A 72,089-nucleotide genomic window follows, 5' to 3' on the forward strand; every position below is an offset into this window, starting at 1 on the left:
TTCCATAATATTTTCAAGATCAAGAATCATATATATCTCAAGAATCCTATACACGCTTCTCAATATCAAAGTTAGATGCATTTACCTTGTGCCATAAGAAATCGATGAACTGATTTGTTGGAGGTGTCCCTTGCTCCAAACCACCTTCCAATGCTCCAACGTTTATCAAAACCCAATCATGTGAATCGATGATCCATGTGCTATGTTTTTTAAACTCATTTTTTATTCCCTTTCTATGTTGTTTCGATCTTTAGGGATTTAGTGATTGATGGTATCATGTCAATACAAAACCCTTTGGTACTTTTCAAATCATCGAAATTGATTAACCATTATGGAAATGCCGTTCTACTTAAATAGATGCGTAGAGGGCCTAGAGTTCCTTTTTTTTGTAGGATTCTTATCCATCAAGGTTTCCTTGTAAGAGTTCAAGTGGTGTTTATATTTTTCCAATTCATATTGGGATATTCTTTATTATTGACGTTTCTTTAATTAATAAAATCCTTGTGCAAGTCAAATACCCAAACACATGTAGGTTATTGGGCCACACATAAATAATTCTTATAGTAGAATCATGTATCTTCCCACAAGACTTGGAGAATTCTTCTTGGTGTAGTAATAAACATAGTCTTATGCTTATTGGGTTAATAGTAGACTAGTTCTTCCTCATAAAAGTTGATGTCAATAAAGGTATCCTCGTTTACTTGTTGATGTGGCAGTACCTACAATGTAAAGCCAACTTTGTCCCAACTATTAAAGTTGAAACCTTTGTCAAACTTTCTTTGGTGAATTGGAAATGTAATTTTGGGTTTTAGGGGAGTTTGTACCTTTTATATGTGGGTGCCGACATTGCTAGCTTGGAATCAATTTTTCTCTCAAGCTTGGTTTAACTGATATATTTTAATTGCACATGTACAATTGATTTACATTTTCTGGGGAATTCATACCTTTTGGAAGTGTGGTTGAAAGAAGAACAAGTTCTTACAATTAAGGGTGTCCATTGATCCCGTGGCTTGTAAACCTGGCTCCACGGGTCCAAAAAGATGGATTAAGGCCTTGATCTTGAACCTGTGAAGGTAGGCCAAGTTAAAAAAAAAAAAAAAAAAAATAGCCCCTTAAGTTCGTGCTCGAGCTAAGGCTTAAAATGCCCAACCCTATTTGATTTGGCCTATTAGTATATTTTCGATGTATATATTATGTGTAGATAAATGTACTGTTTTATAACAAAAGATAACTAGAACATATTATAAATAATAATTTTACATTCATCTCTAACTATTTTTCAATGAGGATAGATATTTGACTCCTATTTTGATGAAAAATAATATCAAACATCAAATCATCAGTGTTTTAAAAACTGGATTGGACTATTCTGTCGACAGATTGAGTTGGACCAGACTAGGTAACTTTTATGGGGCAAATCGACCAAATGTTTTAATTATGGCGCCCTCGAAAACTAACACAAATCCCAATGCCAAATTTTGAGGTACTAGGTGGCACCTCAAAATTTTGACATAGTTTCTGTAGACACCCCAATTTGAACGGGCCCATACTCGAATGATGGCGACTCCAAACCATCGTAGATGTGGCGTCGTAATGACGAAATCCCGTGTCTACAGTTTCGTTTGTTTATGTTCGCTTTCCAAGGCACTTGAAAACCTGATAAACCAATATACAATAAATCCTATATATATAAATACCAAAAAAATGCAAGCAACGAAATATCGTAAATTTTGAACAACGTAGAGTTCGATCAGGGTTATGTAAGGAGTGAAATATATAAGATTACAAAAATATATCCTCACTTTAACATGAAATTAACACTCGACCCCAAAATTTATGTACATCTCCTAGACGAAATTGACAACGCTAATAGGTGTAGTCTCAATATTCACCAGGCAATGGACACTGGTCATCGATATGACTACTAGATAATCCTTGCTTGTTGGCTCTACAACTGCGGGCCTTGAAATTAGAAGATATGGAAGGAAATGGTAAGTAATAATGGTTACCCAATAAGTCCACAAATAATTTCTATTAATAATATTTCCTAAACATGAACGAGTAAGCATATTGAAATATTTCAATCCATGCAAAATTTTATAAATTAAACTATAATTAACTAGTACATATAGTCAGGGATGAGCAACTAAACATGTTAAAGATTTACAAAACAGAAATTATCAGTACTCACTATACATTTTCATTTTTATACAAATCTAATTGACAACATTGAAACAGTAACCATCATTTTCAGTTTTATAATTCAAAATATGGCAACAGATACATAATACATAATGGTGGAGTAGTAGAATTAAAGGGTTGGAATTCACGATTGGATCGCTCCCAATCGGGACATGATGTTACAATGCGTTGTTAGGTTTTAGTTCTTGATTTTGTAACCAGTCGATGCAACGTAACACACTTGGTTGACCATTTATCTGGCTCAGGCTGACTGTTTGACGTGACCACTCTTTTCGATGTGTCAGGACGTTTGACTACTGTAGATTGTTAATGATCACTAACTAATCATCTTTATTTATGCCTATCAGGTGTGTATGTGATTCCCAAAATATACAACCATATTCGTGTACAACCATCTTTACATTACAAGTTCATGGGTAAAGATAAAAAGGAATTAATCTAGATTCCAGTTGTAATTCCACCCTTATACGCGATCCATATCATGTATGAGCTTGGTTGTCCTTACCGTACATTCCAAAATAACACATCACTTTGGATGATATGACGTACTATCCCTTCAGGCATTCACAAGCTCTTTAACAGTTCACAAAATATATATAATATGATATACATATATATATATATCATATTTCTTTGAAAACAAAAGAGAAATTAACATTACAAGATTGAGAATGGATATCCAATTCCTACCATGTAATAGTGGCCCTTCGGTCTAAAGTCAATAATAGTGTGAAAACCTAAACTAGTGCCTTACATTAACAAAAATTAAATAAACATGTAATCCTGAATATCCGTTCATCAACCTATACACAATACAACCATGTAAAATGCAGACATCATCCCTCGGGTGTGATTATAACATTTTACTGTTTCATCCTATTTTCTCATTTTTGGTATTTTCATTTTTCATCTTTTTGAACACAACATTCATTCATCAAATTTTCAATTTCATTTTGATTATTCAATCGACAAATTATCGAAGTTTACTCAAAATAGGGTCCCGACGATGCACGAAACCAAACTGTCAAAATTGGAAAAGATGTGAAAATTTGGCTAAGTGTCAGAAACGCGATTTTTCAAATTTCTTTAAATTGAAAACTAGTTTTTTAGAATTGAACGCCTTGAATATAAGATTCAATATCATATAATTTTTATAACTCAATTTCAAGTAATGCAAAAGATATTTGATTTTGAAAATCTAACGAAAACGTCAAAATTTACGTTTTGTTCTTGAAACCAAAAATTGGATTTTAATCATTTGAGATTTGAATCTTGAAATCATTCCCATTGTTCTGAAAATGGGGGGGGGGGGTAAAACCTTACTTTTATTAAAGAACTTAAAGTAAATAGAAAGTAAAAATTGAATATGACATTTACTTAAATGAAAATAAAAGTTGAAGAGGACATTTATTAAATATTTTTAATAAAATAAAATATACAAGTGATGGGGGGAATAAAACAAATTTATTGTTAAACCAATTTTTGGGTTTGTCCTCCGTTCTTCGAATTCATCGTCCCATGCATGAATTTATTGTTAAAATTCAATAAAAACACATCAAATATGTAATCCTAACATAAATTTAAAAATAAGTAAAGAATTTTTACGATTTATAAACATAACACATATTTGATAAAAGTCCTAAATGCATGTTTTCGCAATCTACGATTACCAATAGGAATTGAGAGTGCCCTACCAAAGATCATGGTTGTCGGAGGTGATGAGTCAGCATGGGAATCAAAGGTTGAAAGCACGATACTCGAAGTTGGACTAACTTGGGTGCGAAACGAACAGTAGTTGGCAAAGATTTTGGTAACGATGTTATTCCTCCTTTTACGATGAAGAATGATCATTCCTTAAACTCGATGAAACTTCGAGTGGGTGGTATCAAAACCTACTTGTTATTTTTTATGAAAAATAAAGAGAAAGAAAATCAAATGAAGATCAAAGGTGGAGGAGTTGTAGAATTTGTCGATGCTAACGACTTTTTCTTCTTTGTCGATGATCAATTCGAACTCGATCGCAATAGATCTTGATAAGAAGGGGTTGAACCCCTTGGGTTGAGAATGGGATGGTTCTTTGTGAGTTGAAGAGAAGAGAATGAAATAAAAGAAATAGTTTGTTCTTTTATAAAAAGTTAGAGGGGTATTTTTGGTATTTTCTTATTTGTTTCGATTGTTGATGATATTTTGATTTCCTAGACTTGAAATTTGACGAATGAATACTTTATTTTTAATAATTTCTCGTCGCAAACCTAACGGTGTTGCCAGATTTTACTTATTCTCGTTCTAAAAAAAATTCATCATTTTAAGTCCCATTTAACATGAAATTTAAGAATTTTATAACTTTTAGTCTGAACTAAAATTCAAGCGTGCTTACAAGCTAAAGTAAGTTTTTTGACCATTTTGAATCTAATGGCGAAGTTAAATTTCATTAAAAATAAACAAAATAAAATTTGAGTGTTTTACCATAAGTCTTTTTTTTAGAATTTTCTCAAAATTTCATTATTAGATTTTCTCGAAATATGAATTAAAAACTCGGGGTATTACATTAAGTGTTTTCGTATTTCTTCTCAACATATTAATTTAGAAGATCACTTTACTTACTAACTTAGTAAGATTTCAAATCTTACCAATGGCAATCCAATACCATACATGCACAATTTCATATTCAAAAATAAAAAATAAAATAAAACCTATTTTGACATCTAATGTGTTGAAAATAGAGGGCTACCAAACTCCCAAAAATATTTAAAATTCAACAATCAAAATTCATTTGTTCTTTGATTTTTTTTTAGAGGTTCTTAAAATTTTGTCCCCTATATTCATGTGGCATTAGATCATGTTTTTAAATACCACAATATGAGTTAGTCAAGCTAATTTGACTCATTTATTTATTTTAACTAAATATTTCATTTGTAAACAAAGCACTCCATCACAACCAACCCCAATAAATGGATGTCTCTCACATAGGAAGAGTTGGAGAAATTAATTGAAAACCCAATAAAAAAAAAAACACAATGAATACTCTTCCATTTACGAGGTGTTAATGTGATTAATTTGATTACAAATTTCTTAATTCCATTAAAAATAAAGATCGAAATGGAAAAAATTGTTCAAATTGACGTAATTAAGTTGCTTTGATCGACTTTATTCATCTATTTTCTTTGTTTCTCATATTTTTATATAAAATCTTGTTTTTAGTTTACGTTTTAATAATCTTATGAATGGTATGAAAAATTATCTACCTTAATTTTTAAAGAAATTTTATTTTAAACTCATTTAGCAAACATTGGACAACAAATTGTGAAACAATAAATTCAATTCAGCAATAACAACAACAACCTTCTCTTAACTTTCAGTAACGACAACTTTACACACAACGTTTCCAAACAAACTGTAGAGGTGATTTTTGTGATCTACGCTGAAACTCTGTTTTAATTTCATTAGAAGTAACTTAGGCATAGAAGGTTTTGTGGAACAGGGAGCAGGGACGATTTCAAGGAGTTGCAGGTCATCCGATTAAGGAAATGATGATCTTGAGGAAATCACTAAAATCACCTCCACACAAACCATCAGACGTATCAAACAAGGTTAGATGAGAGTATCGTTAGTCCAAGGTATAACCTATCTCTTTAGGGTTGAGTTAGGAATCAACCAAGATCGACTTGAATTGCCATTGACAGACCTACTTGTGACACCCAAAGATCAAAGGATCCGATTATTAGAGTTCCACTCTTGACATAGGAGATTACCTTAGTTGGACACACCCGGCGGTTACATAAATCTATTATACCTCCATCATGAATCATAGGGCTATCAATGGATATTAATCAGATTCAATTCGGGAATATCTATATCTGAGATTTTTTTTTTCGATGTTCAATAGTATCCGATTCAAATCTAACATATATTATATCTAATAAATTTGAATCCAATATTACTGGAGTAGATATCTCAATCCGAATGCATATCCAATAAGGATTCAAATATAAATTTTTATCCAAATTCAAATTCGACAGCCAAATTTTTTGAATAATATTTAATCATTCAAATAAACTTTTGAATTGGATTCGGATGATCCACCATCCATTCACTGAATTAATGAGTTTTATTACCTTACATGAGCTAGTATAAGAGACAATGTTGTGATCATTACTCCACTGATCTGATAAGATATCCTTAATTAACCTGGGATAAAATTTTCCACCTGTCGACCATTTGACTTTTATGAAAAGAGAAACATTTTCCTTACTAACATAGTAAGATTTTAAGTCTTACTAAAGGTCGGTTTGCTCAAATGGATAATCACATCAGCAATCCAACACCACAGCCCTTTAAGGTTCTTCGAAAAAACTCGAATAAAAAAATTCACTTGATCCAAGGTTTTAAAAATGGACGGTTATCAAACTTCCACATAACTCCCAAACCTCAAATTGACATCCAACTGTGAAAACTAACTTATTTTGGAATTTATTTTTTTCAAAGTTCATATAATTTTTTCCTCTATAACCCTGGAGCACTGAATCCTATTTTAAGATGCCACGAGGTGAGCCCAAGGACCCTTAGTGACGGAGAAATCCGTACTAATTTAGTAAGACTAGTCACTCTTTTGAAAATCAAGGCGATCTTCACATCTATGTTCGAGCAAATAATGAGCGAACTGGTTGGACGGTTCAATCTTCCTCAGTAGGCGAAGATGTATTGGATCTATCTTTCACAAAGGAAATAGAGAGAATCCAACCGCCCATATTAGGGCAGTTTCTTTAAAACTAATCTGTACCATTAGCTTCGTTTTCAAGAGGCTATAAAATGAAAGGGCGCTCAAGGTTGATGAACTCTATTAGGGTTACTGATTCAAGGTGTGAAGAATTCTTGATAGAGAAGATGGTTGGTAATGAAGGAAGTATGTTCATGTATGAGTTTTTTTTTGTTCTAGATGATGGTTTTCCCTTTCAGTTCGGGATGGGTGGTTTGGGAAAAAATCTAATAAGGGCGGAGTAGGCAAAACCACCCCAAAAAATATGTAAGTTATTATTCTCGACACTGAAAATATCTGTTTTTATTTTTAATTTTTTATATTTAAACATTTTTTGAAACACCTGAATTTTATTAATAATTGTTAATTTCTTTGTCTCTTCATTTTGATCAGAACTTTTTAATTTGATTTTTTAGTGTTACAATTATTATTTTTTTTCTCCGTACTAGTTTATCATGTCTATACTCTCATGAATAGATAAAAATGAAAATGTGAGTAAATATTGAAGTTATATATATTTAAATAAATAAATAAAAATTAAGTTTTATGGATTGTGGATTCCTGCACTTACATCCTGAAAAGTAGTTGCTAATCCCAAATTTCACTTTATATGTTCTGTCACATCTCATTAAAGGTTTAAGAAATTACACAATGTTCTGATTTATGAGGAAGAAAGTAGAAGTAAGTAAAATTTTTATTTGATAATTGTACAATCCACATTTTAACCTTCAAAACTATTTCTCAAGGTATTCGTTTGGCTTTTGAGGATAATGAAATTGGGTAAATTAATTTATTCTTCCATCGAAACGTTCACTATTTATCGCAAATGCCCAACCAAAGACTATTGAACTAATTTGGCCATAATTTTGTGGTGGAGCTAACATCTAAATCAATTCTCACTATTGTTTGATGTAGTTCACCAATTGTTGTCTAATCATAACTACAAGTTTAAAGTGGAGTTAATATAATGCACCTATCCCATGTGATAGGGTGAGTTAGTTTTCTCACTCCTTTGTACATTTTGTTAAATCTTCTAGCATATATATGGGTTGGGTTTGGTTGACACTCTCTTAAACATTGGTCCACACAAATCAAATGAATCGTCAGATGGTTTAAGATCGACGGCACATATCTATTTTTTTTATCGCAATAAAACACAAGCACCTTACTCACTTAAAACTTGTTTTATTAAAAGAGAAATTTACCAAAATGGTAGAGTTTTCAAACTTATTTACCCAAACGGTAAATTGTAGCAAATATTTCTGAAAACGGTAATTTATTGTTTTTCGAAAATATTTTTTTTACCAAAACGGTAAAATAGTAAATTTGATTTTTTTAATAACCGAAAATACCCTTTTTTATTTCACTTATGCATTTACCATTCTAATCTTAACAATACATTAAAATCCATCCAATCCTTTGAGTTCTTTTAATCTTTTAACAAAAACCTATTCTTCATCTTCTCCATCTCCCCAAATCTGAGAACACGTCTTCATCTCCTTTCTTACTTGAATGGATCTTCAGGTACATCAAAGTTGAACGGTGGCAACGACTTAAATCAATCGACATAATTTTCTCTCTTTGTTGATTCACTATCTTGCTCTATTTACTCTCTAAATTGATCTCTTCTCTTAGGTTTTCTTTTTTACATATTTGAAGCTACATTTGTTTGGCTAATAGTTTAAGTTTCATATTTTTGTTTTAGGGTTATTTTATATATATATATATATACAAGGCCAAATTTTTGGCAAAACATTTTTAAAAACATGAGTTAGAGGTTTTGGAATGGGCTGATTTTTGGTGAGGATGATCTCTACGGTGAGGAGATCATCATCACCAAAAATCAGCCCATTCCAAAACTTCTAACCCCATCAAAAACAGTTTACAAAAAATGGACGGTCCATGATTTTTCAGCTTGTAAACATGGGTTAGAAGTTTTGGAATGGGCTGATTTTTGGTGAGGATGATCTCCTCACCGTCGAGATCATCCTCACCAAAAATCAGCCCATTCCAAAACCTCTAACTCATGTTTTGAAAAATGTTTTGCCAAAAAGTTTGCCATTCAACGCTACCCATATATATATATAGTAAGGTACAATGTGATCGATTAATAGTTTAACAAAATTCCATTTTGTTTTAGGGTTAATTTTGTTTGTTTTTATACATTTAAGTTATTTTTATTGATTAATAGCACAATTAAATTCTTTCTTTTGTTTTAAGTTTTTTATATATATTTTAACCTACATTTTTACTTGTTGATGGCTTAACTAAATTTATTTATATTGTTTTAGGATTTTTTTTATACATATTTTAACTAAGAAAATCACGGGATTCTCATCTCTTATCCTTTATTTTACCAATTTTAATCAAAATAATTAATTTAGTTAGTTCGAGAAAGTTTCCTAAATAAATCTTAATATCTTTATTGTTTGAATTTCGAAGAAATAACATTTGAGGTGGAGGAAAAAATTGTTCTCGTATTTTATGATTAACCTTTTACTTGGACAATTTTAGAAATTTTTTTATGAATTTTATGTCTATGATAAAAAAAAACGTCGATCCAAACATGAAGCTATCACATTAGGTTTTGGGTCTAATCATATCCATCGACATTCCTAGAAACATATAGGTAGCATCCAATATATACTTTTATTTTATTGATTCATAATTACAATAATCAACTTTTGTCATAAAAGATTTTTTTTTTTGTACATTTGATCTTTTGAACATTTGAATATAATGAAAAAAACTCAATATCAAAAGGTTTCTTCTAACATGAGATCAAAATATATTTTATACAATGTCAGAAGAATTTTTTTGACATTCAATTCATACAAAAAATTTATTTTATCAAAAAAATTTCAATGTACACTTTCATCTTATGAACCCATTATTATAATAATCAACATTTGTCAAGAATGATTCATTTGTACATTTGATCCTATGGATACTTGAATACAATGAAAAAACTCAATGTTAAAAGACTCGTAACAATGTATAAATTATATTATGATATTATGTCAGAAGGATCCTTCTGACATTGTATGTAATATATTCTGATATAATGTCAAAATGATTCTTCTGACACTATATTCAAAATATTGTATTTAAATGTCTATAGGACGAAATATACAAAGAGATTCATTTTGAGAAATGTTGATTTTTTTATTGTAGTAGAAGTGTTCATATAAATCTTTTTTATTATATTAGAATGTATTTTATACAATGTCAAAAGAATTTTTCTGACATTATATCAGAATGTATTTTATACATTGTCAAAATGTTCCTTTTGACATTAGATCATAATGTATTTTCTATAATGTCAAATTGATCCTTCTGACATTAGATTAGATTTTACAAATTTGAATCAAATTTTAGCCTTATTATTAATTTCATTTTGCAATATTAATTAGTGTATATGTATGTGAATTAGGTTGAGATAAGAGATTTAGCATTTGACCTATTGAAGGAATCAATTTCCATAAGGTCCAACTAAGAATCATAGGCATTGCTAATGCAGCAAAAGGAAGTATACAAAATACTTTATCCCCAGCAAAGGTCTCCATCCCCACAGATAAATGATGACAAAGCGCTAATTGCAATGAGATAAAGAGACAGAAAATGAAATGGGCCGATTGAATCGAGTAAGAAAAGTCGAAGGAGTTAATTTTATGAATTGTTTTGGTTAATTTATTTTTTTATATTCAATGTTAGAATGAATGATTCTTTTAACATTGTATAAAATACAATCTGATCTCATGTCAGAAGGATGCTTCTAGGGACGTAGAATTTATTAATTGTATTTCAAAGGTATCCTTTATTACAAGTGTTAATCATTTTATTGTAATAAGGTGTATATGTGAATCCTTTTGATATAATTTCTTTTTTGTATGAATTCGATGTTAAAAGGAATCTTCTAACATTATATAAAATACATTCTAATCTAATGACAGAAAGATCCTTCTGACATTAAATATTTTTATTGTATTCAAGTCTCTATAGGACCAAATGCACATAAGAATCCTTTGCTATAAGTAATTTTTTTTATGAGTTCAACGCCAATCTAAAAAGCTTCAACTGGACCAAATAGATTGTACTGAACATAAAAATAAATTAAGATTTTCAATTCTGATATATATACATTGGTACAAATATAATTGATTTGTTATTTTATTATTTCTATCAATATATTTAATATTTGTACATATGTTGAAAAATGTAAGGTGGTGTTTGATTGCGCTTCTAAACGCAAATTTTTCACTGTTTGCGTAAAAAAAAGCATTTTTCAAAATTTTGTGTGTTTGATAACGCTTCTAAAATTTGCATTTCGAAATTTTAAATGCAAATTTGAAATAAAAACCGATGTTTTGAGAAGCGCATAACAGTAACTTCGCACAACCGCGTTTTAAAATGCCTGAGTGAAATGACGAAATTATCCTTCGTTATATGTCATATTTCCACGCACAGTCCGCGATAAAAAACCCTCCACTACCTTCATCCTTATCACTCTCTCACTCATTCTCATCGATTTCAACATCATCAGTGACCCACTTCAATGACGACCATCATTCCGATCGAAACCCATCGACGACGACGATGTTCTAATCGTTAAATCAAAACCCATTGACGACGACTGTAAACAACAAGCTTTCGAAACCCATCGACGCCATTTCTCATTGAACCTAACTTCGATCAAGACAGCTACGTCGATCAACGCCATTGACGACCTCGTTTACTATCGACGCCATTGACGACAACGATTCGAAGTCCGATCGAATGCAATCTCTCCGTTTGCCCTTTTTTGAATTAATGCCTTTCGATTCCTTCCCACAAGCGCTTGTAACACGATCTGTGAGCTCTCTCTCTCTCATCGATTTCAATTATCGTGACTAATTTTTGACGAAATTGCATATTGAATGTTGGATTAACAAAATAAATTTTTCTGTTAGGGTTATTTCTAATTTCTCTTTGATTTTTTAGGAATATTTTTGTCTCTTTTATATTCAATAAGTAGATTTATTTTTTGTGGTAAATTTTGAAGGAGTTTCAAGCATTCTTGTTTTGTAATTTTAGAGAGTTAGACATTTTCTTATTTTAGTTTCTCGATTTATACTCTGTTGTTGTAGGGTTTTTGTTTCTGATTAAAGAACGCATGAATTTTTTATTTTATTTTTATCTTCAATGATTTTATCATGATTTATATATAATTATTCAAAATAGTGAATTTTCATTATTTTTATTTTTATTTTTATTTTTATGATGAGCAACAAATTCTCCTTGATTGCTCTACTCAACTTATTTATATTTAAGAAGCTAGGAACACTTTTTATGATTATTTTTTTTCCCTTTTTAATTTCATTTATATATTTTTTTTTGTTCTTAATGGTTTTGATTTCTTTTATTAATATGGGGATTGTATAATTGCATTTGAAAATAATTTTCAAACAAATAATTTTTGAAGAAAATGGTCCTAATAAAATGGCTTTCTAGACAGAATGATTCCTGGTGTTCAGTAGCATCTAAGAAAATAGTTGATTTTTAGTTAAAGGGTTGATGGTAATTATGGGGCATAAAAATAAGATTTTTCAATCCCGACGAGAAAATCATTTTTCACTGTGTTGAGTTAAATGTCTTGAATTAGCATTGTTCGTCAAATAGGTGAATCATGGGCAAATGGAATTTAGACATGATTTTGCTAGTTTACATAATTCATATATAAAAGTAAAATTGACTTTTATCCCTATTTTAAAATTGCATCTTTAAAAATTGACTTTCATTCTTGCTTGTATATATATGGTTTAGAAGCATGTTTATGCCCGACAAGGATAAACCTTGCTTCTTTTGAATTTAATAAGTTTAGACTATTGGACTAGTTCTTGAAGGAAAAAACTTTGAAGCGGGTAACCCATTTCAAAATTTTAAAGAAACCTTTCTCCATTAGATTACACGTGGCATTTCTAAGGAAATGTTTCAAAATTTTGTGGAAATGTAGGGGCATGAAATAAATTCAAAAAGCCACGTGTCTTGTAATGAATGAGGGTTCATTCAAAATTTGAAGCTGGTTGCCCGCTTCAAAGTCGGACTCGTTCTTGAAGTTGCTTGTGTATAGGTATGAACCACACTGAAGAAGGAATACTTGTATCACAAAGTTTGCATGTTATAAAACTCCATTTGGACCTACTTATTGTCCCATCACAACAATTTTTAGTCTTATATGTTCTTTCAATGGAGTTGTTTTGTTTTAATAATTTATAAATTTATCAAAAAAAAATTACACAGTTCAATCACACACACAACAATTACTGTACACTGTGCAAAATTGCGTAAAAGTCAAAATATATATATCTTTTTCTTTAACTTACACGCACACACACACAACAATTACTGTACTTTGTATAGTCAAAGATTGAGAACACAGGGCTCCCTCACCGTGAGGCTGAGAATTGTGCGTTCTTCCGGCTATCTATATAATAGTTTGTCATTGCCTTCTGATTTCTCTCTTTGATTATACACTGTGCATCAAATAGTTTATATGATGAATTGAAATAGAATATGACATGTTTCGTTCTATTGGCGCCTCTTGTTATTACCATTGGTAGATGGAAGATAACAATTCAAAGAATGCAAAAGCAGATTGGACACCCAAACAACATGAAGTTTGGGTCGAGATTTACTATGAATTAGTTAAGAAGGGGAGGAGACTGCATAAAGTGCTTAACAAGACCGGTTATGATTTCTTGATCAAGGAGTTTAATAAAAGAACTAATATTTATTACGATAGAGGGCAAATGAAGAACAAGTGTGATAGACAAAAAGGCATTTGGGGACGTTGGAATAAGATTTGTACGAATACTGGTGTCTCTTATGATGTTGATAACGACATATTAGATGCAAGTGATGAGTGGTGGGATGGGTGGTTAAAGATATATTTTTTATTAATTTGTTCTTTTATTTATTTTAAGATTTTTGTCTCTTTATGTAAAATAGGGTTTTTTATTTTTTATATCATCATCCAAAAGATGCAATATTTCGAAAGCAACCTCTGTAGTTTGCGAAACAATTGGATTTCATCTTTAGAGGCATATATGCCACTGGTAGCCGGATGTGGTTACCTGCATCTGGTACAATGCCATCTGCATCAGCACCTCAGGATGAGTATCTTGATGTGGATGATCTAAATGATGTCATGTCGACCCAACATCCAGAGTCTTAAACACCTCTAAACTTTACTCTTGATGATATTGATGAGTTTGAGGATGATGCTACCCCTACTGTATCCCCACCCACAGACCTCGTTCGACGCAGAAGTAGAGATACTCTACCACCTCAAAGTCGTAGGCAGAAGATTACTACTGCTATGCGAATTGGCCAATCATTAGAGAAGCTCGCAGATGTAGTTCACAGTCAAACATCTACTTATAATCATTCTACTCATGTTAAGAAAGGCGGTATTCAAGAGTTGATCGAGCTCTTAGGCCAGCTACCAAATGTACTTACCAACAGTGCACTTTATCATTATGCGTTGAAGATATTTATGAAGAACAAACAATTCAGAGGTTTTTTATGCATTACGATCAGCAGAGGTTCGTCTTGAGTGGTTGGAGGGCGAGATGTCTGATTTTATAGCTGGAAAAGATTTTTAGACATGTTTTATATTTTATTACAATATTTATGTGGGTTTTATGATGCACCTATAGAGTGCAATATACATTGGTTATTTTTTACTGTTGGATGGATATTGTGCAATGTATATTATATTTTTTGTTAGATAGATATTTTATTTGATGTTGAATGGATATTGTGATTAATATTTTCTATTAGTTGGATATTTTATTTGTTGTTATATAGATATATACCACTAATATGGATTATAAACATGTCATATAGATTCAGATGTTGATACCACGAATACTATCGATTCAATTGATACGACTGATACTATCGATTCAAATGATGATTCCACCAATATTGTCGACTCAAGTGTTTTAAGTATGGTCACTACAGGAGACTTCCTAGGTTCCTTATTTTATTGCGAGAATTTTTTATATAAGGAGCCACATAATAATAGTCAGTTAAAGGGGATTGATTTTGTGCGGGAAACACTGGATGATAATCATGCGACGTGTCATTCATTATTTAGAATAGAATGACACATTTATGAATTTGTGTAGTATTTTGGAAGTTCGAGGTCTACAGAAGATAGAACGCTACATTACTATTCAAGAACAAATAGCGATGTTCTTATTGATAATAAGACATAATCAATGACAAAGATTATTTGCAAATAGTTTTAATTACTCAGTTCAATCGGTTAGTAAGTATTTCAACATAGTTCTTTCTGCTATGATGAACTTGTCAATGTCCTTAATTGTACCTCCTGACCTCAATGAAGTCTCTTCGCACATCTGTAACAATCATCGTTCTTTGTCATATTTTAAGGTAATATATATATATATATATATATATATATATATATATATATATATTTGAAAAATATTTGTTTCATTAATGTTTATATATTAATATACCTTAAAAATATGTAGGATTGTATTGGAGCGATAGACGGGACGCATGTTAGTACATTTGTACCAATAGTGGAGCAAATGTAATATCGAGGGCATAAGGGACACACAAAATATAATGGCAACATGTTCGATTGATATGTTGTTCACTCATATGGTGGGTGGTTGGGAAGGGTCGGTTAATGATTCACGTGTTTTCTTTGAGACATTGAATACTCCTAGTTTAAATTTTTCATATCCTCCATCATGTTTGTATTTAAAAGTTTTTCAATTATATATGTTTATATTTAATCTTAGAAATTAATATATATTTTTTATAATAGGTAAATACTATTTGGTAAACGCTGGGTACCCACTCATGAATGATTATCTCACATCTTATCGAGGTGTTCGATACCATCTACAAGACTATAGAAGATCACGGGCAAATGGTCGAATTATTCAATCATTTACATTCTTCACTTCGGAACGTGGTCGAACGAACCTTTGGGGTTTTGAAAGCAAAATGGTCAATCTTGAAGTTGATGCATTCATATAATTTGGACAAACAACGAAACATTGTTGTTGCCTGCATGACATTGCACAATTTTATTAGAAAACATAGATCGTCGATGAAGAATTTGTTTGATTCAAGGAAGAATGATCAACATTAGTAGAAGAAGAGGGCATCACTAATCAAGAGTATCCAGTTCCCCCATTAGTAGGTCGCCAGAGTCAACAAACAATGAAAATACATAAGGATTCAATAGCTGATGCCATTTTTACTGGTAATCTACATTTTCATATTCTGTTTTTTTAATTTGTATTGTAATTATAAATACTGTTAAACGATGTTGAAATAAAGATTATATTGTTTTTAAATATATTTCGAAGATTCTATGTTTATTTATTTATTGTCTTTGTGTATGATGAATAGCATTGATGGCAAACTATACGTATCCACCATATTGTTCATGTGGTCGAGTGATGATATTAGTCACAGTTAAAACAAAAGAAAATTATGGGAGGATATTTTATAGGTGTCCATCTTGGCAGGTAATATGGTATTGATGTTAATGTTGGATGCGTATTTATATTTGGTGACATTGATATTAATTTATGTGTTATTTTACTTTATAGAGACATACTGGGTCTTTTCTGTGGGTAAATGAAGTTGACATTATCAATGATAATGTTCTTCAAGATAAAGTAGCGGAGTCAAATAAGAAGAATGAAAAATATCTTTGATATGCATTTGTTGGATGTATATTTTTCATATTTTTTTTTATTTCAATTTTACTTATTATATTAATTATGATTATTATGTTTAAATGATGTTAGAATGTAAATTAGATGTTATGTGGATGTGTTATGTATATACGATGTATTGTGGATATGTTATGTAAAATGTGAATTTTGGATTGCATACTATACAGGTAATTTGTTTATTAGAAAAATTTCATGTCCATTTTTAAAAGGAGATGTTGCCAAAAATTTTATAGAATTTTATTATATTTATATATATTTAGTGTTTATATATTTATAAGGGTATTTTAGTAATTTTTAATGCATTCTACGTACATTATGTTGGATTGCGTATTATGCATGTATTTTGTTTATTAGGAAAATTTCACATGTCTATTTTTAAGAGGAGATATTGACGAAATTGCTATAGAATTATAAATTTTTCTATATTTTTTTTAGAATTATAAATATTTTAAAATTAAAACATTATTTTTTTAATTTTTTATATAATTTTATTATATTTATATATATTTACTGTAATTATATATTTATGGGGGTATTATGATAATTTTTAATGCATTCTAGGTGCACTAGCAACCTTAAGGGTATTCTGGTCATTTTACCCTAAATACAGTAATTACCAGATTCTGGTCAACCGCATAACACTTTTACAAAGTTTTATCAAACAAGCTTTTCAATGTGTCAGATTCTGACAGTAGATTCAAGAAGCTGAATCAATCAGTACCTAAGCTTTTTAATACTTATAGGTGTTGTGCATTATGATGACTAGGCGATCATGAATAACCTTCAAACAAGATTTGAAGGTGAATCAATCTGATTGTTTAATATTCATGATCTTGTTTTAAAGTATTTAAAAAATGTAAAATTTGCTTATGTACTCCTTATGATATGGAAAGTGATAACAAAAATCCAAAACACTCCTTATACACGATAACCTGGGAGTATCTTAAAGGAGGTCACGACATTGCGAAAGAAAATTATACAAATAGTACGAACACCTGTTGTGGAACGTACATAACCTATGAGAGGTGAGTTATATTTTTCGTGATTCAGACTTTAAATAATTAATCTTTAAAGTTGTGTATACATTTATAATCATGATATATATATACAAATTATTGACAATAGTTTTACAATAAGGGAAACGTACTCGAATCTTGAATAATGTGTCCTCCTGAACTTGTGGTGCAACGCTGGGCGAATTGAAAAAAATTCGACACAACGACAGTAGGCAAATAATTGAGTTGTCACACTACGTCACAAGCAATAAAAAATGGCTAAATATGACGGAAAAAACAATGGACAAAAGTCGTTTATATACGACGGTCCTTATCAATTGTTTAGCCCTTAATGACGTTTATAATAATCTATTATAAACAACTAATTTAATCTCTCATTAAATAAGAGAGCCACTATATTGCTACACGATCTTTTACTAATGCTACGTTGACTCCTATGTAAGAATTGCACATAGTGGTGTGGTGTTAGTAAAAATTTGGTCGTAGTAACAATTTAATACTTAAGACAATTCATATGTTCTTCTCTAAAAAATCCTAGAATTTTAAATCACAAATCCAATTTACTCTTTCATGATTCTAGGGTTTGGGATTTTTGATCTCCTTTGACAATTTCCTCTTTTGCGATTTAGAGTTTCAGACTTACGATCTTTTCTCTCACCAATTCTAAGTTTTTTCTCACACAAATTTAGAATTAGGGTATGTTTGATTGCATGGAAAGTCACTTTCCATGGAATTTGAAATCTATGGAAAATTAGTTGTGGAAAATAGGTAGGGTTGGAAAATCAAATTCCATTGTTTGATTTCACTTGGATAAAATCATGGAAAAATATGAGAAACAAAAAGAAAAGGAGAAGGAAGAAAAAGATAAGAGGAGGGGGAGAGGAAGAAGAAGATGACGAGGAAGAGGGAGGGGGGAGGATGTGGCGACGGCGGCGACGAAGGTGGCGGCGACGACAGCGACGGTGGCGGTGGAGGCGGAGGAAGATGGGGGGAGAACGTGGTGGTGGTGGTGGCGGAGGAGGTGAGGGATGGAGAAGAAGTAGAAGAAGAAAAAGAAGAAGAGAGAGAGAGAGAAGGTGGTCGGAGACGGAGCCGATGGCGATGGCGATGGTGACGACGGCGATGACGACGACAACGAGGTTAGTGGTGGTGGTGGTAGTAGGGAAGAATTGAGGATGGAAAATATGGGTGGATTTCATTTTCCCACCCATATGGGTGGGAAAGTGAAATCCATGATTTAGTGGACTTTTTGAATGGGGTGGAAAATGAATTTCCATTTCCATGTGCAATCAAACACTTGAAAAATGTCATTTTCCATGGAAATTGATTTTCCACCCTATTTTCCATGTGCAATCAAACATACCCTTAGGGTTTCGAATTCCAAGAGTCTTTAGCAAGTTTTCGTTTTCATTCAAAGGGGTTACAAAACCAGGTAAGGTTTGATCGGCACTATCTTCTCTAGCACAAACTTTCCAGTTAGTTATCTCTCTCTTTTTAGGTTGTATTGTTAACCTTAGGGTAAAGCTTATATTCCCATCTTCCTAACCCTGGAAGAGGAAAAGATGATGGAGTTGGTTGGGATTCATTGTAGATCTGAGTATGGGAAGGTTGCTAGAGACTACAAGTTGAAGATCTGTATGGGAAGGTTGGGGTTTTAACTCGAGACGGACAACATGGATGCATCTCTCTTTTTAAAACCAGAAAATGAAATTATTTCTAAGGTTTTTTCTTTTTTTCTTCTCTTTATAAATCCATTCAATTAATCGTGGAAGTACTAAAATTGTTTCTTATAAAAGTTTTTTTTAATCACTCAAACAACTACGAAACCTTTGTGAACTTCAGATCTATCTCTCTTTCTTGGTGAAAAGTCAGGGGTCGGGGCTTGAGGTTTTTATTTTTATTTTTTTTTATATAAATCTATTCATTTATACTTTAAAGGTGCTTCAATACATACTTCTCTTGTTTTTATGTGATTTTTGTCCTCTTTTAGGGTGTTGGGGGAGGGGGGTAGAAAACCTACGAAGTGTACAGTTTTAAAAATCAATTAGAATTTATTTCTAATTAGAGTTATTTCTATATCAACTTGAATACCGTAGTATGTGGTAGATTAGTGAGTTATTTCAATTACTTCTTTTAAGTACACAATTTTTGTGTTTCTACATAGATTTAAGCTTGTTCACAAGTCTATGTCTGGGAAGTGATTCATTTATGATAGTTTTACATGGTTGTATGAGCCTACACAAGTTTATTTTGATTATACATTAAGAGTTTGTGATGGTGTGTGTGAATTTTGTGGTCTACTTATTGATGCGTTTGTGAAACTTGATATTTTTTTAATTTTGACACTTTAATATTATGTTACTAACTCATTAGATGTAGTTTGTTGTAAGTTATTTTTCTTACTGCTTCTATTGCAAATTTGCTTATTAATTTAGAGACAAATATCATTTGGTCAAGGAAATAAATATTAGTGGAGGGTTTCAGAATTGTTAAATGAAAATTAGTTTTCGAGACAAATATTAATTATCTTGCGTTGTTAATGGGTTGAGTTTTGGATCGGTCTGATGTCATGATATATTATAATTTGAAAGCTTGTCAAACACTAAATGTCTTTTGTTTTAGCAGGGTGGGTACAAAAATTCAGGATTTTGATATTTCAAAAAACACAACAAACACGTCGTTATTGAATATTTCTTCGAAGCCCATACCCCCAAGACGTGGATGACTGCGCCAAGGCTTTTTATTAAATACTTAGTAGGAATCAATTCATTTTTTGATTTCGTAAAGGCTAATACACCTAAATTAGGGGATGATGATTTGTATTGTTTCCCTTATGTGAAGTGTCGTAATCTGGTCAGGAGGGGGGGAAGAAAACGATAAGAGATATTCGCACTTATTTAATATGTAATGGTATCGATACGTCTTACATTACATGGATCCATCATAGAGAAACTCATCCTAAAAGTTGTGTAAATATTGGAGACGATACACATGCTAGTAATCATATTGAAGATGGAGTCCTGAAAATGGTTGATATGATAAATGATGCATTTGGACATGTTTGTGACAAGGATGATGCTCAAGTTTATATGAGATTTAGTACATCTACATATATGGATGAAACTAATGATATAGATAATGTTCAAGTTGAGCATGATTCTTCAGAGAATATTCAGTATGAGAAGTTGATGGAAGATGCGATATAACTTTTATATCCATCGTGTTGAATTGATCATACAAAATAATTGGTGACAGTTGAATTATTGAGCATGACGGCTAGACATCAATGATTTAATAGGAGTTTCACAAAATTGTTGCAACTAATTAAAAGAATTCTATTAAAAGATTGTATTCATTTGTTCAATATTTTTTATCAAGTTTTTGTTAATTCTTTTCATTTTTCATAGGTAAGCTTATCCAAGTTTAGTTCAATCTAAATAGGCAACTCATCGGCCCTAACTCATTTCAATTATGCATTACCACCTGACGGGTAGCAAATATACACGTGATACCTATATATGATAGGTGGACTAATGTGCCTACTAAGCTTAAGGAGCAAATTTGGGAATCTATCAGTGTGAGTGCATGGGCATTAAATGATTTATTGATGTAAATTGTAACTATGACTTGTTACAAATATAACACATCTTGTTTAATTTTATTTGCAGAGCACCTATGAAATTCGAAAGTGGCATATGGATTGGGTAATCAAAAAAGCAAACTTGTGTTGGAAAGAATGGAAAAGTAATTTCTGTCGGAACGTATATGATAATTATCTAACGGATGCAGAAAGGAAAAAACATGTACCCCATTATGTGAGAAAAGAAGATTGAGAGATGTTTGTCGACATCAACTTGACACTTGAGAGCCAAGCTCTGAGGGTGACTGGGAAGTGTGTTACACAAGGGAATAAAAACACTGATACCTCTGGTAGAAATGGACAAGTTTGGGTTGCCGATGAATTGGTAAGTTCAATATCATGTTAGGAATCAAATATGTATACCTTGTCCATTTATGTATTTAGTTGTTTCATTTACAGAGTAAAGAAGATCCTCATAAGAAGATTACTAGGACAGACATATATTGCCAGCCATGCCAAGAACCAACAGATGGTGAGAACAATTTTATTTATTTATTCTTGTCATTGAAAATGATGGATTTTTAGTGATTTAGTGTGAGGGTTTTAGTAAAAAAAATAAAGGGTAATTAGACACCAATGAATCATCCCCTGATATCACACTCACAAACCTTGCCAACTTGGGAAATAGGCAATTTCATGCTTCTGGTGCCTTGTCATACGCTATCTTTAAATGAATAAATTTATTTGTTGATGGAGTGTTATCACTTTATAAGAAGGGTAAAGTTGTAGAAGAAAGATGGTGTTCTGTTAGAAATTTACTGTTTTGGTAGTTTTTTTTTAGTTATTGAAACAATGAATTTACTGTTTTGTTAAAATATTTTCAAAACTGTGCATCAGGTAATTGAAGAGTCTCAGAGAAGGAAAATAAATGAAGAAAAATCCCAAAGTACTGCATACCACAGTTGGTTATACCATTATAATCCTTCTCTATATGGCAAAATACTGACCAGCCCAACTTATTTATTGCAATTAGTAGGTCCAGTGGTTCTCCTTCATGCTGCTGCATTTTCTCATATTGTTTGTTATGTTACAGAATCTTCATGTGGTCTTCTTCTTTAGTTGTTTACAGGTTTATTATCATGTGATTTGACTTTTTGTACTCATTCCTAGTTTCTACTTCAATATAATGATTCATGATAGTTTGATCATGGTAGACTCTTAAAATGTTATAGGTGTGAGAATTGTGGTTAGTTTATATTAAGTAGGGGTATTTCAGAATTGTGATTTTAATAACTTATGAGCATCATATAGCATATATATAACTAGTTGAAGTAATCTATGTATCAAAAAATAGACAGGGAACATTATTGACAACTACTATGCATTATCTCTCCCCTCTTAGTTGTCTTTGTTCTTCTCTCTATCTTCTATTGTCCTGTTCTTTATTTGATGTTTATGCTATGAAACCTTAGTTTCTTGGGATAAGGCTGCTAAATCCTTGAGATAGGGAGTTACTTTTTGAGACAAGGCTCTGATGACTATGATGATACTGTAATACCTATTTAGGTTTTTTTTTTTTTTAATTTTCTTATATTTGATAAATTGTGACCAACCCTTCTTTTCCTTGTTTGAATAGGGAGTGTTGTATTGGTAAAAAGACTTAACACTGAAAAATCAGTAGAAATTTGCAATTTTTAAAAGCATATGCTAGATTTGTAGTGTCTCATATGTTGATCTGTGTCCTTTTTATTATTAAACCCTGAGCCAACTTATGGGCTTATTACTCGATCAAGAGAAGGAAAACAGAATCGGGAGTTTCTTTTTGAATAATGCTGACCTCAATTGATCTCATTTCGTACAAGTCTAATTGGTTTGGAAGAGTTTCTATCTGATCAAAGATGAGTACAAATTGATTTTGCGGAATTTCGGGCTTACAAGGCACTTACTGACGGTAGCCTTGGCCGTTACAGCATTGCTTGGAGTTCTAACTGCAATCTTTATATTCCAGTCGGCCTCTAAGGATTGATCACTTACAAGCTTTGTGAAATAATGTCTGTGTTCAAATTATTTTCTGTTTAGAGATGAAAACAACTCATGAGAATGTATTTGGTTGAGACTTTCAATTATATAGACGCAGGAAGGCATTCGGTTTTTATGAAGAGATGTCCATCGACATTTTTTTTTTTTAAACTAGTGACACATGATTGAGGTCTTGTGGTTTTACTACTTAAATCCCCTTATGTTTGATTCTAAGTGGCATTCTTAATTTACTTATGTAACAATTGAAGAAAGCAAGACTTGAACCCTACATTTAATTCATAAAGATGTTTGGTTTTCAGTTTCTACAACAGTTGATGATCGATTCAGCCACTTTTGGACTTTTTTCATTTTGTGTGTTCATGCACTTTCCTTCTGTTTACTTTTAACGACTCCAATGTCCACTTCCATACAAAACCTGCTTTCTTCTTCTCCAAAAATCTTTTCTACTTCACCTCTCTTTCATGGATCTTTGAAGAAGAGACCCTTGAATTCATTTGAACTAACAACCAATCCGACAATGATTAAAGAACCACTAAGACGATGAAATTCTCTGACAAACATGGGTTATCAGAATTCAGAAATCTTCAAGACCTCTCTTCTACTCAAAAGAAGAAGATCAAGTAGTACTAAATATCTTCCATACATTTTGCAATTTTATTTATTTTTCTCAAGACCAGTAATTCCACCACTATGGACCACTACTACATGGTTGATCAAACAATCCACTTGATTCAAAACTGCACCAATTCTTAGATGAAGTTAAAACTCCATCTACAGGTTCAACCATGTTCATTAATTCAGATTCATCCTCATGTCTGAAATACTCACTGTTTGAACTTGAAATCACTCTAAGGTTTGATCCATCTGATAACAAGTTTGGTTTCCGATGAAATTTGTCCATGTCATCTCCGTTCTCTGAATCACCCTTGTCAGTGCTGTTCTCTCTAGGATTTCCTATCTGATCATTTAGCTTCTTTAACTGTCAAAAACCACATAAAACAAATACAGTTTGGGTTTGTTAAACTGAAAAAAAGATTAGATTTTAATTTTAAGCGCTGAAACTTATAAGCTACCTGTATTACTAAGGATTGCTTTTCTTCTAGCTCAATAGAACTTATTATACTTATTTTTGTTCATATCTCTGATGGGTATTTCTTGTTCTCTTTAAGATTCTGTTTGGTACTCACTAGATTAGGTCTTTGTGTTTTTTGTTGATTTTGTTTGAATAGAACATGCCTTTTTACTACTTCAGTTACTTTCTACTCTGATTTGATTATTGGATTCTTGTTATTTTATTTTGAGATATTAGTTTTTGATTTCAACAATACACCAGCTTTATGTATTAATTTTTTATTTTTGCTTTAATTTCTTAGACCTATGATTTTTGAAGAGACAGATTGTTAAAGTTGTTAGTACTTGAATCTATATTTATGTTGTATTCTTCAAACTAGGTTTTAATATGGGAATGAATTCATTGGTATTTCTCAAATTCTCTTGAAGCAATTACTTTTGTTGGACAATGTTATATTTCTTAATTATTATTTATTTTGCAGGAAGCCACCAGTAGAATAATTGTAATGACCCTTCTAGTAAACATAATGACCATAACCCTGTGGCTGTGGTATGTGTACTATTTGATCTGGATATTTTGTAATTATGATATGATGCCTTGAGTAGATATAGATATTAGTAAGTATGATATAATTTCGTTTGCAGGAATTGATATTATACATTTTTTGTACAGGTTTGTAGTCTTGATAGTTGGGGTCATGTTTGAGGAATGAGTTTAGGTGTTTTCAAGACTATCGTGCATGCTTCAATTCCTTACAAGCAAGCCTTAGCGTATGATACGACAATCCTTCATAATAGAGTGGACAAGTTGGTGGAAGAGGTGGGAAAGGTGAATGAGACTTTACAACAATCTAATTTTTCTACTAAGACACCAATGCAGTCTTCCACCAATCTCGGCAATTCTTCATAGGTTCTAGCATTTTAACATTGGATCATAAATCTTTGTGTTTTGACATAAATACTATAGTTTTTAAATGAAAATTAGACAATAGAAAATGACTTCTTCAAAATCTACTATTGCTAGGCTAGAATTTGTTAATGGGGAACTACAAATTGACTTGACTAAGATTCTCTGACATCCTACAAAATGATTTTAAGCAATCTTATTTCAGACTTCATTACCACATATGTAGGTGATCTTTAAATTCTACAAAATCATTATCCGCACAATCATATTGTGGTTGAAACCAAACCAATTGTCTAGCAAAAGTTGCACAATTCATATAGAATAGCTTTTGGCTTGACCCTGGCCTCCTAGTTACAGTGTGGACAAATCATGTCTAAAGTTGATACATAGCAATACCAATTAGCCAGTGATTTGCCTTCATTATTTGAGCTGGTTTAGTAGTCATCTTTTCTTGCTAAGGTGGGACAACTCTTTTAGATGTAAGTTAAAACTATCTAAAGGTGTAAATTATACCCCTGAAGGATTTTCCCTTCAAGTTGCCCAACTTACTGCATTATAAGAATCATTTTCAAGGAATTTAGGACCACAAGAAGTTTAAGCTAAAAAGTTCAAGTTACATGTTGTTCGTATAGGAATTGCAAGGCCAACCTTAACCATACTAAAGTCAACCCAGATATTGGTTCTTCGCCGGTGGGCCACCTCAGCCAGCTGTGCTTTATTAAAAAAAAAAATTTCTTAAGAACACTGTATACAAGGAAACACTTGGCTTTCCTAGAACAGGAACATTAGATTGGCAGTATGATACAGACCAATGAGGATTTCTTATTTATCCTGGCTACGTCATACCTAAAAAACTTCATTTTGGAAAGTAGCTTTTTTTATTTTTTACTTTTATAAATTATTTATGTGTTGTGAGTGTGCATGTCCGGATGGCTTATATGTGAAATTGTTGTGGGATTTGTAAGTGAAACCCTTTCCTTATTAACATATTAAGATCTTAACCTCATCGAGGCTCGTTTTGCTAAAATGGATTACCACATCAGAAATCCAACCCGACAACCCTCTATGTTTTATGAATATTTTGTTTTCAAAATCCTTATCAAAGTGGAAGTTCAGGCTGATCTATAGTGATCATGTTTCACTTTATATGTATATATCATGCCCCTGTTCGATTTGGCTTGTTAGTATATTTTAGATGTATATATCATGTGTAGATAAATGTACTATTTTATAACAAAAGATGACTAAATCATATTATAAATAATAACTTTACATTCATCTCTAACTATTTTTCAATGAGGATAGATGTTTGACTCTTATTTTGATGAAAAATAATATCAAACGGATCAAATCATCAATGTTTTAAAAACTGGATTGGACTGATAGGTCGGATGGATTGGGTTGGACCAAACTAGGTAACTTCTATGGGGTGAGTTGACCGAAAAAAAACCCAATTGGCCTGTTAGGTTTTAGTGGTTCAACCAGTGACCCCAATCTTAAAATCTTGTAATCTACATCAGGTGGCATTGGTTTATGCTTTCGAATTTGAAGTTACCTAATTTTGAGAAGAAACTAAAATTACTTAAGCTTTCACACCTAAATTAGTTTGGATTGACTTGTCCTTGGGCTTGATTGAGAGAGAAAGGAAGCCTGATTGAAATTCCTTCAAGTATATAAGGATGTCTTTGCCTGGTCCTATGAGGATATTCCAAGATGTGGACAGAGATTTGTTTCGCGTCTGATCGGTTTGACCACTGGTCAAATCACTTTGGACTAATTTTTTTTCTTTTAATAGTAATTTAAAATCCTGAGCCTAGTCTGAAAATTTTGAAACTGACTCATGGTCTGTTTGTTTTTGTGGGGGAAATTCTTGAGCACGGACACGTGGCTCAAATAAGGGCCAGAACTAATGATTTTAAGGTCGGACGAACCGCGACTTCTGCTCGGTTTATTAACCTCGACGGATGCACGGATTCGAAGCTCGGAACTAAGCCATCAGCCGATGAAGGGGTCCGGGCTACTGCAGTATAGGTCGGTAGGACAGATCTGACAGATGTGCCAACTATAGGCAGTCAGTCCTGACAACCCACGTCATGTCAGATCAACTCTGATTTTCTCAGAAGTGATAGGGCAGTTGCAACAACTCCTGCAGCTGACATGTCAGGGAGTGAGCTAACTACCCTAGGACACCTCAGAGGGTGGCACAGAAAACGATCAAGTTTAACGCTTATATAAGGAAGAAAACTACGAGTAAAAGAGGTTCGAATTCTTCTTCTCTGAAAGAACTACACTGATCGATTTGTCTAACTTGATCGTCGGAGTGGGCTGATTTGCAGGTCCGTCCGAACTGAGAGAGAAGGAAAGTGTAGAGCAATTTCGTGCCTCTACAGTTTTCATCATGGAACGACGCCAATCATGCTGATTGTGGTTGTGTTCAGCTTGTTTGGTGCATTCCACTTGATGCTCGGTTAGTTAATTGGTAAAATAGGGTTGCGCGCGTTGTTAATGTGTACCCTTAGGAACGTGTTAAAGTACAATAAAACACTTTTTGAAAATTGAATTTTATATTGAAAATGCCCTTAACAATATTACTTTTTACTGAATTATCCTAAGATTCTAATTTCCAAAGTGTATTAATTGCACATGTTTACAAAAGGACTGCCTACGTTGGACACTGGGTCCAACACAGAGTTGACTTGACAATGCACAAATAATCATAGATTTATTTTCTCAAAATACAAGTTAAAAAATCAACTATTCTCTATGCACTGCCCGATCAACTTAGTTTTGGAACAGTGCATCGCAGGCAGTAAACCATTTTTCCTACAAAATCCTTATCTTAAAACCAAGATTTTACAAGTGTTTCCGTGTTTCTTCTCAACATTAATTTAGAAAACCACTTACTAATTTAGTAAGATTGCAAATCTTACTAATGGTAATCCAATACCAAACATGCAAAATTTCATATTCAAAAATAAAAAAAATAAATTAAAATCTATTTTGACATACAACATGTTGAAAATGGAGGACTACCAAAACTCCCAAAAAAATTTAAAATTCAATGATCAAAATTCATTTGCTCTTTGATTTTTTATAGAAGTCCTTAAAATTTTGTCTTTTATATCCATGTGGCATTAGATCATGTTTTTAGGTATCACAATGTGAGTTAGTCAAGCTAATTTGATTAATTTCTTTATCTTAACTAAATATTTCATTTGTAAACAAAGCACTCCATCACAACCAACCTCAATAAATCCTAACAGATGGTTCTCACGCAGGGAGAGTTGGTGAAATAATTTGAAAACCCAATAAAAAATAAGAACAATGGATACTCTTCCATCTACGAGGTGTTAATGTGATTAATTTGATTACAATTTTCTTAATTCCATTAAAAAGAAATATTGAAATGGAAAAAATGATTCAAACTGACATAATTAAGTTGTTTCAATCGACTTTATTCATTTATTTTCTTTGTTTCTCATATTTTTATACTAAATCTTGTTTTTAGTTTACTTTTTAATAATCTCATGAATGGTATGAAAAATTATCTACCATAATTTTTAAAGAAATTTTATTTTTAAATTCATTCAGCAAACATTGGACAACAAATTGCCAAACAATAAATTCAATTCAGCGACAACAACAACCTTCTCTTAACTTTCAACAATGACAACTTTACGCACGTTGTTTCCAAACAAATTGTAGAGGTGATTTTTGTGATCTACACTTAAATTTTGTTGCAATTTCATTAAAACTAACTTTAGCATCGGAAGCTCTGTAGAACAGGAAGCAGAGATGATCTCAAGGAGTTGCAGGTCATCCAATTAAGGAAAGGAAGATCTTGAGGAAATCACAAAAATCACCTCCACACAAACCATCAGACGTATGAAGTTAGGTTAGATGAGAGTATCATTAGTCCAAGGTATAACCTATCTCTTTAGGGTTGAATTAGGAATCAACCAAGATAACTTGAATTGCGATTGACAGACCTACTTGTGACACCCACATATCAAAGGATCCTATTATTAAGGGTTCCACTCTTGACATAGGAGATTACCTTACTTGGACACAGCCACCGGTTACATGAATCTATCATACCACCATCATGAATCATAGGGCTATCAATGTATATTTATCAGATTCAATGCATGAATATCTATATCTAGGATTTTTTTCCCCGATATTCGATTTCTAATTAATTTCGATAGTATCTGATTTAGATCTGACATATGTTATATCTAATAAATTTGAGGATATCTCAATCCAAATACATATCCAATAAGGATTCGAATATAAGTTTTTATCCAAATTCAAATTCGGCAGCCAAAATTTTTGAATAATATTTAATCATTCAAATATACTTTCGAATTGGATTCCGATATTCCACCATCCATTCACAGAAATAATGAGTTGTATTGCCTTACATGAGCTAGTACTAGGATCATTGTATAAGAGATAATGGTGCAATCGTCACTCCACTAATCTGAAGATATCCTTAGTAACCTGGGATAAAATTTTCCACGTGTTGACCATTTGACCTTTTTTTTTTTGCAAAGAGAAACATTTTCCTTATTAACGTAGTAAGATTTTAAGTCTTACTAAAGATCATTTTTACTCAAATGGATAACCACATCTGCTATCGAACATCACAGGCCTCTAAGTTTCTTTGAAAAAGCTTAGAGAAAAAAAAATTCACCACATAACTCTTAAACTTAAAATTGAAATCCAACAGTGAGAACTAACTTGCACAATGGAAATAGAGAGAATCCAACCGCCCATATTAGGGCACTTTCTTTAAAACTAATCTATGCCATTGCTTTCGTTTTCAAGTGGCTATAAAGTGAAAGGGCGCTCAACTTGATGAACTCTATTAGGGTTTCTGATTCAAGGTGTGAGGAATTCTTAATAGAGAAGATGGTTGGTAATGAAGGAAGTATGTTCATGTATGAGTCTTTTTTTGTTCTAGATGATGGTTTTCCCTTTCAGTTCGGGATGGGTGGTTTGGGAAAAAATCGCGTAGGGGCGGAGTGGGCAAAACCACCTAAAAAAATATGTAAGTTATTATTCTTGACACTGAAATTATCTGTTTTTATTTTTTTTATTTTTTTTAACATTTTAAGAAACACCTGAATTTTATTAATAATCGTTAATTTCTTTGTCTCTTCATTTTAATCAGAACTTTTTAATTTGATTTTTTAGTGTTACAATTAATTTCTTTTTTCTCTGTACTAGTTTATCATGTCTATAATCTCATGAATAGATAAAAATGAAAATGTGAGTAAATGTTGAAGTTATATATATACTACCGGAAAACAGGATAATCCAATCTTTCCTACCGAGTTATAAGCAGGAAGTTGAGTATACCCCTTTCGGGGCTTCCCTCAATGTAGCTGCTTGAGCTAGTTCTGTCTTTTAGGCGAGTTCTGTCTTTTAGCTATAAGCAGGAGTTCGAGTTGAGCCCTTTGAGTCTTGTCCGAGTTGGTTGCTTTAGCTCTTCAAGTAAGAGGAAGAAAGAGATCAGTTAGGTGTATGCTCGTAGGAGAGTCCGAATGCCCCCCCCCCCTCGACGGGTTAGGGGGGTAACGGTCCATACGAGCTACTGAGCTCTGAATTAGGAGTGTATTCAGCTATGAGCTGTATCTCGAGTTCGTAGTCTAGCTTGTAGCTACGAGTTGAGCTCTAATCATTTAGGTGTTTCGGAACATCACTTCTCAATATGCCAAGACTCGTAGAGTCCGGCTAATAAAGTAACATCATAAGATAAGCGCTTTAAAGAGCCCTGCTTACGGTATGTATATTTAAAAAAATAAGTAAAGATTAAGTTATATTATTTGTGGATTCTTGCACTTACATCCTGAAAAGTAGTTTCCAATCCCAAATTTCACTTTATATGTTCTATCACATCTCATTAAAGGTTTAAGAAATTACTCAATGTTCTGATTTATGAGGAAGAAAGTAGAAGTAAGTAAAAAATTTATTTGATAATTGTACAATCCACATTTTAACTTTCAAAACTATTTCTCAAGGTATTCATTTGGCTTTTGAGGATTATGAAATTGGATAAATTAATTTATTCTTCCATCAAAACACTCACTATTTAACGCAAATGCCCAACCAACAACTATTGAAATAATTTGGCCATAATTTTGTGGTGGAGCTAACATCTAAATCAATTCTCAGTATTGTTTAATGTAGTTCACCAATTGTTGTCTAATCATAACTACAAGTTTAAAGTGTAGTTAACATAATGCACCTATCCTGTGTGATAGGGTGAGTTAGTTTTCTCACTCCTTTGTACAAGTTGTGAAGTTTTCTAGCATATATATGGGTTGGGTTCAGTTGACACTCTCTCAAACATAGATCCACACAAATCAAATGAACCGTCGGATGGTTTAAGATCGACGACACAAATCTATTTTATTTATTGCAATAAAACACATGCACCTTACTCACTTAAAACTTTTGCTTTATTAAAATCAGATCTGGGAAATTGCAATTACCTCCTTGTGAGAAAAACAAAATCCCAAATCCAATTTATAGTCTTCTTCATAGAAATCCTAACCCCCCTCTTGCGATTTATGTCATTTCACCCACCTTTCTTTATCCCACTCGACTTGATTTACAAGGTTTAGGCAACGATGACGAATGTGGCAATATCTATCTTCATCGTCTTCTTCCCCTACCCATTACATTCAGGTGTGACCAGCTTATGGGGGTATGCATCCATATTGCTTTCATTTCTGCGACAAACTTTTAGAAGCTTTTACATTTATCTTATGACCATAAATTGCTCACTCCATTATATGAACCAACATCAATCTTGATTTGGATTGCTCAAAGCTCGATCTCCACTCTCATTTATCCTCTCTCTTGAATCCCCATCATGTTCGTTAGTGTTGGTTAGGGTTTGGTATTTTATTTTGTTTATTAGTATATTTTTTATGGTAATTTGTTTTGTTAGTCTTTAGGGTTTGGTATTCTATTTTAACCCAATTCTAACATCACTACAAAAACGACTTCTTTTTACGGTGGAAAGTTCACGACGTTTTCTCAAATCCGTTGTTAATTATAGACCAACAATGGTTTTAATCTTAAACCGTCGGTAATCCTACCGTCAATATTTTTAAAATTTTATTAATTATTAAACGACGATTAAAACATGTTGGTAATACCATACAAATAATGGTGTTTTTTAAAAACGCCGTTAATTAGCTTGATTAATTTTTAAATGCATAAAGAAAGATTTAACGGCGGTTTTCTTGTGCCGCTAATACACATGAAACAATGGCATTGTTTATTAAACCGTCAATAATCCTTCTGTTAATAATTTTTAAATTTATTAATTATTAAAATGCAACTAACAGTGGTTTAAAAATGCTGGCAATACCATACAAATAATGGTGTTGCTTAAAAACACAGTTAATTAGCTCGTTTAATTTTTAAATGCATAAAAAGAGATTTAACGGCGATTTTCTTATGCGGCTAATACACATGAAACGACATTGTTTATTAAACTGTCGGTAATCTTTACGTTAATAATTTTTAAATTTATTAATTATTAAAATGCAAATAACAGCAGTTTAAAAATGTTAGTAATACCATACAAATAATGATGTTTAAAAATGTAGTTAATTACCTCGATTAATTTTTAAATGCATAAAAAGAGATTTGACGACGGTTTTCTTGTGCTGCTAATACACATGAAACAACGACATTGTTTATTAAACCGTTTGTAATCCTTCTATTAATAATTTTTAAATTGATTAATTATTAAAATGTAACTAACAACGATTTAAAAATGTTGATAATACTATACAAATAACGGTGTTGTTTAAAAATGTCGTTAATTAGCTCGATTAATTTTTGAATGCATAAAAGGATATTGAACGATGGTTTTTGGTGTTGCTAATACACATGAAACAACGACGTTTGTCTTAAGAATCGTCGGTAATTTAATCAGTCATTTTTTAAATTAATTAAATTTATAAAATATGCTTTTACAGCGTTTTTTAAACGTCGGTAATACAGTCTTTAATGGCAGTAATTATTGATTCGCCGGTAATGCATTTAGTTTGTTTGGTTATAAGCGGCAAAATTTTACCCTCTAATGCACTCTGTTTTAATGAGATTGTCACTTTGAAAATATAAATAGCAGCAATCTCACTACCTTTTATAGGTGAGATCATTACATTAAAATCTCTGCAATCTCGTTATGCATGTTTTCAAAATTAAAATGAATAGTGTACTTGAACAAGAACAAAAGTTGCACATGTTTTCATAATTTTATCTAGAAGATCTTCAACCCTTTCCCTTTTATCTCATTAAACAATTTGAGTGTGTGTTCAAGAGTCGGGGCCTTTTTCTCTTTCATCCATGCTTTTAAAGTTTTCTTGTTTAGCTTCTCTTCCCTATACTCACAAAATATCCAAATTTACATCTTAAACAATATTTTTATTACCATTAAAAAAAAACAAATTAACAACTAACAAGGGAAAAAATTTGAATGAGTTGTTATTTAGTACATCTGAAGTATAACATAAGTTTTTACATCAATAGAATCATTGCCATAGATCTCTCTAAGGACACCATTTCACTCCCTATATTTCCCAAACTACCAAAAGATTAGCCAATGAAATGGTTGATTTCACAGGGTGCACAAGGAAATATTGACCTTACTACACATTAGCACGTAAAATCATAGTTTTACAACTCATTGAGTCAGCTCAAACTTGACTGAGTCTATTCCACTTGATTGGATTTCAAGGTGTCTTGACCCTAAAACTTTATGAACCTCAACAGATCAACTGACTCAACTCCTCATCTTGACCGAGTCATCCCAAAAATGAATCACATCGGGTCAAAAACTCAATCGATTTAATTGGCTATATATGATATTTTTTAGGAGATGTATATATGTTAAATATATTTATTTATTTCATCTGAGTTGACTTGCAAGTTTTTTATCCTTCTGGATTAGTTGGACATTCGATTCAATTTAAGCTCTCGAGTTTTAAAATACTGTAAAACTTCGTGTTGATTAAATAAACTTGAAAACCCGACTCGGTTTAGATGTTTATAGAGTTGAATCTCAACTCAAGTTCGCTTAGTAAAATAAGAGAACTTCTATTGCCACACCAACTTTTGCTAACACCACCCAATTCATATGTCAATCACCAAGAAATAAGACGCCAAAAATAATCGTCTTTTAGAGGCAATTTTGTTGTGAAACGCCACCAACACAACAACATCCAAGGCAGTTTGTAGGAAGAGCCCCTAAAAGAGATAAAATTAGTGGGGATTTTTGGGAAATCGTTGACGAATTACCATTCTTTTGGTGCCAAGCTTTGATTTTGTTTCCTTTCTCCCTCTTGCACTGCATGTCTCTCTCTGTTTCATTCTATCTCCATTTCGCACTCTCCTATCTATCTCACTCTCTTGTACTAACTCCTAATCTCTCCTTTTCGCACCCTTTTCGTCTTTATTACGGTTTTCATTGCTACAAGAGATGTAGAAGCTCAACTCATCATAGTTTTTTTGTCAGGGCTTTGGAGATTTGAGATTTGTAGAGGTTTTATTTTTTAAATCTCATTTATTTTGATAAATCTTATTTAAATCTCATTTACTTCGTTTTGAATGTTCTTTTTTATGAATTCTGGAGTTTTTGTTCCTTTTTCTTTATAGAACTATGGATTTCTTTGGTAAAATTGTTACTTAGCTACTGGGTATTGTGTAGAATCTTGAATTGGGTATGTTTATACAGGTTTCAAGAAATTTATGGAGGAATTTCTTGGTTTTTGATTAATAATTAAGGGTTAAGTTTTATGGGATTTGTTCTATTTCTGGTAATTTGATATTTATAGATACCCAACTTGTATTGTTACTTGGATGTTGGGTTTTGTGTAGAATCTTGAATTGGGTATACTTATATAAGTTTCAGGAAATTCATGGAGATTTTTTTTGATTTTTGGTTAATAATTAAGGGTTAAAGTTTTATGAGATTTGTTTTGTTTCTTGTAATTTGATATTTAAAGATACCCAACTTGTATTAGGTATTATTGTTTACTAGTTCATGTTATAGCGTGAATTTGGATCTACTTGAGGGTTGGAGATTTCTTGTCTATCTAGTAATTTGAATTATTGAAATTAAATTTGGAGGGCTAGCAAGATTGAATGAACCTACTGCTACCCCATTAGATAAAAGTGTGGATTATACAATAGTGGATCAAAGAAGATAACTTTGTGTAAGCACCTAATCAGATTGTAAGCTTATTTCTCTCTATTTTTTTTGGATGGATTGTAATTGTATTTCTCTTAATTCTAGATCTACTCGATAAATCCAAAATATATATTAACTTCATTTTTTATTACACTTCCGTGCCCTATTGATTGATTATAGAGCGTAGTCATCGATCACATCATTCCTAATAGATGTTGTTGGGAGAAGTATTTGACTGATGAGGATTGCAGGCAGGGGTGGAGTACTGAATGACCTCCCAATGACCTGTCGGATGGCCTGTCAGATGGCTTGCCAATATTACCTATTTTTAGAAATTTTGAAAATAATGAGGACAAAATTGGAATGTGAAACTTTATTATCTTATTTTAACTCCTCGTCTCTCCATTTTTGGAGAGAACCAAATTTGACATTTGTTCCTTCTCTTCCCCCTAATTTTCTTTTCTACTCTCCCTATTTAACAATTCAAACAAGAGAAAGGAAGAGAAAATTGCATATTTTCTCTTCTCTCAATCTAAACAGACTGTTAATCGCAGTCTTCTATAAGAGACCAATAGAAAATAACTGACTTACCATTTTCTTTAACTTTTTGTCAATTTTTTTCCCAAAAATCTTTCGATCGAGTTGAGTGGTACATTTTACTTGTGGTCAGAGAAGAACAAAATATATATAAATAAATAGAACGAACATACTGTACATACATGGATGGAGCCACACCACACATGAAACTTTATACATTCAATCATTCCCCCCTTTTTTATGAATTTCTTGTTTCTGTGTTTCATTGTCAATTTCTTTTACGAACAAAAGGGTCATGAATATATATATATATATGTGTGTGTGTGTGTGTGTGCGTGTGTGTGTGTAAAAGCATAGATTTCATTGTTGATAAAACAACTCATTCAATGATATTATCCAACATCCTCACCATTACCCAATGAATAAGAGTTGGATTCGAAAGTCGAGGTATGTTGATATTTCATATCATGATTGGTTTGATGTCACTATATCATAATGTTGATGTATTGTTCACATGAACTTGTTGAATCTATTAGGATTAGTCAAGAATATATCGAAGGGGTTAATAGGTTCATTCAGTTTGCTTTTGAACATGGAGTCATTGTTGATGAGAAGCTGAAATGTCCATGTCCTAAATGCAATAACGTGTACTCTAGAACAAACAAAATGCATATGACCATATGATCTGTTATGGGTTCGACAAGAATTACACTAGATAGTTATTTCATGGTGAAGATATGGAGTCGTCATCATCTAGAGGCCAACATTCAAATTCATATGATTGGTCAAACAATGCAATGAGAAATGAAGTGGAGATGGAATGAGAGATCTATTAGATGATATTTTCAGAATACCAAATGTAGAATGTAATGTAATGAGTAATCGTACAAAAATACCAAATAGTGGGGTAAACGTAGAAGTTAAGAAATTTTAGAAGTTGGTAAATGATATGGAAAAAGAGTTGTATTCTGATTGTATAAAATTCAACAAATTATCGTTTATAGTTAAACTATTTCACATAAAGTGCCTTAGTGGATGGAGCAACAAGCCATTTACAATGTTGCTTGACTTGTTGAGGGAGGTGTTTCCGAATGGATCGTCGTTGCCAAAAAATTTCAGTTAGAAAAAAAAGATTATCTCAGACTTAGGTCTTAACTATAATAAGATACATGCGTGTCCCAACGATTGCATGCTATATTGGAGAGAGACTAGCGAGAAACAAGTTTGTGACACATATGGTGCTTCTAAATGGAAAATAGACGGAGATCAATCAAGAGAAAAAAGGAAAAAAAGTCCAGTTAAGATACTATGTTATTTTTCATTAAAACCAAGGCTACAAAGACTATTTATGTCATCAAAGACAACTTTTGACATGAGGTGGCATAACAGTATTGAACCAAGGATGGTCTGTTAAGGCATCCAGTAGATTCAATAGCATGGAATCATTTTGATAGTTGCAATCCATCATTTGCTTTAGATGTTCGTAATTTTAGATTTGGGTTGGCTAGCAACGGTTTCAATTTGTTCAGAATTATGAGTATTAGTCACAGCACATAGCCTGTGATATGATTCCATATAACTTGCCCCCATGGATGTGTATGAAACAATCAAACATGGTTTTGTCCATGTTGATCTTGAAAACAACATGGATGTATATATGAGGCCTCTAATAGAGAATTGAAAGAGTTATGGGAAAATGGATTAGTGACATATGACGCATCAAGAAATGAGACATTTCAGATTCATACAACTTTGCTATGGACGATTAGTGACTTTCCTAGGTACGCGATGTGATCAGGTTGGAGTACAAAAGGAAAATTTGCATGTCTGATTTGCAAAAAACACATGCAGTCGTTATTTGCGAAAAGGAAAAAAAAAACATTGTTACATAGGACATCGTCAATTTTTACCACTGCAACACATGTTTTGAAGAGATAAAAAATATTCGATGGCACGATGGAAGATAGGTCCCAATCAGACTATGTGGCTGGACATGACATTGTAAACCTATTGGATGGAATTGTATTCAAGTATAGAAAACACACTGCAAGAAAACGACAGAGACAAGCAAGAGAGGACATCATGCCATTTAATTGGAAGAAGTTGAGCATATTATTCAAATTATCATATTGGAGTAATAATTTATTGAAATACAATCTGGACATGATGCATATTGAGAAGAATGTGTGTGATAATGTAATTGGTACGTTGTTAAATATAAAAGGCTAGTCGACTTAAAGGCTCATCTAGATTTGGTAGAAATGGGCGTAAGGAACACATTTTACCCACAAATAGTGTCTTCAATAAATAAGGTATATCTTCCAAACGCATGTTTTTCAATGGATAAACATGAAAAGAGTTGTTTTGTAAGGTACTGAAGAATATTAAGGTCCTAGATGGTTATTTTTTCAATATCGCTAGATGTGTTAATGTAAAAGAGCGTAAAATAACTTGTTTGAAGAGTCATGACTTGCAATGCAACAATTATTGTCATTTGCGGTTAGACGATCACTATCCAAGAATGTCATTGTAGTAATCATTGAATTGAGTAGTTTCTTTCATGAATTATATTCCAAGATATGTCATGTTCAGGAGCTACATTGACTGGAAGAACGCATTACATTAACACTGTGTAATTTAGAATGAATCTTCTTGCATGCATTCTTTGATATTATGGTGAATTTGCCAATCCACTTGGCCGAAGAAACAAGATTGGGAGGATCTGTTCAATATCGATGGATGTATCCTATTGAAAGGTGCACATTATTTACGAGTTTAATATATTTTCTCGTCATCCTACCAATGAATTAAGTCGCATATTTTATGTTTTTTGATATAGGTATTTGTATAAACTTAAATCTTATGTTTGTAATAGAGTTCAACCCGAAGGGTCAATAGCTGAAGGGTACTTGGCTGAGGAATGTTTGACATTTTATTCAATATATCTACATAATGTCGTGACAAGGTTGAATTAACCACTTAGGAATTACGATGATTCACGATCGGAAGTATAGTGCAATTTCATTTAAGTGAATTGGAAAAGGAACAAACACATCGTTACATATTGTTCAACAATGAGAAAGTTACCAATTATATAGAGTAAGTTGATATTTTTGCGACAATTAACATTATATACAAATGTAATCTAATCTACAATCTAACATGTGTAATACTTAATGGTTAAACAAACAACACATGTGATCGATTATGATGTAATTGCCACATACACGTGCCCATGACTTGCAGAAGTTACAGAATAAATAATTTACTAGTTGGTTCAAGAATCATGTAAGTGAGATGATTCAAAGTGCAATTACAACTCTATTATATTATTTTCAATAATGTAATAATATTGATCATCTTTGGTTACTAATAGGTGCAATTGTTGAGGAAATCGAAAAATATTGTATCAGATAATATTATGAGCCTAAGCTTAGGTCCACAAAATATGGTGAAGAGGTATAAGGGGTATGTTCTGAATGAGTATAGGTTTCGTGTTTCTGACAAGGAGAAAGGTCATAAATGTCAAAATAGTGGGATTGCAGTTACTGCATCCATTACAAGTTTTGCAAGTAGTAGATATTAAAGACCCGTAACAGAAAATGTAACACACTACGAGAGTTTAATAGACATTATTGAGTTAATGTATTCTCCAAGTCTTAAGTTTGTACTGTTTAAGTACGATTGGGTTGATGTTACCTCTATGGGTAAAGGAATAAGGGTTGATAAGCATGGGTTCACACTTATGAATAATCGACTATTATTACAATCGAGAGATGAATCATATGTCTTAGCTGCACAAGCATAAGTATTCTATGTAAAACCTATAGAATCAAATTGGCATGTTGTTGTGAAGGCTAAACTTAGAGACTTGTATGACATGAGTGGTGAATATTGATGAAGAAGAGGATATATGGGAACATCAGTCATTTGGTGTTTGTCAAGATAGAAATGTCATGGAACAAGGTGATGTCATTTGGGTTAGAAATGATGTACTAGGAATTACTCTCGATGCACCTTCTTAATTACTATTTGAACAACACCCCCCCCCCCTCCCATACAGTCAATTCTGTTGATGGTTCAGACAATACTGACATTGAAGATTAAAAACTATACTCATGATTTGTTGCTTGTAAGAGTTCTACAATCAATCGAAACTTAGAATGTTAATTGATATGCTTATTTGGTTAGAAATGATTATTAATTATTTAATTTATTTTCCGTGTAATTTATTGTGTGCAAACTCTTTTATTTATTGCATGTCTTAGACGGACCCTTCAGAGGATGAGTCAAGTCTATCACAGTACGAGATTGGTGAGGGGTTAGAAAATAAGGGACCCAACAAAGGTGTGTGAGCTTATTTTCTCTCCCACCAGATAAAGACTAAGAGTAGAATTTGAACGTGCTAAACAACCATTTGGAAAGCATGTGCCAAAGATGTCTAATTTTTGTGGGGTTATAGCTAGAGATCCACGTGTGTTTCATTTAGATTTTCAATCATGGAAAAAGATTGATAAGGATGACCAAGAGTGTGCATGGCAAATGCTATTGGTAGGCAAAATATCTTTTAATATAATAATAATATATTTTATTTTTGTCTTTACTGAAAACTTTTAGAATGATATAATATTTGATTGGCATATTGATATATATAGGAAAAGTTTGAAATTGTGGTAGAGAATCGCATGTTTGTCATGAAATCAATGGGTAGGAAATAGAAGGACTACCAGTGGGATCTTAAACGTACTATTTACGATGTCTACGATGATAATGCAACCCGATATAAGCATCGTCCCGATGGTGTTCCTTTTGAGCAATGGGCAACACTCATAGATTATTGGAATTCAGAGTTAGGATATGTGCATGTTTAATATTTCAAATTTGTTACCATTGCACATGTAATTTTTATTAATTTTGTCCTTAATACAGCGCCGAAGTGAGACAAATAAAAAGAATCGCTCGCAACAGACAATGTTACATATGTCTGGTTCAAAGAGCTTTGATTGCTTTCGCCACGAAGAGGTATTATAAATCATAATAATATTTAGTTCATTATCATTGGTCTTTCAGTATAATTGTGTGATTAGCTTTTATTTTTTCATCAATGTGTTAATAGGAAGATAAAAATGGCACCGGCATACCCCCCAGTAGAGTTGAAATGTGGATAAAGACCTATTCTCATAAAAATGGGGTGCCTGTTAATGATGACGATGCTACCAAAATAGTAAGTGCAATTTCATTATTTTATAGAACTTTAAAAAAATATATAGTAATTATAAAATTTACATCAATCATTTTTTTGTAGAAAGAGATGCAAGAAATACTCGAAAAATTACTAGAGGGTTCAAATGATACAAGTCGACCTAATGATGTATTTAGTCAAGTCATGGGTGCAGAGAAACCTGGTCGTGTTCATGGATTTGGATTGGGTCTGACTCCCACAAAGTTGTGGGGGCCATCATCTAGTTAAGACTCATCCTCTTCCTTGAATAGTGAAGAGATGACATGTTGAGAGAGAAGGTAAGAACATTAGAGGAGAATTTGGCTTGTGAGAGGTTGGAATGCAAGAATGAGTGGTCATCCTTGGAGCATCAGTTCGAGATGGCTAGGAATGAAATAGAGAAACAGAGAGAGGTCGATAGGATCAAGAACGAGCGGCTTAGAGAAGCCGATAAGATTGAGTTTGAGCGGCTTAGAGAAGTCGATAGGATTGAGGTCGAATGGCTTAGACATGCTGATAAGGATGAAGCCAAGCGACGAAGATAAGTTGATAAAGTTGAGTTTGATAATCTCGCACAGATGGTTATGAACCTATCACGATGTGTAAGTAAAATTTTATATTTATTTAGTTTTTAGATATATAAATATAATACTGATAATCTGATATGTTTATTGTAGTTTGGCGGCACGTTTCCTACTCCACTGGGCTGTACGTTCCCAACTCCACTGGACTCATTAACATAGCCGCCAGATGATTGATTTGATGTGTTCTTTTGTTAGAATTTTTTTTGGATTAGTTAGTTTTATTAGTTTTATTAAGTGAATCTTGTGTTTTGGATAATGGTCTATGATACTTGCTTTTTGAGACAAATTTATAATTTTGTTAGTTTGCTTACTTATGGAAAGTTTATGATAATGGTCTGTAAATATTGAAAATTGGGATTGTATCCATTACTAGCCTAAATAGATGAAATGGACTTGAAGATTCAACAAATCAGTCGGTATGGCATTCTCATCCTTTGTGTGCAAGTTGTTTGCATGAAATGGATCACTGCATAGACTTTTTTACCTACGTATGTTTTATGATTTCTTTTATAACTATTTTTTTTTGTTAGCTAATCCCTTTTTAACTCCACCAATGTATAATTATATGTTTTACATTGCCGGTCTCAAGTCCGGATAAAGGAGGAGGGAAAAGGATGGTTCCAAGCCTAGATGATTGTTGGAGTTGGAATTTTTGTTGTTAACTATTGATAGTACAAGGTTTTTGGAGAGGTAACTATAACTTTGAAGTATCCAACTATGATAGTTTAGAACATCTATAATGCTAGGACAGTTTAATGGTATTACTTGCTTATTCATTCATTCTCTTACTACTTCGACTCTGTTTATTCATTTACATTTATTGTCATAACTTCGATTTCACTTAGAAAAAATGTTAAATTATTTGTATTTTTATGCAATCTCACAGCATTTGATTGATACAAATCTCTCTTTTTCTTATAATTTTCAGAAATAGAAAAACTGGGTAAGATGCCACTAATTGATCTTTTCTTGGGTGGTGGAAATAGTTTGGGCCGATGGCATGTCCATCTAAGGTTAATAATGGGTTGGTTTATACTCCTGAATATGCTAAGCTTCAGCCATTCATCCGTGAGACCTAATTCTGAAGGTATATTGGAATTTCAACACAAATTTACAAGGAAAGACATCTCACTATACCTTTTTTTAACAAGTTGTATATGGCAGATGGAACACATACACTCTCCCTTTGAAGTCATTTTTTCGTAAGAAATCATTAGTTAGTATATAGGATTAGACTGCCTTAGCCTTAGGCAATGTCAATTAAATATGAATGGGAGACACAACCATTGTCATCCACTTGCCGGCAAGCTTACTGAAAGTTGGAATCATGGATGCTTTTGAAATTAATATGGAAGTAAGAAGGATGCACTTACAGGACTATGACATTTCCATTCCTACAAGTGACATAAGACCAGCTAAAGCATGGGCTCACAAAGTTAACATTCCAATCAATAATTCCCTTATCTGAATCATTTATGGCTTTTAAAAACTCAATTAAAGCTTCAACTGAAACATTAGCAAACAAGAAAAAAACAACACCACTCATCAAGTAGAGTCAATATTTGGCTAATGGAATGTTCAGTCACTATGACTGTCCCCGAATTGCACAGCTCTGTGAAAAGGCTGGATTGTTTGTGCGTGCCTTTCAGGGATGCCATCTTGGAATCCTGAGCATTTTCTCACCACCAACCCATACTATGACTCACGTGTGGTGGGTAAATATTGAGAGAAACGGCCACTTTGGCAGTTGTTGCCTACCAGAGAGAGCAGTGTGATGAAGAACTTATCAACCAAAAAAAAAAAAAATCTTTGTTCAAATTACAAGCCAGGTTTTTATGCTGTTGTGCACTAATTACCTGAGGTTTTGTTATTGTATATATGCTGATGTTTTCTTGGTGATTGGAGTTTATTATGCATTTCTTTTGTTGTTGTCATATATGTGGTGGAAAGGGTGGATTCTGACCTCTGGGAGAAAGTTATGATATTGTAGCGGATACAAAATGTTGGTGATCGCTTGTATGATGAAGCCTTATACGAGGCTGTAAAGAAGATATTTCTTTTTTATTTCAACATGCGAAGGTAGGTATCTAATTTGATTTAGCTATCACTGATTTAAAAAAATATTGTTTGCTTGCTGAAATATGCTTCTACCCTTAGAATTGGGATGACCATCCAGCAATAATGGCAGTGGGTGTGGTTGATGGAACATCAAAGGCAATTTTCTGGACACTTATGTCTCTTGGTACATCAAGATCAGAGTAAGATTAGTGGATTATTTCATCTTTTTTCCTTACTTCTGGCTTCTATCTTATGTAAAAACTATATGATATTATTGGTGTAGTTATATTAAATTAGCGGCTTCTCTTCCATAAGATGGTGCACATGCACATTTATCTACCACGTCCCAATCCTGTGGAAGTTTCTCCTTATATAAAATAAGGTTTCATTCCTAAGAAATATATAAATTTAAATCTAGTATAAATATATCATTATAAATTTTATAGTTGGTTAATTCTTACATGCACATGGTATAGAAAATTTGCATTCAGATTGATTGATTGACATGGATAAGCTTGAACAATCAAAATTGGATTGAAGAATAAGGTAAGAAATATATAAATATAATTTACATTCTTAATAAATATATCAATGTGCATTTGGCCTTTTGTTTTGTTTTGTTTTCTAGATAATGGCTGGTCCTTGTTACATATTTAAACTTCAACAAAATTTCTTGCAGATGGGACTTCTGTCTTTCTCGAGGTAGTGTGGTTTAGCATCTTGATGGTCATACAGATATTATTCACACAAGCAGCTGAACGACGATTGGTTACCTTGGCCAGATCCTGAACCTCTTCAATGTTTGCAGAAAATCTATTAATATATTTTCCTCTTATTAAAACATGATAGTTGGTTGCCAGGGGTATGAAAAAGAGAGATTTGTGCAGTGTTATTGGAGAAGGGAGGATGATGGAACATATGGTAGTTATGCATTTAAAAGAATGTTTTGATATTCTTCAGTGACTTCAGAGTTATCCCAATAAAAAACTGACTTTGGTTTTCTGTCACAGTAATTCTCTACCACTGTGTTTCACAGAAGGTGTCTACCCCAAAAAGGCTATGTCCGTGCCTGCCTTAAAAGTAATGTATGCTTTGAATTTGGATATAGAAACATTAAACGTTTTCTTAAAACATTAAACATTTGCCTACCTTCATCTCTTTTTTCCCTCAACTTCTATCAATTTTATAGATTGGAAACAATCAGTTGTAAAGCACGTGCTTGCTATAGATTGGAAATTCTGGAAGTCTTATCTGTGAAAATCATCAGCAACAGCTATAACCATCCAAATGCTTGCAAGGGTAGCAGGTAGTACTTTTATTGGTGAAGCATAGTTTCAGCTTTTTTTCTCCTTTATAGTCCAACATGGATAGTTAGTTTTCCTCAGCATTTTGATCATTGTTGCCAAAATTTAGTTTATTCAGCCATTACCAACCTAATGGATCTTTGATCTTGGGTACTGATGGATAGTCTGGATTTTCAACATCATGTGAACTTTTTGTAAGGTGAATGTTCAAATGAACTTTATTTTCCATGGTTGAACAACTCATTTTGCCTTTGGGTTTTCCAACATGATCTCCATGTGGGCCTCGATGCTAGATGTAAGAAATGGTAGTAAGAAACATATCTTAACTCGTAAGTTTATTCTAATTCCTTTGTCCAATGCATTGTCAGTATAAACTTTGATATTAATAATTATGCTTTCTTTTCATTTTTATGCATGGTTCATTCTTTAATAACGTTTCTCTTCTTTTTTCTGTTTTTTTGTGCATCCAGCCAGTTTGTTGGATGGGGTTGCTAGCACAGGTATGTTGGAACTTGGTGAACAGCAGCTTTCTGCATACCTTGCTGAGAAGAAGTCCACAGGACAACCCTTCTTCTGAAATGATAATTGTCCACATATCCATTGCTAATGTGGTGTTTTTGTTGAATTGGCATTTGAGGCTAGGGGTTTACTCTGATACATATCGTGCCACTATCGAGCAGAATTCGAGAGTCATGGAACTAGACATTTGCAATATGTTATTATCATATAGGAAAGAAACAAATGGTGTTTTAGTTAAATTTATGAATTAAGACTTGAAGTTTATTCTAGTTAAATTTATGAATTGCTTGATTTGCTTCTATAGAGCTGGATTTTAGATTTATGCAGCATTGCACTTTTGGAATATAAGATTTTCAAATAGTATAGAAATGTGTTAATGAATCTCATTCAGGATTAGTGCACAGAGGAGTTAAATGGAAATAAACTGAGAATGCATAGTGCACTTTGGGACTCTTAGGCGAGGTAGTAAAAGTAATTTTGATGTAGGACATCAGAAGCCCGATTCTTAGAATTGATAGAACTATACCAAAAGTTGTTTTCTTTATCACCTTTATGCTAATTGTAGATTTTAGAACTAGAGGAAATAATTAAGAATGATGTCTAAGAACTGGGACAGGGTTCAGATGGGCTATGAAGACATAAGCCAATGAATCCTAGCCTCTAATAAGGTGTTGTTTCTGATCTGGAATCTTTTTGTGGGTTTCAATTGAGTTGAAGTGAGAATTGATATAGGGGCCATTATGAATTTTTTTTTTCTTTGGATTAAATCGTATTGGATGAAGTAGGGACGATAGGGTTTACGGGCTAAAGTTGCAACACATGAAATGTGAAAGAAATAGGAGGAGAAGACATGACCATGAGTCTCTCCGGACCTTGGGCTGTTGGGATTTTGAATGTTGGCTGTAGTGGTGGGTCATCCCTTAACTTCTTTTTTTCCTGGAGATTTCTTTTCTTTCTTGTTTTCTTTTTCCCTTCTTGTAATTTTTATCTGATTCTTGGTGGTTGTTTACTTGCATACAGGTCTTCCTTCACTTCTTGCATTTCCCTCAGGTTGTAGAAGTTCAGATTGTCTTGCTAGGTGAGTTTCTAAAGGAATGAATTTGAATGGAACAAACAATATTGAGGATCCACGGCAGTACCTCACAGAAGCTTACATAATTTTTGCAAGTTTTCAATTTGACATGGATATATGGAATGCCCTTATCCATTGACCTTCACAATTTATGTTCCCTGCATTTTGAAGTTGTATAATGCCTCCTCACGAATTTTCTTACTAGGTACCAATGGGATCTCTCAGTAGATGCAGTTACCGATTGGTTTGCAACAACCATACTTGGTTTACCTCGGATTCTTTACCACTTGAAGGAATCACTGGTAATTCGTGGGGCCTCTCTAAATTGCATTCATCATTTATGTGGTTGCTTTGATCTGTTTTTGAAGTTTCATTTATGTTACTACACTGTTTTTTGTTGTTATCCTTGGTGACTTTTGATTCGACAATGTTGTCTCTTTAGTCTGTGGTTGGTTGCCTGATTCAAGGATGCTTGTATTTGGATAAATTACTGGCTTTGCCAGTTAGTCAGAATGTCCTTTGCCCTTCATAGACTCTTTATGTGCATAGATAATCCTTTGAATAGAAAGGTGAATTGCTTGATGAGACCGTGGAGACAATGCTTGATTAAAAATTTTAGTTGCTTGGGTACGATCAAGGTTTAAAATCTATTCGTTTGGTTGTTTCATTTTTTCCCAAAAAGCAAAACGAAATGAAATGGAACCAAAACATTCAATTTACATCCTGGTCTACTTCTCTGATTATTGGGCAAGAACCACATTTTCTGCAAAATTCATTTCTCATTTTCCCATTTCTCCACTAACGAAGAGCTTGAAACATCCCTGAAACTTAATTAGAAGTCAGTGGTATTACCACTTACAGACTTACCAACCACATTGTACCATGTCCATTGGAAACCGCTTTGCTATAGAAGCTGGGACCCCTTTCTGTTAATGTGACCACATCCTTCCTCTTCTCTCAATAACTATTTCAAAGAACTTGTTTTCAATTGAGAATACTTTTCAGCCCATTTACATTGGTTCTTTACATCAACCACTGGCGTCATACATTGTTTTTAAGAGGACTGAAGCAGTCTTAAAAGAATATGGTCGCAGTATTTGTTTATAGAAAATGGTACTCTCTTCAGTTCCTATGCAGGCCATAAGAAGGCTTTTAATAAGACAATACTTTGATAAGAAATACTAAGCAAGACAGTGCTTTGATAATGGGAATGTTATGAGATGATTGTACTCACCTTTTATTTGCAATGTCTGTTCTGGAGTCATATTTACTTTGATGTTATCTGTGTTTACGATGGAAACTGCTATCATCCACATCAGGCAAATAGTAGGTCACATCTTTATTATCCTCCTCCTCAGCCTTGTCCCAAAGATTTGGGGTCAGCTAAATGAATCTTGTCACTTACATGCCTCAATTTAGGTGACAACTTTGCATTCCAATTATTATTGAACATTGTGATCAAATTTTATCCTTCTTTTTAACAAAAAAATAAAAATATTGGTGGAAGCACACAGCTGAAAAGAATTTAACTGAGTTGCATATCACATTAGAAAGTTGAAACATTTGTCTTGTAGAATTTTCGATATGTGATATTGTAGACACCCCATTTTTGCATCTGCCTATCCAGCGGAACGGCCGGGTCGAGGCGATTTCAGATATGTGACACATCAGCAGAAATGGGTTTTGATGCTCCTTAACCCTTACTTAGTAAAATAAACTAATCTATGCTATCAGTTTACCTTACTCTTGCATCATTAATATTGGCTAATCTTATTTATGTCTCAATTTATTGTGTATTGCTGGAAATGATATGGAACCATATCTCAATTTCAGGGTCCAAGTTTTATTGCGAAAGCTGGTCATCATAAGGTACAGCTCTTTTTTGCTTACATACATTATTTTACTGGAGATTCATGTAGTCCTCTTTGACTGTATGCTATAGAATCTCTCTCCAGTAGGTTCATTTTTTATACTCTGCTTTAAAATGTTCTGTTGTTACTTTCGTTCTATTTGAGACTGCTCACTAAGTAGTCACTAACTCTAGTTCAAGCTGTAGTACTCGATCAATACTCAATATAATCAGGTTACCATCTCAGTATGTTATCAGTAAAACTCTACTCCCTGGTCAGTAGTACTGTTATGAGTTTGGAATATTTTATGGAATTTTTGAAAAAAATGGATAAAATTTTGTAGGGATCAATTTTATTTGAGCAAATGAAGCAAGACAAAATTGAACTGCACCTAAAATCCTGATATCCCTTATTGAAAGGGTATTTTAATGATTTGGGGAAAACTTATTTTCTTCAGATTTTACTGAAATTTTGGCCCTTAGCAATGGATAAGATCCTAAGTTGTGTTGTGTCCAATGCATGGAACGATTAGTTAGTACCACTAGCAACTTTCTTGAGTTGGCAGTTTTTGTATTGAACTAGAACTTGGGAAACACCTTTCTATTCCATAAGAGAATGGTGGGCACCAAGCTGCTTCTAAACTTATCAATTATGTTTATATAGTTGCCTAGTTCCGATATTTTTGATAATAATGCAATCACCCCTGTGATATATAGGAAATGTGTTTCACTTAGTTGTCTTATTTTTTCAATGGTCATAATAGTGGTAGTTTGTGCAGTGTGCTCCTGTAGTTTTATTTTTAGGCACAAGACATGGTAGTAATAGTTTAGGTACACATTAGCTTAACTTTTATGCGTTAAAGTTGTGTTCATTCATTTTCTTGTCATAATACGTATTGTTCTATACTTCTGGTTCATAGGTAAAAGTCATCTGCTTCTCACGAACAGGGGAGCGTGCCGCTCCATTCTTGCGTCAAGCTACCAAAGATTATTGGGCTTATGCCTCTTTTGCATTTGTGCTATGGTGAGAGGGGGAATCATCCTTTTGGTGAAATCATATGTACACACACACACACACACTCTCTCTCTCTCTCTCTCATTTTTTATTTTTATGTTTAAACTTACATGGCTATAAAAACTTGTTTCTTGGATGTTTCAAAATAGTTCATTTTATTATGGACATGGTAACGGATAGATGCTCTTCATTTTATTTTGCCTAGGATTTTTGGCTGCTCACAAAACTTCATTTTATTTTGCCTAGGAATTTGCATTTCTTTTACATCCTTATCTATTTGTATATTTTTTGTGAATCAAGAGTTCAATAGTCCAGAATCTTCATGCACCCATCTTAGTTAGTATGTTTTTTTGTTCTAAGGGTCAGCACTGCTTGTCTACTTGGTTAAATAACCAACTATTAACTATTGCATTAATGTTTTTTTTTTTTTTCTAAGTATTTATAGATATTGCATTAATATATCCAAGAAATTAGAACATGGGTAATCGTATGCGTGACATTCTAAAATGCTTAGATTAATCCAGGTATGATATGTATGTTCACATTTAGAAACATTGAGCTACATTGACAATTTAGAGAACACACGTTTAGTTGTGCGGTTTACTATGAGCTGCATGATTAAGTGGGGTACCCCTCTAATAAGTTGGAAAAATGTAAGGCTTCTCATAAGGTCTGGTGTAGCAAGGAGGCCCATCCCATGTGATATAGTTTTAGTTGTGGTTGTTCACAGTTTAGCCAATGGGACTACTTCTCTTTTAGGTGTTCATCAATTTTTTTCCTTCAACTAATCAGAATTGCTTTGTGCTACATAGTTTAGCATTGTATGGACTTTTTAAAGATGCATTGGATATTCTTAGAATTAGAGGCATGTTTGTTTGTTATTAATTATTACTTCTTGTGTAAGACTAACTGGGAGTTGACCAAATTGTTCATTCATTGTGCCTATGTAAATTCAGTGTAGTCCCATTTCCTTTATGTTTTTCATTTGTCTCGGTGCACTCCAAGGTCTTTAATTCAACTCTTTTCTAGCTGGAGGTCCACATTGGTGTAAGCAAAGTAGGGATTTTCTTTTGAAGATTTTCTGTTTAGGTGGGATCTTGTGGGCCTCTAATACTATTTTACCTGCCGGTAATATATCATGTTACCGGCAGATAAAATAAGTGCCTCTAATACATTATTTAACGGTAGTTTACAATAAATGACATTAAAAGGATACATTCCCTGCGGTTCAAATAAGCGCCTCTAATACAAATTTTAGTGGTGGTTTCCAATAAACGCCATTTATAATAGACATTGCCGGCGGTTTCTAACTATCAGTAATAGAAAAATACACGTGGACAAAAAGTTTTATCAGTATTTCATAATCATTGGTAATTGGTCCGAAAATCACCTTCAAAAATCTATTATTGGTGGTGGTTCTATAACCACCGTTGCGACCGCCACTATAATTTTCCTCGACGCCATAATTGCCAACGAAATGCTAACTGTCATTGATATAAGGCAAGTTGAAAATGCCAGTGAAAAATGTTTTTTTTTGTAGTGCATCTACTGTGAATTTGTTTTGTTCTTTCTATTTTCTCATTTATGCTCATGTTTGAGAGAGATTTTTTAGCACTTGAAGTTTTTTTCTTTTGGATATTATTAGAGAAAATTTATCAAAATGGTTGAGTTTTCAACCTTATTTACCAAAACAGGAACTATAGTAAATATTTTCGAAAATGATAATTTATCGTTTTTGAAAAAAAATTTATACCGAATTTTTTTATATCGAAAATACCCTTTTTTGTTTTACTGATGCATTTACCATTCTAACCTTAATAATACATTAAAATCCATCCAATCCTTTGAGTCTTTTTAATCTTTTAACAAAAATTTGTTCTTCGTCATCTCCATCTCCCTTTATTTTTTTGATCACATCTTCATTTCCTCTCTTGCTCGAATGGATCTTCAGGTATACCAAAGTTGAACGACGGCAGCAACTTAAATCAACTAATATCTTCTTTCTTGATCGATTCACTCTCTTACTCTATTTACTCCCTAAATTGATCACCTCTTTTAGGTTTTTTTGTAATATTTTTTTTTACATATTTAAAGTTACATTTGTTTGGTTAATAGTTCAATTTATTTCTTTTTTTGTTTTAGGATTATTTTTTTATACATATATTAAGGTACATTGTGATTGATTAAAATTTAACTAGATTTCATTTTATTTTTTTTTATATTTTCAAAGTTATTTTTATTGATTAATAACTCAATTAAATTTCTTATTATGTTTTAGGTTTTTTTATATTTTAACCTACATTTTTACTTGTTGATGGCTCAATTTAATTCTGTCATATTTTAGATTTTTTTGTTTTTTGTTTTTTTTGTTTTTACATATTTAAACCAAGAAAATCAACTAAATTCCATTTCTACCGACACCACCGCGCTGCCCAAGTTGACCAAGGCGTTGCGGTCCATATAGGCCTACATTTTGGTCCTTGGTCTTGTTTCGGATCTTGGATCACAGTGGAATCTTTGGATTTTTCTAATTCGCCTGAAAACCTTGCAACTTTCTCCTGTTACATATAAATAATCGCAATTAGGTCCGAAAACATAATTTAATTGAAATCAATAATAAATATGGATTAATAACGAATTGTATCTAATTAGAGGATTTAGTGTATAATTTACTCGTAAAATCTATGTAATTAAGACTTTAGAAACTACTTTCTAGATCCTGATCATCTGAAAATACCGCAAGCCTTTCAATCCTTCATATGAATATGCGAATAGTCGAAAGCTTGCGAGAGTCATTTTTCCTTTCTTCTCCAATTTATCCATATTCTTTCTTTGAAACGTACAACTTATAAATTTCTTTCGAAATGTGATTTTGAGTCTAATGATTTTTAATAATAAAAATATATAATAAATTTAATAGGGACTGAGATTTAAGCTCACAAGGCATCTCGATGATATGTTGATTAAATTCCTTAAATTGTAAATCTCCCACCCATATGATTCCAACCCATTTCATTTTACAAAACTCACATTCATTAACATCCCGACAACTCAAGTGAACAATTAGAGTTAAAACAATCAAAACTCACAAACCCTAATCTCTTTTTCCCTTTATACCTTTCAAGAACCCTAATCTCTCTCTTTCTCTCAAAAATTTAAATTTCTCTAGCTCATTCTCACTTACTCACTCACGAACCTCTTGCAAAGCTTTGTTGCTATGATTTTCTAATTTTGTTGAGGAATCAAGAAGGATATCATAGAGAAATAGGTAAGTCTTTCTCTCAGTCGTTGAACCTGAATAAACCTTTTCTCGTATACACTTATGTTCAATCTGGTTGTTGGGTAGTTTCTTTCTTGATTTCATGGATTAGATTTAGAGCCCTCTAAAAAACTCCTAACTTTTGTTTGAATGAGACTTGTGAAAGTACACACTCTTGATATCAGTAAATAAAAATAAAATTGAAGTGGTTTTAATCTTATCTATGCTCTTTTGTGCTCATAATGGTTAGAACTAGAGGGAGCAGACATTCAAACTCTACTGTAGAAGGCTCAAGCGAACATATTCCTAGAGGTCCCATAGATAGTTCATTACTTAGAACATTTAAAACACACAAAGTGTTTTTTATTTGGCAATCGCAAGTAAGTTCTACATTATCTTTTCAATTATTTGATATAATTAGTTATTATTATTATTATTTTTTTCATGTAATCATTTGTAGGTAAGCGAGGCTCTGACCATATTCAATCATTCAAAGAAGTTAGATGATTGGGATTACGAAATAGAGACCACTGCTTTTCAAGAGAAAGTGAAAGTTTCAGGTCTCTTGAATCTTGCAAGGTACAAGTATCAATATCTTAATAATACTTTGTTGACTGTTTTTATTGAGCAATGGCAATTGAAAACCAACACGTTTTATCTCCCATTTGGTGAGATGACGATTACATGGGATGATGTTGACTATATATTGGGTATTCCAATTATTGGTAAATCCATTTTCGTGACGTCCTTAATTGGTTCTACGGTTATAGATTTAGCAGTGGAGACTTTGGATCTTTAATTTGAAGAGGTGGCGACTGTTTCCATCAATTGTCTTATATAAAATTTGAAAGGGTATAGTTACAATGCAACCTCATAGGAATTAGATTGTGTTGTTAGGGGGTACTTATATGTTTTGGGGTGTACAATTTTAGCAGATAAAACAAGGAAAAAATTATTTGCAATATACTTGACATTGTTACGAGATGTTGACAATATCAAGGACTTTTCATGAGGTACAACCTTACTTGCAAGTTTATATCGACAACTGGGATGCGCATTGAGGAAAGATGTAACATAAATAGTGGGTTATTTACCGTTACTTCAAGTATAAGTAAATTAGATCTTTTTTTTGTTTTTAATTTGACATATATGTAATAAAAAATATATATTTTCACTTGCAAGCATGGATTTACGAGCATTTCTCACAATTTCAAGTGGGTTTGGACGAAGAGTTTAATGTTGGAGACCCGCGTATCAAGCGGTGGAAGCCACTCAATGTAAATGTCATTTCAACTAATGAACTCTAGTATATGCGACAAGCCTTCGATGATAAAGTGAAAAAAGACGTAAGTGTTAACCCATTTTGTATAATATAATGAGATTGTAATTATGTTTTACCTAATTTATATGCTTGGCAGGTGATTTAAAATCTACACAGAGGATAAACAAAATTATCCACTAAATCCAATCACATTCTACGACGGTTGTGTGAGGTTGGACAATGTCGTAGAACCTTACCATCCGATAAGGTATCTTGGACAATTTAGATATGTCCAAACAATTCCTCCATATCCAATGCAACTTATCTCAGAAGACAGGGGCCTAAATTTACAAGCTTACTGAGTGGAGAACAAATTTATTGAGAAACATTGGCACAAATGGTCTAAACATGTACTGTCTTCTGAAGTATTAGGAGATAAAGTAATTTTGCCATGGGATGTTGAATCGGCCTATCAGCTATGGTACGTAAACATATTGCATATGATCATCCAGAACCCGAACAATCGAATTGGAGCGTTACGACAACGTTGGCATCAATCACATAGAGTCGAGGTCCCCGAAGAGACCTCAAAATTGGTAATTTCATATATACAGTTCAGATTTTATAAATTTGAATCAAACTTTAGGTTAATTATTTACTACATTTTACAATATTAATTAGTGCATATGTATGTGGGTCAGGTTGAGATGAGATATTTGACATTGGGCCTATTAAAAGAATCAATTTCTTTAGAGCCCAATTAAGAATCACAGATGTTGTTAATGCGACAAAAGTAAGTATACAAAATACTTCATCCCCATCAAAGGTCTCCATCCCCACCGATGGTTAATGACGAAGCTCTAATTTCAATGAAACAAAAAACAAGAAAAGGAAAGGGGCCGACTAAACCGAGTAGGAAAAGTCGAAGGAGTTAATTTTATGAATTATTTTGATTAATTTGTTTTTTATATAAATACAATGTCAGAAGGAATGATTCTTCTAATACTATTTAAAATATAATATGATCTCATGTCATATGGTCAATAGCCCCTGTGTTATTGATCCAAGGAGAGGAAGAATCATTGAAAGAAGATGTAATATATGTGGGGGTGCCATTTTGAAATTGTTCATCTGAGAGTTGTATAGACCGAGCTATAGGATTAGTACTATAATCATCAACAGCAACATAGGCATTTGTATCATCAATCACATTGGTAAATATGTTAGTGCTGTTTGGGTTGTGTAGGGAGAAACGAATTGGTAGTTGGTGCTCAAAATCTTTATTATTCTAGTGATCTAATTGTGTGACGATGGATCTGGCTATGGAATTGATTGGAAAGCTTTATCTCGGGTCTTCTGAAGGTTTTGGAAGTCCACACATTGGGGAGAAAAGACGGAGACCAAGAGATGTAGAATAGTTGCTCAGCTGATAGACTTACTTCAAATTATATGGAGGAGGAGCAATTTGGTGAAGTGGTTGTCGAGGTTTCGAGGACCAGATTCAGAGATAGTTTTGGAGGTTGAGGTGAGAAGGTTTTAGAGCTGATACAATCAATATTTCACATTTAGCTTATAGGGTTCATTTTTCGCTTTAGAAATTACAAATTTCTTGCTTAAGTTCACATTTAATCTGTTATTTTGTTGGTAGTTCATCCATGTGACATGTACTCCAGATGGGAATGGTGGATTTTGAATGTGGTTTCGTGAATGTATTTTACATTAAATGTTATCTATGTGAATCCATGACGTTGATTATAAAGTTCGGATTATACTCTACTAAATATTGTGCAAGTCCTTGGCTGATATCTTTTTTGACTATCTACTACTTTGTGATCGTCTTTAACATCATTTTTTTTCCATGTATCTCCATAACTAGTTCTTCATATTTAGCTTTACAATGGCCTCTCCATATGGTTTTTCAGATGATAATGGCCTATACAACATTGGTTATCAACTTGCTTGTGCGAGAGTGCACAAAATATTATATTCTTAGAAGTTCATACTGCTTGTGTGATTTGAGTTGGCTGGTTGATGGAACAGACCAACTCAAATTGTTTAAAATATAAGGTTTTGTGAGTTTCATGAACCACATAGAGTTTGTGGCAAGTGTTAAGGACTGGGTGGTGGACGCTAGGGCCACCAAACATATCTGTGGAAACATAAGTGCTTTTAACTCCTATACTACTGTGGGAAAGGGCGAAGAACAAGCATTCATGGGTAATTCAAGGCCCTTACCTGTTGTTGGGAGTGGAAAAATTCTTTTCAAGCTAACTTCTAGAAAGATCTTGTCCCTTAGTGATGTACTTTATGTAACAGACATTCATTCCAATTTGGTGTCGGTTTTCTTACCCGAAAAGATTGGGGTTAAGAATGAAATGTTTATTGGTAAAGGGTATTCTAATCAAGGTCTGTTTGTCCTAAATGTACTTGAAGTTATTAATAGAAGTGCATCTACTTCTTCTACTATATGATTGACTCTATTAATATATGGAACGCTAGACTAGGACATGTGAATTTTTCTTATATTAAGAAAATGAAAGAAATTAGTTTGTTGCCTAATTTATTTGTTTCTAGTTCTGATAAATACAAAATTTCTGTAGAATTTAAGTCAATTAAAAAGTCATGTAAATCAGTAGAACGAGAATCCAAATTGTTAGGATTAATTCATAGTGACATAGGAGATTTTAAGAGATACTTAACAAGGGGAAGAAAGAAATATTATATAACTTTTATTGATGACTATTCTAAGTATAGTAAAATTTATTTACTAAGATCTATAGGTGAGGCTTGTGAGATGTTTCTTAAATACAAAGTCGAAGTAGAAAACCAACTAAATGGAAAGATTAAAAGACTTAAGATAGATGGACCTTTTAAAGGGATTTAAAAGACTTTATTTTTATTTATGGGCCCTTATTTGGACGGGACTTATAAGATTTTTTTCCTAGTTTTATGTTTTGAGCTTTATCTAAAACATGATTTATTAAGAATTTTTTGGGCCTTATCTGTGATAGGATTTCTAAAGATTTTTTTAATTTAATTTTTAATTTTTTGGAACTTTATGTAGAGTGGGGCCTTAGGCAACAACCTAACCTTCCTTATGCTTGAGCCGGCCCTACCCTTACCTCGATAAAAAGTCAAATTAAAATTGTCGAGATTGTCAATTTAAATCATTGAAAATCAATCATTCAAACTGTCAATATTGACAATTTGAATCGTTGATCTTAATGATTCACTATCAAATATCCAGATCTCGACAATTTGAAATCTTGATATCAATGATTGATGTTTTATATTCATTGATCTTGACGATTGAAAAGGTTGATCTCAAAGATTTGAATTGTCAATCTTGACAATTTGAATCATGGATCTCACCAATTTGAAAGCGGGTGAAGGGGTTTTAAGAAAGAATTTTTTTTACTAATAAACTATCAAGTTATTGAACAAAATTAGGGGGTGTTTAAAAATAAATTCCTCAGTCAAGGTTAATTAAGTAATTTTTCCTTATTAATATTCCCTTCAGGACCCTAATAAAGATCAGTGTTGCAAATTGCTTTTCATGCTCGTGTGCAAGGATTCACGTCAGGGGTAAAATATCCCACGTGTCCTATAAAAGGGGCCGTTCCCAAATGATGATCGTCTTGACCAATTTTCAAGCATTAAAAAGAAAACCAACTGATTGGATAGTTGAATCACCATAACTGGGTAGAGGAGGATGTATTAGATCAAGATTCGCTTCGCACCAAAGGAAATATGGAGACACGGAGCATCACAGCCGCAGAGTTATTAGGGCACTCCTTTTGAAACAAATCGGTGCCGTTGCTTTCCTTTTCACTAGTGTATAAAATTGAACAGAAAATCATTCCAGCAGACTCTCGTTCCAGTCTTAGGGTGGCGATTGAAAGTCTGATCAAGGAATGGTTGTTTATCAGAAGTTTATGATTATAGTTTAATTCGGGATGGGTGGTTTGGGAAATTTATTAAAATGGGCGGATCTGGGAAGACTACATCTACAATTGATTGTGGAGGTAAATTTAAAATTTTAATTAATCATATTTTTTTTATAACAAAACTCTCTATTTTGATTGAATTGTTGTTATTAATTTTGTACTGTTTTATATGTGTACTCTCATGAAATGGAGAAAGATGAAGATGAGAATTAGGGAGAAGATTATATTAATTATGGAATCTTGCATTTAGATCATCTTTAATTGAGAAGTGGTTGTCATTACCAAATTTTCACTTACTATCCTGTATAACATCTCATAAAATGATTAAAAATTTACAGAATGTCCTAATTTATGCGAAAGAAAAGCATTTTGAAATGAACAATATTTTTGTCCCAAAAATACCTTTTTAGTATTGTTTTACCATTTGTCCAATTTTGCCCTTCAAATTTCTAAAAACATAACTCCATCGTCTAGGATTTCCGTCAACGACACATCTACATTGTATTGCATCGTTGTCTTCTAAAATACCCTCGTCGAAGTCGTTTGGCCAAGTTTAGGGTATATTGGAGTCCATTTCATTCTCAAGAATTATAAATCCCTATTTTTTTTGTAATAGATGGATAAGGTGTGAACTAGGGGCAATGCTAGGAAAAAATCCTCCCTTCAAGGTGTCCTTTGGAGAGATGGCCATGCTGGCCATTACGCTCAACAATACAGCTCTTGGTACACATACAATATAGTCCCTCACCCAATTCCTTTCTTACGCAATGATGCAACACCACCTGGCTATGATGTCTCCCATGTGCTTGAACATGTGACACTCTTTGTTGCTCGTACTCGTGCATTTCCTTTTAGGGTTTCTATTTGGGGCACCTTCATGTCACATATTCATTGTCTTGTAGCTCTATGTCGTTCAATCATAAGGTGTCATCTCAGAAATGACGATTTCGTGGAGACACGTCATGAGTAACGTGTCTCAAACCCATTTGTTGTCCTGTGGCTCCGCGTCGCTCAATCATAAGATGCCATCTCAGCAAACGACGATGTCGTGGGAACATGTCACTCATGAAGTGTCTCAGAACCAAGCACACCATCAACATTGTTCACCTTCTTCAATCTTTTTAAATGATTCTTTAAATGTTCATCTTCTTTGCGGTCTATGATTGTTCATTTTGTTGATGTTTAGGAAGACCCATTTTATTGGTTTCCTACCACACTTGGACCACCTGGTGTTGATTTTTTATTTATTGATAAACCTGTTTTTAATGGGTTTAGTAACTTGGTGCTAGCGGGATTTGAACTCAGGTCTTTAATATTATCACCCAAAAACTTTACCAACGTATCTCTGGTGTTTTTACAATGTGGTTCTTCATTTTGCAATATATATATATATATATATATATATATATATATATATATATATATATATATATATATATATGTATAAGGGAATGGTAATGTCGAAGACCTCATGGGGACGTTAGCGTTCTCCACCCCATTCATTTTCCAGTAATACCCTTGCCCATTTTGTCTTTTAGTAAAAAGACAAAGGGTATGTTTTCTTTTACATAACAAATGTTAATGGGATTTTAGTCTTTGGATTTAAATGCCTTGTTTGCAGTAAATGTTAATAAATTCATATGTAAACAATCTTTTATTATGTAAACGACCAAGATACTAATTGTCACTTTCACTAAAAGACAAACTAGATATGGGTATTATGAAAGTGAATGGGGTGGAGAATGTTAATGTCCCCATGATGTCTTAGACGTTAGTATTTATCTTATATATATATATACACTAGAGTTTATTCGTGCTTAAGACATGGTCATCCTCTTTGGCGTTCAGGAATAAAAGAGGAAAGACAATAAAGTTGTAGGGGTATTGTTGGAAAAGGATAAAAGCGATAAAGTTGGTGAGTTATTGTTGGAAAAGGGGAGGAGAGGAAAGATAATAAAGTTGGAGAGATATTATTGAAAAGAAGGGTAGAAGAGGAAAAGGAATAAAATTGGTTGACAACTTCACTCAACCAGAAGGTCCATGGGTTAGATCTTAGATTATGCTGAGAATGTATTTGGATCATTGAATTGACACATTGCCATTTCTCTATCTTTAACCCAAATGCTTTTGTTTCATATCACATGCTAAAATTTTGTTACCTATTATGAAAGCTAAAGGTTTTAGTCATAGAGTATTGAATTGAAGTAGGTTCTGATCTTATTCTGACATTGCCTTTAATTTGCTGTATTTCTAATCAAAATAGACTTGTCCACTATGTGTCTTGTCTAACCAAATGGTGTAATCACATAAACCAATGTTCTTTTTTATTAAGATATTATCCTCTATCTAAAAATTAACAGAATGATTCTATAATTTTTTTCATTTTAGTAGCATCACATCTTGATCATTTTTGGAAACTCCAAGCAGTGTAGTTAAGGACTAAAGGCGCATGGTGAGGCACATACTTGAGTAACGTATGACACAATAGAATTAAAAAATTAAATAGTGAAAGGTCGGTTTTAGATATTTTACAATTATAACATTTATAAATGTGAGGTTTTACAAACAAGTTAAAGTATTCAACATTTCAAAAAGAAGAACAATCAATAGTAAAAGAAAAAGTAAATATGAATAAGGAGACTAAAAAGAAGGGAAGAAAAGGAAGTAAAAGTAGGCCAACAATATGTGTTGTTGCTGCTACGACAGAACAACAACTATGGTTATCAATGGATGAGTTCTGGTTAGGCTTGGTTGAGCACTAATCAAACCTTAAAAGGTGGGCTCAACCTTAGTCAACTAAATCCTAACGGACTTAGGCTGAGTAAAAATCACCAAATGTAAAATTCAATATTTTTAATGGTAAAAATGTGAACTTTCCAAATACATTTTATTTTGTATCTAAAAAATATACAATCAAACCTGAAATTAGCATCTTAATTAAATAAATTAATTCATTGAGGCGCCTTTGGTCCGCCCCGACTTGAGGCGCTTGCCTTGACTAAACTGACTCCAAGTCAATTCCTACGATTTTTAAAAAAGGTAATAGGTTTCGATTACAATGATGTAATATAGTCATATGTAAAGATACACCATGTTATGATGGTTTTATTACAATGGAATAAAGTCACATGTAACGATGGAATATAGTTAACACTGCAAGCACAAAAGTTCCTAAGATTTAAGACCTGTTCTATGGTATTCTGATTACAATGGAATCCAGAGGTTTGAAATAGAAATCTTCATAAAGGTGTTGACTCCACATCAACAACAACAATAACTCGATATAATAAGACAATCGATTGCAATGTAAGAGAATATTGGTTGCCATCAAATGAAATTAAATCCTGGAAAATGCTCAGTTCTATAGAAAAGATAAATAAGAAGAAGCTAACATAGTTTCCAAGGCAAAGTTGGATGGTAAATGGTAGGGATTAGTTTTCACTGGTTATGCTTTTACTGCAATTGGATGTCATCTTCCTGCTTAGGTGGGATCCATTTGAATTAAAATGCGAATAAAAGTGGGGTCTCTATGTTCATATCAGTTGGTTTGTGTTGTATGCCAACCTGCAAAATCATACAAAAATCAGAATTGTAGAGTGCAAAGGTAGCTTTAATGTGCTAATTGTGGGGCATGTGGTCCCTTCAACGTGTGAGTGATTACTTTATCAGTACCTTCGAGTTCTGTCTGTTGGAAATTTTTCCTTAAAACATGGAAAAAGTTGATTTAAAGGCATATAATGTGTATAGTTGCTCATAAAGTGGAAGACAAAAAACTAAGTCCAATATGAAGAATGAAAGTGCATAAATGACTAAATTTTGTAAATAGTATAATGTTCCCATGACCAAAACTTCTTTCTTGGATTCTTTTAAGATACATTGTACCCTGTTAAATGTTTGGTCTTTCTTTCAGTCTTAATTTTATTAACAACATGAGTTTTGGTTCTTCTGAAAGGTACGGTGAAAGCCATTTCCCCACTTCTATGTTTGTTGGGTGTGTAAGTTTGTCATGCCCCGAAATCCCAACACGAATCCCTATGATTCATCAATCAGAATCTCGAGGTGTGAGGTAACCAATCACACAACCTGCTTGAATATTCACAAGTAATAATACTTATGGAAAAGAAAATATACGCAGCGGAATAAACATTTGACTAACATCTATACAAGAGTCTAAAAATAAACGGAACGATCACCAAACATTGATATCATCAAAATCCTCAATCTCATAATACATTAGATTACAAAATTTTTTAAACTAACACGTTCTTATCTACAAGTGAAAGTCATTAGGATTCTCTACTAATCTCAAAGACATGGCGGTGACAAGACATCAATCTGATCCTCCTCAAAGACCTCCTCGACATGGCGGTGGCAAGACATCAATCTGATCCCCCTCAATGACCTCCTCAAAAGATTCTTCAAAGAACGGCTCCTCAATAGCTGAATAATGTGTAAAATGAATGATAGGGTAAGTAATAGGGGAGTGTTACTCAGTAGGATGAACGTCATTCTAACAACGAGTCATACAAGCACGAGTAATCACTAGAACAATTATTTAAATGAAAGTTTTTCATAATTTAATATACGATAAATGTCTAGACATACTTAGTAAATAGTTATAAAAGTTTTTAATCTATCATTTCTATCATTTAAAGTAACGTATGCATCTTTCAAATGAAAACATTTATCAACATTACAAAATAAGGAAAAGATACATAATAAAAACACGGCAGTGTAGTCGATAAAAGAGCAGAGGAATACGTCGATATAACCATCTCGGCTAAGGCAATTCGTTATTCTAGACTTCCAATCCGACGTGGAATCTCATCGTTATAATCTGATTTTGTGGCCGGTCTAGCATACCACAGTTGGATGATCATTTATCCGGCTCAGATTGGCCATTGACCAAGAACCCAATACTAAGTTCAACTAATGGTGAAGTCGACCGTTTGACAACTACAGACTAACAATGATCACTAACTAGCTCAGGAGACCTCTCGCGTCGAAGTCTATTAAGAGACAATACATGTGAACCCCGCCTGCCTCTACACTATATATAAGTCGTCTTTACATACAACGTTCCCCAGAAAATAAGTAGGAGAAATTCCCAGATCTCATAAGCTATAATATGCTCTAAGGTATCCCATACTACTAAAGAGCATATGACATCTAGCGTTATCCTAAATTGACTCGTCGCTTCCGGATACACAGCAACGCGTCACTTTTTATGGGTTTTCTACGAATCTTTTCTGGTAAACAAAATAGTTTATTTTGTATATAGTATATCATTTCTTTTAATCGAAAATACAAAAAAGGTCTGGTAGTGCCCTCCAGTGATAATCATTTGTCATTTACATCCATTAACCATCCCATCCCTTTATCAATCTATCACGTTTTACGTGGCATGGCCACTAAGTAGAATTGGAGGCACTGTCCCATCAATCAGTCGAGAACATATGTTCACTCTATCCATCCATCAATCAAATCGATCAATCTATCCTCTAATTTCCTACATATTTATCAAAGTAATTTTATTTTTAAAGTAATTCGAAACTCATAAGGTATCAACCAATTCCATTCGCTGGCTTTGATTGAGTCGAAAGATTCGGAAAAACACAATAAAATCATAAGACGTAAATGCTGAAAATCTGTGAAAATTTGGCTAAGTGTAAAAATAATGATTCTTTCAAAGTTGTCGAAATTGAAAATGGGTTTTTGTACATGAAAGCCTTCAACAACATGAGAAACACCATATAATTTTTTATTACTTAATTCAAAGGAACGCTTAAAATATCGTGTTTTGAAAATCAGGCGAAAACGTTGAATTTTACGTTTTGTTCTTGAAACCAAAAATCATATTTTGATACGATGAGATTTGGATCTTAAAATCATTCCCAGCGTTTCGAAATGGAGGGTATTACCTTTACTTCATTAAATAACTTAAAGTAATTAAAAATTACTTAAATATTTTTAATGAAATAAAAGTAGGAAATGGGTATACATATTATATGGAATCAACACAATTAAAAATTGGAACTAAACTCAACATTTGGATTTTTTTTTTTTTTTTTTTTGAATTGTTGATTTTTCGTCGAAATTTGACAAAAATTGATACAAACCTTATACTACTCATTAAATACATAAAATACTTCAAATACGTCAAATGAAGTAAAATAAATAAAAAATAATCTTGCAAGCATGATCTAATACGTTCAAATATGTATAAATATAATGAAAGAATCGATCTATCGAAAATCGCATGGATTTTCTATGAAATTATTGCATGACTAGAAGGTAGAAGGGAAGGTAACTTACATCGAACTATTCTCTACGGTTCAACGGAGTTTAAGAATCACCTCCGACCAATTTCAAAAATTTTCCTCCAATAAAAATCAATGTTCCTAGCATCCACACGTAACTCTCGACGAGATGAACAACTTTCGTTCTTGTGGCAAAGTTTGAATCATTCTCGTTTGGCGTAGATCTAAATTGCAAATCTCGAGGGAAAAGGTTGAGTTTTGTTTGGAGAGGAAAATAAGAAAAATCATATTTTTCTAATTAAGGACTGATATTTATAACTAAAGTTGGGACGTACGCGTCATTTTTGTAATTATTTTTTCCGAATGCCGATTTAAACATTCTTATACTCTATTTCGAGTATTTTTCGACACGAATCTAGTGGCATGATCGGATACCTCAAATTATATCTCTAAAATGTTATTTACCAATTTGGTAATTACTTGATGCAAAATTCAAGGATTTAATAATTTTTTCGATCGACTTTTGATTAAGTCGTGCTTACAGGCTAAAGAATGTTTCTCGACCCTTCTAAATCTATTGGTGAAGTTAATTTTCCTCAAATATTAGAAATTAAGGATCCATACTTTTAAATCAACATAAAAAACTTAAAATTCTTTCCCTGAGACACATATTAAGATTTTCAGGTCATTACAAAGGCGATGGTAGTAGTGGCAATAGAACAGAGGATTAGATATTAGTTTTTAATTGTGTCCCTTTTAATCATCTGAAATACATGACTGATAAAAAAAAATTTCTTAAAAGCATGATAGAGAGAGCATTGCTCTTATATAGGGGGGACGGATATATATATATATATATATGTGAAAATTGCTACTTTTATAGAATATCATTTATTGTCTTGCAAAAAACAAAAACAAAAAAAAAAATGAATTATACAAACTAGCGAGATTCATTAGTTGGGAGGTTAGAAACTTGTTAGATCCATGCATAATTACTAATTTTGCCATATTATATATTCATCTTATTCTTAATGCTTTGAAACAAGATAGTTTCATAAAATATTTGTTTTTCATCATTTCATGCTCCTCTAATGCCACTCATTGCACAGAAAAAGTTCAATCGATCTTTTGGCTGTATTTGCATATCATGCATCTCAATGATCGAAAGGACTAATAACAATAATAATAATTCTAACTATTTCATTGCTTGGCAAAAAAGGTCTAAAATATTTCACTAAAAATTGATATTTACATATTCTCCTGGGTACCTTTAACCTTGTGATAATCTTTAAAAACATGGTTATGATTATTTTCATTATGATTTCAACCATAAGCTACAGCAAATATATAGATTGATTGTTGATAATAAAAATTTAAATGTAGGTGAAGCAAAAGTAAAGATCAATAGTTGAGATGCCAACACAATCAGAACTATTGAATCAAGTTCGAGCACCACCAAATGCCATGAATATTGAGGCAAACCGTCTAATACCTACTACTATTCTTCAGGCACTACAGGTGCAAACATGAGACAGAATATTGAGGTGATTAAAGTTAATGCTCGTTTTGTTATTTGGTTATCTTATAGTGTACAATTTCGTACCATCCAAGCACCATGGCAAGTACAAGTTCAAGATTTTTGAAATCATTACTTCTTGAAAACCATTAACATCAAAAGCTCATTTCTTCTCCTCCCTTCTCCTTCCTTTATGACTCGCCATTGTGTTCTATGCTACAAGTACCTTCTCAACCCCAATTTTGTTCTCTATACACCCGAACACATAATAGCCACCACCACTACCACACCCTCTTCTCCCCCCTCCCCCTTTCGTACATCCTATGTGACCTCTCCTCCATTCAACTAACCTAAAGACAACCATCTTTAGAGATCTATCATGTATTCTTGGGATACGTATCTTATCCCAACCATAGGATTTCGTGTTTACACTTAATCGCATCAACAAAATATCCAAATAAGGCACAAACAACATACCTAATGATTCAATATGGCTGTGTAATTGAATGTTTGGCAACCATAAGAGAAGGGAAGATGAGATTATTATTGTTAGTGTATGAGATAGAGAGAGTGACCACTATCACACAAAGAGGTGTTTGTCCATGGTTTGCTGCTCACTTTCACATATTCCCTTTCCCTTTCCCTCCACCCTCTCCATCTCTTGAAACCACAATAATAGATGCTTGAATAAGAACAAATTTAGAAGCCTACCACATCATCCTAACAGTATATCAATGTATTAATTACATGACTGCTAACACCAATGTAGTAATTACATAATTATAAAACCACCTTGCTTATAAAACCACCTTGCTGTCCAACATATTCTCACTAACAATTGATACCATGGGTTAATTAGAGCATCCCATTTCTTAAAAAAGAGAGGCTATTCTAGAAATGAAACCACCTTGTTGTCCAAAATATTCTCATCAACATGGTTTGTAGAACAATTAAGGGCATTTACTAATGATGGGCTCTGTCTCTAAAAGAAGTTTACCAAAAATGGTTGTGGGTTCTTTTCCATTAACTTTTTTTTTGAACTCGTATATTCTAAAGTTCTAGTTCCCCATGTATTCAACAGGATAAATAAGTCATTATACTACAATATACAACAATATTGCGTGTGGAAACGGTTATCATATCACTCTACCATGTGTTAGAGTAGGTAAAACAATATAGTTTACATAGAAATGAGCATAACTAACATTTAACTTCACCATTTGCAATTATTTCAGTTGTGTTGGCTCATAGCTTATAATCAAAGTAATGGAAGATCTACTACATCATTGACTTTTGGTTTTCTTTGATATATAATCTATCAACAATAATTTATTTATTACTTGAAGTAGGAAGACTAAAAATATAAAATAGACTACATCATTGACTTATCCTAAAAGAGCGCCAGCATTGTATCATACATGTGGTCTACCACCCATCAATTCATGTCTGATAATTCCAATTCTATTTCCTTTTTTGCCTGAATAGTGTTGGATTCATTAAATTAAGCACTAAATTCATAGAATCTTGTTTGGTATATACCGTTGAAAACTGGTAATTTGTCTATTTTGCTCTTTCAATCACTATGCACTGTTTACTTATTTCAAATGTCTATTTGTCATCACACATAATAAAATACTAATTTCTAATAAAATATAAATTAAAATATTGATTTACAAATCTAATTCACTGTATCCCAATTTTAACATACATAATATACTTATTTTCAATTTTTAAATCATTTAATTTTTCTTTTAAGTTCTTGCAAAGGTCTACAATATTATTCCAAAAGATATCTCCATGAAAGGGAGGTGATTTAACAAAGCAGTTTTAGATGGGATAAGAATACTTAGTGATTGAAGATAATGAGGCTTGGAAGGAGTATATTGAGGCATGTCTTAAAATGTTAAACTTTAAGATAAATTTTTTTCTCTATGCATATGTAGCATCATGGTATATTCGTACGTTAGACTTGCATGTGTTTATGTACAAAAGGAGTTTTGCATTGCAAAGATGTTCAGTTTTTTTGTTACTAATTCTTGATTATTTCTTTGTCTTTTTTATTAGAAACTCCTAAACAAGAAAAGATTACAGTAACAAGTGCGTCCTATTTTATTATGATCTTGTCATTTTTGTTGGTAATGATCAATCAAATGGGTAGCAATGCACAATTGGAAAAGAAATTGACCAAGAGATGTCGTCAATTGAAGATATAGGTAAGAACTCAACATACGATAATGTAAATCTTTTGTAATTTGTGTACTTTTAATTATACGTTGAATTAGATGTGTGTTTTGAAAATTTTCCTTTGTGTTAGGGCTTTATGAAATACAAGACGAGGTGCTTGAAACAATTGGACAAGTACTATACTTGCACATCAAACAAGATCTTCATCAGTTGCTCCTCGTGAAAATCCATCTTCTAAGAGAAAGTGAAATCGTCATTTCGAATATTCTAGTGATGCAACTATGCCCATACTAACATCTACAGTTGGACGCACGACAACAACAATGGAGAGACCTAACATCGTTAGATTGCAAAAAGAACTTAATGAAGTTCTTGATATCTCTCGAGAGATTATATTAAAGGTGATTAACTACTAGGGTGAGCAGCAAGAAGCATCATTCATGGACTCAGGAACCAATATGGTGCCCTGTTCCTATAAAATATGATAGGTGTTTATGTGGCATGTTTTAGTTGGTGTTTAAAGCACCTTGGACTCCTAATCAAGTCGTTCATGCAACCCAATGTGTTTATTTCCTAATCAAATTGTGCCATGTAGACACCGTTTTTATCTATTGTTTCAGGACACCTTAATGGGATCTCGACTCGCACACATATTCCTTGGCTTACCAAATGACATGAAGGGGGATAGGTTGTTTAGAAGCTTAGGAAAGTCGGATAGTATTTAAATTGTTAGATGTTATAATCTTTTAGCATATATATTTGCTATAGTTAAGAAAATCAATACTAATTTTCAATGGTTGTATGTTGCTTTTTTGGGAGATGTCTTACATAATTTTTAGGTTTACTTAATTTGTATTTATCATGATGTAATTGATTCAATCGAGTTTGTATGTCCTTTGCCACATCAAGGTTATATATTGTATTTCACAGGTAATTTTTTTTTAATAAAGTTGACAAATAGACTTTTATAGTGTACTACCACTGTTATTTAATATTAAAAAATAATAATATGCAATGAAATTGGAAAATCTTGTCATTTTCCAATTTGCAATCAAAATATGGATTGGAAAATGAATGCATTTTCCAAATGTGCAATCAAACAAAGATAAATTCTTTCTCTAGAAATCTAGGGCCTGTTTGGATACCAGGAGCAGAACTACTCTTCCAAAGAATAAGAGCTGAAGTACTCTATGGAGGAGCTGAAAAAGTAATTCTGTGTGGAAAGGGCGTTTGACAATCAACTCTGTGAAGTACTGGCAGAAGTACTTTTGTGCTGGAAGTCTGTTTGGGAACCATACTGACTTCTCATGACTTCTAGAAAAAAGACCAGAATACCCTTATATTATACCAGTTACTGTTTTTTATCTTTTAGTGTCATAATATGCCTTCAAACTATACTGTTTTTGACATTTTAACTATAAATATTAATATAATATAATATTTTAAATAATAATATAATATAATATAATATTTTAAATATTAAATATTAATATAATATGTTTAAATCCATTATACTCAAAATTTTAAAAAAAATTGACAGACTGTTTTTGACATAATATGACATAATATTAAAAAAAAAATTGACAGACTGTCTTTTAATGTCATAATATGCCTTCAAACTATATTGTTTTTGACATTTTAACTATAAATATTAATATAATATAATATAATAAATACTAAGATAATATAATATAATATTTGAAATATTAAATATTAATATAATGTGTTTAAATCCATTATACTCAAAATTTTAAAAAAAATTGATAGACTGTCTTTTAGTGTCATAATATGCCTTCAAACTATATTGTTTTTGACATTTTAACTATAAATATTAATATAATATAATATAATATTTTAAATATTAAATATTAATATAATGTGTTTAACTATAAATATTAATATAATGTGTTTAAATCCATTATACTCAAAATTAAATTATTTTTTTTTAATATTAATAAATATTTCTTTCATTTGATTTAAGGGCAAATGAATTAGGAATATTTTCATAGAAAATTAATAAAGTTAAGGGTATTTTGGTAAAACGAACCGTTAGATTTTGACTCCCCGCAAGATGAGTTTTGAGAAATAAGTTTTCTCGACTTCTTCACAAAGAGTAATTTCTTGCTCTTGCGCGGAGTAACTTTTCGAAGGAGTTGTTCATCAAAACGCATCCAAACGACTTCTAACTCCCCGCAAGAGTCAGAAGTAGTCAAGGAGTCATATCCAAACGCTTACCTAATTTCCACACCATTTTTTTCTTGGAAAATAAATTTCCATGCACAATCAAACAGAACCTTAATATAAATATGGAAGAAAAGATAGCATTATGCCTATTCATTGGAATTATTTGTTTATTTTTAGTACTTGTAAGTTACCATATAAATTGTTTGGTTAGGAAAACTAATATTTTCTTCTTTCCTATATGATAAATTTCATGTAGCAAAGAAAGTTCAGGTCATGTTGGATATAGATGGTGAAAAGGACTTCACATGTTTTAATTTCTTATAAATCCTTGCACGTTTTCTGTTTGCTAATGATGGTTTGATAAGCATGGTATATAACATTACACAATATAAAATATTCTGCAGGGTAAGCTTGCGTTCAATTGTCTAATTAAGTCACTAGATGCTTGATCGTCGAGTTGGAAGCAAACAAGACAAATCATTAATTTTTAGATTTGCATGTCTTATAGGTGTATATAACTTGAATTTTTTCAATATGGTTAAAAAAAATTATCTATTTGGATACACATCTAAATTTCATTTTTCTTGTATTTTCTTTTTTTTCTGTTTAGGGTGGGGGGTGTTGTATTTGTGTGGTCTAAGCTATATCACTTTCTAAGCCCGAGATTGTCCACATGAACTTTCTTGAAAACTGTTATGGATTTAGAGAAGTTCCATAACTATTTTCTTTTTATGGGAAAAACAATTCATTCAAGAGTAGAAAAATAATACAGCGGAGAGGTAAGCTCCATGGAGGTCGAGAGGACTTCTAGGTGAGTAGGATCCTTCCCAAAAGACATTCACGCTCAACACTCATACATACAATCTTAAATTATACGCTTTGAAACCCATCTCGCACCTTCATCACAAAATCAAGTAGTCCCATCTAAGAACAAATTCCTTGAAGAATGTTCCCTTTTATTATTGAAACAATTTTGACCAAAACATGTAATATTTTGCATCAATAATAACCTCATTAACATGCCCTTCTTAATTTTCCAAGGTTGTAGCATTCCTCCCTTCTAAATAATCCACAATACTGCAAATGGTAAAAGGTTCCGAAATTCTATCTTTACCTTGAAAACTTAAGAGAACTAACTTTGGAAAAGAGTTAAAATTGAAGTATGAATAATCCAATACATATTGAAAGTCATTGTAGTAGTTAGTACAGTGAAGGAGAAGGTCGTTGACACATTATCCGATTTTCGTTCACATAATGTTCTGTCCATAATAGTCTTTCCATGACCAATATTAAGATAGAGAGAAGGTTACACAACATTTCAGTGTCTAGATTGCTTACAAATGAAAATTTTGTTTAAAAATTGAGAATATGCAAGTCAGAACCTAGAAAAGGACTATTAGAAAGGGAAATGGTACTACGACAAATGACTGACATCATGGTTGCATTAGTAATAAGGTGTTCAAGGTAGGACTTGTGAGATATATGACAAAAATATCTAGAAGACACACCAATCATATGGTCAGTAGCCCCTGTGCTATTGATCCAAGGAGAAGAAGAATCATTGAAAGAAGATGTTATAGATGTGGAGGTGCCATTTTGAAATTGTTCATCTGAGAGTTTTATAGACCGAGCTATAGGATTAGTACTAGAATCATCAACAACAACAGGGGCATTTGTATCATCAATCACATTGGTAAATATGTTAGTGTTGTTTGGGTTGTGTAGGGAGAAACAAATTGGCAGCTGGTGCTCAAAATCTTG

The 72,089-nt window shown here is 32.6% G+C and overlaps 1 protein-coding gene and 3 long non-coding RNA genes across 36 annotated transcripts; all 4 read left to right on the top strand.

Annotated features, from left to right (window-relative positions):
- The first annotated feature begins 6,912 nt into the window (after positions 1 to 6,912).
- On the top strand, positions 6,913 to 25,445 carry LOC147405922 (uncharacterized). Of its 16 annotated transcripts, XR_015176151.1 has the most exons (9): positions 6,913 to 7,225; positions 10,392 to 10,602; positions 15,502 to 15,637; positions 15,804 to 16,247; positions 21,152 to 21,321; positions 21,413 to 21,709; positions 21,784 to 21,856; positions 24,918 to 24,985; positions 25,109 to 25,445. It is a non-coding gene; the product is annotated as an uncharacterized LOC147405922 (long non-coding RNA). The 16 variants fall into 16 exon arrangements; XR_015176156.1 differs by lacking the exon at positions 10,392 to 10,602 and having other exon boundaries at positions 6,940 to 7,225; XR_015176152.1 differs by lacking the exon at positions 15,502 to 15,637 and having other exon boundaries at positions 6,954 to 7,225; positions 21,186 to 21,321.
- Positions 25,446 to 30,029: 4,584 nt separating this feature from the next.
- Positions 30,030 to 49,924, top strand: LOC147405923 (uncharacterized). 17 transcript variants are annotated; one of them, XM_086433815.1, is made up of 14 exons: positions 30,033 to 30,395; positions 40,364 to 41,117; positions 41,212 to 41,319; positions 41,401 to 41,918; positions 41,994 to 42,316; positions 42,490 to 43,979; positions 44,058 to 44,504; positions 44,638 to 45,043; positions 45,148 to 45,264; positions 45,733 to 46,689; positions 46,802 to 46,859; positions 47,059 to 47,155; positions 48,687 to 48,722; positions 49,623 to 49,924. In XM_086433815.1, exons 10-14 carry the CDS (start codon positions 46,632 to 46,634, stop codon positions 49,728 to 49,730), a joined length of 357 nt encoding a protein of 118 aa, XP_086289941.1. In that variant the 5' UTR covers positions 30,033 to 30,395; positions 40,364 to 41,117; positions 41,212 to 41,319; positions 41,401 to 41,918; positions 41,994 to 42,316; positions 42,490 to 43,979; positions 44,058 to 44,504; positions 44,638 to 45,043; positions 45,148 to 45,264; positions 45,733 to 46,631; the 3' UTR covers positions 49,731 to 49,924. The 17 variants fall into 17 exon arrangements, 6 of the variants coding, with proteins under 6 accessions (XP_086289943.1, XP_086289939.1, XP_086289942.1 ...); XM_086433819.1 differs by lacking the exon at positions 45,733 to 46,689 and having other exon boundaries at positions 30,038 to 30,395; XM_086433818.1 differs by lacking the exon at positions 45,733 to 46,689 and having other exon boundaries at positions 30,038 to 30,395; positions 44,638 to 45,038.
- Positions 49,925 to 52,138: 2,214 nt separating this feature from the next.
- On the top strand, positions 52,139 to 56,046 carry LOC147405924 (uncharacterized). Its single transcript, XR_015176176.1, has 3 exons — positions 52,139 to 52,985; positions 53,227 to 53,356; positions 53,437 to 56,046. It is a non-coding gene; the product is annotated as an uncharacterized LOC147405924 (long non-coding RNA).
- Positions 56,047 to 57,829: 1,783 nt separating this feature from the next.
- Positions 57,830 to 68,957, top strand: LOC147405925 (uncharacterized). 2 transcript variants are annotated; one of them, XR_015176178.1, is made up of 4 exons: positions 57,878 to 58,262; positions 65,828 to 65,988; positions 68,025 to 68,173; positions 68,275 to 68,957. It is a non-coding gene; the product is annotated as an uncharacterized LOC147405925 (long non-coding RNA). The 2 variants fall into 2 exon arrangements; XR_015176177.1 differs by having other exon boundaries at positions 57,830 to 58,262; positions 65,828 to 68,173.
- Positions 68,958 to 72,089: the final 3,132 nt, after the last annotated feature.

The sequence above is a fragment of the Akebia trifoliata genome, chromosome 3, assembly GCF_017979445.1.
Source record: "Akebia trifoliata isolate Shusen 1 chromosome 3, ASM1797944v1, whole genome shotgun sequence".
NCBI classification, from domain to species: domain Eukaryota; kingdom Viridiplantae; phylum Streptophyta; class Magnoliopsida; order Ranunculales; family Lardizabalaceae; genus Akebia; species Akebia trifoliata.

What these genes read in the sequence shown, in the direction of transcription:
- LOC147405923 (XM_086433813.1), top strand. Translation starts at nt 46,632, where the DNA reads ATGACCATGAGTCTCTCCGGACCTTGGGCTGTTGGGATTTTGAATGTT. An exon ending in TTTGAATGTTGGCTGTAGTG is followed by an intron (nt 46,690 to 46,801) that starts GTGGGTCATCCC and finishes ACTTGCATACAG; the next exon opens with GTCTTCCTTCACTTCTTGCA. An exon ending in AGTTCAGATTGTCTTGCTAG is followed by an intron (nt 46,860 to 47,058) that starts GTGAGTTTCTAA and finishes TTTTCTTACTAG; the next exon opens with GTACCAATGGGATCTCTCAG.